This window comes from Humulus lupulus, chromosome 8, assembly GCF_963169125.1.
Source record: "Humulus lupulus chromosome 8, drHumLupu1.1, whole genome shotgun sequence".
Lineage (NCBI taxonomy): Eukaryota > Viridiplantae > Streptophyta > Magnoliopsida > Rosales > Cannabaceae > Humulus > Humulus lupulus.
Window position 1 is genome coordinate 120,722,159 of NC_084800.1, and position 72,089 is coordinate 120,794,247.

At 39.9% G+C, this 72,089-nt stretch overlaps 2 protein-coding genes, 1 long non-coding RNA gene and 1 pseudogene across 3 annotated transcripts; 3 read left to right on the forward strand and 1 right to left on the reverse strand.

Moving 5' to 3' along the window:
• Positions 1–2,068: 2,068 nt before the first annotated feature.
• Positions 2,069–4,088, reverse strand: LOC133795997 (uncharacterized). Its single transcript, XM_062233479.1, has 3 exons — positions 3,504–4,088; positions 2,260–3,366; positions 2,069–2,182 (listed from the first exon to the last, which is right to left on the reverse strand). Exons 1-3 carry the CDS (start codon positions 4,086–4,088, stop codon positions 2,069–2,071), a joined length of 1,806 nt encoding a protein of 601 aa, XP_062089463.1.
• A 14,028-nt stretch (positions 4,089–18,116) lies between these two features.
• LOC133798387 (ARF guanine-nucleotide exchange factor GNOM-like) lies at positions 18,117–25,376 on the forward strand. Its single transcript, XM_062236652.1, has 3 exons — positions 18,117–18,299; positions 19,536–20,383; positions 21,165–25,376. Exons 2-3 carry the CDS (start codon positions 19,655–19,657, stop codon positions 24,798–24,800), a joined length of 4,365 nt encoding a protein of 1,454 aa, XP_062092636.1. The 5' UTR covers positions 18,117–18,299; positions 19,536–19,654; the 3' UTR covers positions 24,801–25,376.
• Positions 25,377–44,645: 19,269 nt separating this feature from the next.
• On the forward strand, positions 44,646–46,813 carry LOC133794044 (conserved oligomeric Golgi complex subunit 7-like; annotated as a pseudogene).
• Positions 46,814–47,960: 1,147 nt separating this feature from the next.
• On the forward strand, positions 47,961–50,269 carry LOC133794045 (uncharacterized). The gene is made up of 3 exons (XR_009875097.1): positions 47,961–48,260; positions 48,614–48,682; positions 49,653–50,269. It is a non-coding gene; the product is annotated as an uncharacterized LOC133794045 (long non-coding RNA).
• The last annotated feature ends 21,820 nt before the right edge of the window (positions 50,270–72,089 follow it).

Consider the following 72,089-nt stretch of genomic DNA (forward strand, 5'->3'; position numbering starts at 1 on the left):
ATTTGGGGCGTTTCACTGATGATGGGTTATCTTGGGTATTAGTTTGAAACTTATTTCTGTTATAATTTTATTGAAACTTGTTGCTACTAGCTGTAATAATTTTCATTTTTAATCATCCATTTATATTTGAGCTTTAATAGTTTGAGGAGGTGTTGTACTGACTGCATTATAATTCTATTCACCCCAGTTCACGACCTTGTATGTCTCTTTACTTTGAAACAGATAGAACTACTCATTTGCATTTAGAACTTGACCTTTTAAATGTTTAAAATAGAAATTTTAGGGGGAAGGCCATCTATTTAGTCTTATACTCAAAAGTGTATCTACAGGTTTGATGGCTTCACCAGTGATATTGGGTTGCAGGTAGCAACAGCTAGTCAATTTTTTATTTCTTACACAATCTGAACATTTGGTGCTCTCACATTTGCCATAATAATGACCACAAGACAGGTACTTTTTTATAACTATTCAGAACAAAAATTTCTTTTTTCATCATTAGCTAATGACTATTGACAAACCATGGTTTATGACTTTTCATTTTGGTGATATAAAGTTGGTGAGCATTTTGTTGTCATGCTTGTGGTTTTCCCACCCTCTTAGCTGGGAACAATTCATTGGAGTAGTAAGTCTCAAGTCTCATATCTTAATTATACTTTATATCTTTCCTCAAAGGAAGTCTAAATTATAGATTGACTAAAGTTTTTTTTTCTTTTCAGAATATAATTGTTTTTAAAAATATAAAATTAGATGCTATAGGAAATTTTTCCTTTTTCTTTCTCTCTTTATTTTCATGTAATTACTTTTAAAATTCTACCTTGCTCAAAATGCATAGTAAGTTTTATAGTTTATTTATTTACTCTTTCTTCTTATGGCCCTTGAAATACAAACTCTCTTTTCACATTCATAAGTTGAACCAAATTATAGATTGGTGTGCTTAATTATGCACATCTCTGTTGATTTTGTTTTATTATTATTTTAATTATACAGACCCTCTTCTTGTTCTGTTTTTTTCTCCAACTCATTCATTGGAAGGCTGAAGAAAATTAGGGCAAAAGTTAATGTCCTTCATCCTCCTTTTACTGTGTTTCCCTCCATTTAATTTCCTTCTTCCTCCTATTACCATGCGTTTCATTCCATTTTTTCTTCCCCTTCGTTTGTCCTACTTGTAAGGGGTATTAAAAAATTTATGGGTTTTGCAAGTTTCAAATTATGTTTTAGGTGTATATGGGTTTTTCAAGTTTCAATTTTTGGGGGTGGATATTACATTTTGGGTGGTTATGGGTTTTGTATATTTTGTATGCTCATCTAATTTTTTTTATTCAAACAGGACAATGACATCCTACAACAACATTTCTATATGCAAAAATCGTGTGAAGTTCATAAATAAGAAATGTGAATGTGGAAAGAAGTGTTTGGTGAAAATTATTGACTCAATAAATAATCCATACACACTTTATTTTTGTTGCCAATTTGTAGAGAGAGATGTGAATATTTCTCATGGTGGGGAAATGAAGACGTTGGATATGAAGGTATCCAGAAGGAATAAAAAGAGCAAGAAGAAAGTTTACTGTGATATGCTTCAAATATGATACATTGCAAAGCTTCGAAGTAAATATCAATGCTGGGAAATTGTTCAAAATTTTCACAACAAAAGTCTTGTTCTTTTGTGTATGATAATAATCTAATAATAATGTATTGTAATGGTACCTTTTTAGAAGATCTTATTGTACTTTACTTCAATTTTATAAGAAATTAATCTAAAGTTGGTATGCAAAGTATTATTTGTTAATTGCACTAGTATATATACACCAATGTCCATCAACCATGCTTTCATTAGATAGATAAAATACTACATTCTTCAATTAGTAAAGTAAATAAGATAATAACAAAAATACATTTGTGTTGCTTACAAGGTTCAAAATGCAGTAACCAAAATACATTTTTGGTATTAGACTTAGAGTGTTGAGTCAATTTAAGCCAAAATGCAGTCACTGTGTGGGCATTCAGAAAGACCATTTTTTTCAAAAGAGAAACCCACCTCAGACCTAAACTGACAAATCTATTGCATTCACCGTGTTGGTTGAGTTTGGAACAAATCTAGTGGTAGCTCAACTGTGGTCAACTCCTCAGCCTCAGTTTCTTGAGCATGTTCTTCAACTTCATTCTCAGATTGTTCCATATCCTACATTAAGCAAGCAGTTAAAAATAGACACAAAAGAGATCATGGTTAGTGATGTATAAGCAATCAAAAAATTTAACCTGGATTGTTGCATGACGAATGCCACCACGACCTCTACCACGGGGTCTTCCTCTACCTCTCCCTCGGTTTCCTTGAGTAGAATTTGTGTTTGGTGCAACAGTCGTGGTTGCCTTATCCTTGCTTTGGCCCCTACCTATTCCTCTACCTCGTCCCCTGCCTCTTCTTTGTACTGGAGTTGTTGGTGCTGGATGTTCTACAATTGGAGGTGCCTTGCATGTATGTCTAGTATGACCAATTTCCTTACAATTTTTGCAAGTCTTTGAGCTGGATATAGGTTTCAAGGTCCGCTCTTCCCCTGCAACCTTCCTTCTACGATGCTTTTTTGGTCTCCCTGGTTGTCTTCTAACTGGTGGGGGAAAAAGGAGTTCATCCTCAAAAGGAGGCCACATGGACTCATCTGGTAATGGGTGTATGACTTTTTCATAAGTCTTTCTCCATTGTTCTGTTGTGAAGTAATTTGAACAGTAGTCATAAATGTTTGCCCTTATACTATTGATGCATGCAGCTGCATGAACATAAGGGTACCCTCGAATTTTCCACTGACCACAAATACAATAACCTTCATCTAATCTCACAGTGTAGCTGTTGTTCTTGTAGTCCACTTGAAACTCATAATCCCATACTCTAGTGACTTGAGCAAATCTTGATTTCTTCAAAATTTCAGTAACTTTCAGTTGTATTTTTGGAGTTAATTTTTCTTGCCACCTATCAGCCGTGACCTTCCTTGCATACATCATATTTGAATTCTGGATTCGAAGGCCTTCTAGCAAATCTATTGGAGGCTTGAAGCGAACCTCTTCTATCCAGTCATTAAATGATTCGACGTGGTTGTTTGTTAAGTGTTCAACTTTGACATTTGGGTCGAAACAACTCATCGTCCAATGTTTAGGATCTATGTTTGACAACCATGTGTACGCCTCCTTGTTGAATGATTTGATTTGGTTCATAATATTATGAAATTTTTGTAAGTTTGTCGTTTCAGCAGCTGCCCAAAAGTAGTTTTTCAAGTAAGAAGTGCCAAAATCTTTCACCATATTATTTTCAATATGGAAACAGCAGTAACGATGGCTAACATTTGGTATAGTGCTTACGGCTTCTATTAACCCCTGCATCATATGAAATTTGTGTATTGTCATTCTATAATAATACTATAATAATAATTTTCTCCAATCTATCAATCACCTTAGTTTATCACCTAGGAAGCAAATCAATCAAATGCAATAGATTAGAAAATAGGCTATACCTTTTGTCTATCACTCATTATGCACCAAGGTTGTCCATTGATGGCTTTTTCTCCAATTGCCTCAGTTAAAAGCTGTAGAAACCACTTCCATCTTTCATTATTCTCAGCTTCCACTATGGCATAAGCAATGGGATAAAAGTGCATGTTTGCATCGAGTCCAACAGCAGATAATAGTATACCCTTATAAGGGCTTTTCAGATGGCAACCATCTAGGCCAAAAAAAGGTTTGCATCCAGTTAAAAATCCAGCTTTTACACCTTCATAACAAACAAAGCACCTCTTAAATTGAGGCTTCATTACTGGGGGAATAGAATCTGAAGCTTCATTGCCATCTTCTATAGTTTTTGTTTCCACAGCTACTAGCTCAGATTGCACAATAGTTGTACTACCAGGGTTGGTGGCTATAATCATTGATGCATATCTTCTCATCTTGCCATAAGACTGCACATGGTCACCCTCAATTTCACCTTTGGCCTTCCATAACCTCCTGTTGTCGACCTCAATCCCATACTCATTCTTCAAGTGTTCTCGCATACCCTTCAAATTCATTTCTGGATTCGATTGGAACAACCTTCTCAGTTTCATCCTTAGCCAAGTACTATTTGCTGTCCTATTTCTTCGCACACACTGACATGTATGGCTTGGGTTGAGTGTTTTTATCACAAAATTTCTTTGATCAGGGGTGATTGAGGCGTGTACCCTCCATGGGCAGCCAATTCCTCTGCAACCATATGTTAGCCTAATTCTTTCATGCTTGATTTTTTTTAAGTTCAAAACCTTCCTACACTGCAAAATCTTTCAGGATGTCACCAAAATGTCGGTAGTCGCGGAATCTCAACCATTGTCGAAGCACTATCCTTCCATCAACATAAATTTGCTCATTTTTAGGTACATAAATGTTTGAGTTAAGATCAATTTCATCTCTTCTAATTCTTTTCCAATTTATGTGGCCCTCTTCTTCACTATCATAACATTGCCCAGTTGCATGTTTTGCATCACTACTTGTCAATGATGTCATCTCAGCATTTGTACTCTCACCATCCTCTTCACTGTAGTGCTTTCCTTCTTTCCATTCTAGGTCACTGTCATCTGTAGGTGATGATAGTGATTGTAGTTGTTCACCTTCATAGACAATATGACTGCCCTTTTGAGTTTCATACATATGCCTTTCACTTGGACCAACCACGTTTGATGAGCTAGGACAATGGTAGGTCAAAAACATTGGACCTAGCTGGGGTGAATATCTTGTTGTGACTGAGATTGTAACAACATTGGCAAAAAAAAATTAGATACATAATTTTAAAATACAACAACAATAAAAACAATTTCACTCATTACCTATAACACATGGAGTATCATTTTCCATTTCAGCTTCAGTGGTTGCCTTCTCAGTTCCAGCAACTTGTGTTTCCTCAGTAATTGAAGTTCTCAACCTGGATAGGGAAGGACATGCCCTTTTCCTTGCAACTTGTTTCATCCTCTTTGGTCGTGGCAAGTTTGGATTGGCATTTGTAATTTTAGTTGGGTCAACTGCATTTTCAATTGGGTCAACTTCATATACAGAGTCTATTAGAATAGCAAATACACCATCTGCATTGCCACTTGGTGCAGGGACTTCAGTCACCTCATCATTCTCTACAACTACATCAGATGGTAACTCTTGCAATGCAGTGGTTTGAACCATGGTTTTGTGGTACATTATTGGTCACCAATGGGGTGCTGTTATTAGAAATGTCAATTGGTCAATGAGGTATTCATACTACAAATACAAATCAAACAAAATAAACTAACTCAAAGCAGTAACAAAGCCAAACTGATTGCATGTGTATTATAGTTTTAATAATGGCAATCTTTTGTATTTTTTAACATAACAATTGGGAAACATGGAGGTGCTCATTTTATACAGATGTTTTGAGGAGAATATATATTCATTCCCTAATCAAACTTTTGGAGAACATCCCATTATTTCTACATATGTGTTAACCCTGATTTTGGGCAACTGACACGGAGTCAAAATACGCTTAACGTGGATGAATGCGTTGAAAAGAATGTGATGACAAAAATAATAAGAACACGATATTTTATAGTGGTTCGGCCCCAGGATCTGGTAATAACCTACGTCCACTTAGATTGTTATTGATATAAAATCAAAGGGAGTGATCAAAGAACTAGGGTTCAATGAGTTTCACCAACCTCTGAAGAACAATACAATGTGATTGATATGATAACTCTAATCTCAAACGATTTAGAAGTCAAAAAAGAAAAAAGGCCCCCCTTCCCTGAGCCTTCTTCTTCTATTTATAAGCTCAGGGAAGATTTACATTGATTTGTTACAGATATTATTTCCTAAATAATCGGATACTCAGGAAATCATGGGAGAGAATTTCGGATTCCATCATAACTGCCTAAGATTTCTTTCGCGTATTACGTGCATACGACCAGACTGGTCGCTTGAAGAGACCGATCGCATGATAACGAATATCTTCCTGGTCGATAGTCGAACACAGGTTATGCCAGGTGCCAGCCATGTGTAATTAATGCCCGCCATGTCATTCACTTCTGATTTTTGGGATAACATTTGCCCCCCAAGTTTGTTTAGTGCGACTAGTAATAAAGAAACTTAAGGGAACAATCGTTCACCTTCCCACGTCTGTCAGAGTCCCCGTGCATTTTCGAAAGCCGTGACATAATTATGTCTAATCAAGCCTTTTCGGTTTCCAAAAAGGAAATCTGACGGCTTGTCCACTTCCCCACATTTCGAAAGTGGGAAGTGATGATTACCGCCTTTTGGCTGTCCCTTCGCTCCCTATAAGTAGGTCTTTCTTCTCTTTCAAGAAATTTTTACCCATCACCTTTGCCAAAAACTTCAAGAACTTGCACCAGTGTTCATAGCTTCGAAAACGTCTGACGTCTTGCCGCAGGCCTTCAGATTCAGGTTTGTGTCTTTCTCCGAATCCCCATTTTCGCTCAGGTAAGAACTTCGTTCTTTAAGCTTTTTATTACGCCATGCATGCCATTTTTGTACTCTGTGATCTGCGTTCTTGAATAGGGTTTTAAAAATTTCTTGGTATAAGCCATCCATTGCTAGGTAGAAGTGCATTTTTATGCCTTGTATAGGTTAGGTCGACACCTTGATATATAGAATCTTTGATTTAGGGCGTTAGGTTGACGAAAGATTCAACCTTTAAGCCAGGTGAAAAAACCGAAATTTTTTTTTTGCTCTTCAGGAGTCGAAAAAGTTCTCTTTTCAGAAAACGGTTTACTTTTCCTTTTGTTTTCATCCGTCTTTTAAACTACCCACGTTGAAGTTAGTGTAGGACTAGGATGCTGCTGGTTATTTAGGCACGAGCAACGTTATCCCAGCTTTTCCCACTACTTCGCGGATTGTGTCTTATCTCCTCCATTGTCTGTTTGCAGTTCATATGCAAGACCCTTGGGGGGGAGAAAGACCTATCGAAGATGAACTCTTGGCCCAACTACTCGAGGGCGAAGAGAATCCATCCACGTTGATTCCAGAAATTCCATTCTCACGTTCTAACCCAAATCCTCCACCGGCTCCTACTCAGAAAATGGCCAGAACAAAAACCAAGGCCAGAAAAAGACGCAACCCTTACTCTCCAAGTCAGCCTCCTGCTGATGCTCCCTCGACCAGTGGTCGAGGTGAATTCCCTCCTGAAACTGAAGTCCAGAGGCGTGCCCGTCCTCGTCATGCCGACCAGCCGGCTGTCGAGTGGCATGTGGTACCCCCAAGTACGGTGACAATTCGCATGATCAGAAACTATTTAAATAAGTATAATCTGATGGGGATAACCCTAGTCATACCTTCCATCGATCAGCGAGCCAACCTGCCAGGGGGGCTTATAGTGCCTGGTCGAGATACCACATCGAGGCAGGTGCTACCCAGCCTCTTCATACATTTTTCCAAGGGGTGGTAAACTACTTTGGGGTAGCCCCTTTTCAAATTACCCTGAACGGGTACAGGATGCTGGTCGCGCTCTATATCCTTTATAAACTCAAGAAATGGCCAGCTCCTTCTCCTCACGAGGTCAATTATCTGTTTGATCTCAAGTCCAACCCCAACCAAGATGGTACGGGGTTTTTCCACTTTTGCCACCAGGAGACCGGACGCACCTTTCTGTCCGAGACCACTCACATCTCCAATGTGGGGAAGTATCATATGGAGTACTTCCTTACGCCTGACATTGCCGCGGACAACCTGGCCTTCACCCGAGGAGGTAAGGAAAATAACGAGCCTTAAACTAGTTCTTGCCCTTTAAATCTTTCTTGTCATAATATTTCGCTGTTCCACTGTGTTCCAGGTCCATGGTTGCGCCCGACCCCCACTCCAGGAATGGAGTCGAGGGCAGCACTCTTAGCCAGTATGTCTAATGCTGCTAAGAGTGTGAAGAACTTGATCAATGAGGCTAACCTTAGGTTGGCTGGCCTTAAGGGCTCCCAACCTGCAACCAGCGAACCCGCGGCGGGTGGTGCTCGCGCTGATGTAGGAGCTGAGCAGGGACCCGAGCAGCATCCTCAGGCACCTCCTCCTAGGAGGAGGCCAACTGGGGTTACAATCAGGGAACCTGATGTTCCCCTCCGAGCAGCAGAACCTTCGGTCCCCAAAGGTAAGGGGAAACAAAAGGCTGTTGAGCCTACCGAACAGTCTGACGACTCGTCGGAAGTAAACGGTATATCATTCTCGTTTTTGAATAATCTGCCAATTCTTTCCCATCTATTTGATGGGGACGAAAACTTTAGGAACACCCTTTCTTTAAACTCAGATTTCTTCCAGGGACTAGGTAGTTCAGTAGATAATGTTACGACCAGTAGGTGTAGTTCGGGTATTTTACTTGTAATCCTTTCACTTTGATTTCTGCTCCTCGTGATCCTTTAATTTAACTATTCGAATTGTTTTCCTTTGCGCAGGTATGGACTCTGATGACTTCTTCGAGCATTACCAAACCGCTGCTGCTGCTTCTGTCCCGAAGGACAGCAAAAGGGCTCGAGGGGAAAGCAGTAAGACCCCCTCAAAGAAGGATCGAACATAGGACATTCCCAGCGCCGGCCCTTCTAAGGAGAACACAACACCTCCGCCTCCCACGGAACAGTCATCACCTGCGCCTGCGAATCCACAGCCCTCCTCTAGGGCCGCTGGTATAGAGACTCTGGACAACTTGTCTGAAGGCTCCCTGTCCAGCCTCGTGGTTGGGTCGGCCAGGGAGAGAATCTACAAGCTCTCGAAGCACAGATGCAGCCAGGCCGCCATCAATGAAACTGCCTCAATGGAGGCCGACCAAATCATCAACCGAGGGTTGAACGAAATAGCCAGCGTAAGTCAATTTCTGTTGTCTCATCATTTATTCCGACTTCTATTCCTTACTTTTTCATTTTTTTTTTGTTTTTGTTTTCAGGGACTGCTGTCTCTAACTGCTGGCTGGCGTCGTACTGGGGCGCTGGTTTCTCGCGAGCAGAACTTTGACTCTAGGCTTGCCCAGTCCAAGCAAGCACTTGAGGATGAGAAGAAAAAGCTGCTCGAAGAGAACAAGGAGCTGTGCAAGCTGAACGAGCAGTTATGCGAGGACCAAGCCAACCTCACTCAGGAGCTTCAGGAAAGTCAAGGGGCCCTGAAGAAAGCTATCGATGAGCGGCACAAAGGGAAGGAGCATTCCATACTCAACACCCAAGAGTGTAAGCAACTCACACTCGATCTGACCGCCAACAGGGATAAGGCAAAGAAGCTTGAGGAGCGGGTGCGCGAGCTCGAGGAGGACAAAGTTAAAACTCTGAAGAAGTACAAGGAAGCCACCTTTCTTTGCTTCTACGACTTCTGGAAGCACAATCGGGAGGCCGACATTAGTTATCTCTCCGAACGGCTGTAAAGGACGCTGATGGCGCAGTGCGCTGCTCAGTTGGAGGCGGAAGAGAAAGCCAAGGCCCAAACTCCTGCTGCTGATGCTGCGGCTGACCAGAGTGCTCCTAATCCAGAAGACCCTCTTGCCCCCCAGCAAAATTAATATTTATATATATATTTAGCTTTTATGGCCCACAGGTCTTTTTGTAAAGACAATCTTTTTTCTTTTATTGCTGCGAGGGTAGCTCTTTTGCTTATGTTGGAACAATTACATCCGAGCAGTACTGCTCGCGGTGTAAAGGTCTTTTTTCTTTTAATTTCATATTTACATCCGAGCACTAATGCTCGCGGTGTAAATGTTTGCCTTTTTGATATTATAATGTTTCTTTTATTATAATACCTGTTCGCATGACCGAACTTAGCATAGTACTTTGGTTTGCTTTTTTCAAAACATTTTTGAAAAATGCTCTAAGTACCGAAGCATGCTTTCACTTATTTTGTTCATGTGTTTACGTACCTCATGGTACACTTTGCTATCAATGTACCTTATATGCCCCCCAAGTGATCGAGGAGCTTTAGGTCCTTGGTCACTTGCCTTGACCACGACTTGTGCGAACATTACTGCTCGTTGCAAAATTTAACACTTGTAATACATCAAAACAACACACGTAATGAACAAATACTTGTAAAAATAAATTTACAAAAGTTGGCAAGAATGACTGGCTGCGCACAGTCCCTTATAATCTCGTATTGAAAATGGACTAAACATGTCTTTACGAGTGATCCTTAAAAAAGGATCTTACATATATAAGCGATTAGCCATACAACGTGGCTAACCCTTTTTGCAAAACTTGTAAAAAGTAAAATTTAATACAAGCCAGTCCTTTAAAAAGGATTGTTCACTGATAATACTTGCGCAGGTGTTCTCCATTCCAATAACGTGGAACGAGATCTCCGTTTAGGCATGCAAGTTTGTAGGTGCCCGGGTGAAGGACTTCTTCAATCTGGTAAGGTCCTTCCCAATTAAGTCCGAGTACTCCAACAGTGGGGTCGCGGGTATTCAAGAAAACTCGTCGTAGCACCAAGTCACCAACGTTGAATTTTCTTTCTTTTACTTTTGAGTTAAAGTACCGGGCGACCTTTTGCTGGTACGCAGCAACTCGGAGTTGGGCTTTCTCCCGTATCTCATCAATTGAGTCTAGGGACTCCATCATTAGTTGGCTTTTCTGGTTCTGGTCGTCTGTTATGCGTCGATGTGAGGGGGGATCTAACTCGACAGGTAACATAGCCTCATATCCGTAGGCTAAGGAAAATGGGGTATGACCTGTCGCTGTTCGGTGAGACGTTCTATACGACCAGAGGACTTTAGGCAGCTTCTCTGGCCATGCTCCTTTAGCGTCTTCAAGCCTCTTCTTCATGGTGTCCTTAAGAGTTTTATTCACGGCCTCTACTTGCCCGTTTGCTTGTGGATGCGCAACTGAAGAAAAGCTTTTGATAATCCCGTGCCTTTCGCAGAAGTCGGTGAATAAGTCGCTGTCAAATTGGGTTCCGTTGTCTGAAAACGATCTTTCGAGGCAAAACATACCGGCAAACAATGTTCGTGATGACAAAGTCAAGAACTTTCTTGGTCGTTATGGTAGCGAGTGGTTCAGCTTCTGCCCATTTGGTGAAGTAGTCGACTGCCACAACTGCGTACTTCACTCCGCCTTTTCCCGTGGGCAGGGATCCAATAAAATCTATCCCCCACACTGCAAAAGGCCACGGGCTCTGCATCTGTTTCAACTCGTTTGGAGTTGCTCGTGGAATTTTGGAGAACCTTTGACATTTATCACATTTTCGTACAAACTCCATTGAATCTTCGTTCATTGTCGGCCAAAAGTAGCCTTGCCTTAGAATCTTTTTTGCCAAACTCTGCCCCCCAGCGTGATCTTCGCAGAAGCCTTCATGCACCTCTTTCATTAGTTCCTTAGCTTTTTCTGGTGTAACGCATCTGAGTAGTGGCATTGAATATCCTCTCCTGTACATAACACCATCGACCAGTATGTACCTAGCAGCCTGCCTTTGTAGAGTTCTGGCTTTGTTTCTATCTGTTGGTAGCACACCATTTGTCAGATACTCCAAGTAAGGCCCCATCCACGTATCCTCCATTCGGATTTCCATACTGGCTTCAATTGCTTGTATGCATGGATCACTCAATCTTTCTATAGGCACAATGTTCAAAGTGTCAGCATCTTTCACGCTCGCGAGTTTGGGTAAGGCATCTGCATTCGAATTCTGATCCCGCGGTATTTGCTGGAGGGTATACTTCGTGAACTGGGCCAGCAGGTCTTTGGTTTTATTTAAGTAGGCCACCATTTTTAGGCCTCGTGCTTGATATTCCCCTAGAACTTGATTCACTACCAGCTGTGAATCACTGTAAATATCAAGCATCTTTATGCTCAAGTCTTTCGCCATTCTCAATCCAGCGAGGAGTGCTTCGTATTCGGCTTCATTATTTGATGCGGTGAAGTCGAACCTAATGGCGCAGTGAAATCGATGCCCTTCTGGCGTTATCAATATCACACCCGCTCCTGCGTGAGATTCGTTAGATGATCCATCCGTGAATAATTTCCACGAAGGAGCTTCATCTTGAGGCTCAGGCTCACTAGGCTGTTCGCACTGCTCGCTGTCTGGGAGTTCGGTGAACTCTACAATAAGATCAGCCAAGACTTGTCCTTTTATCGCTGCTCGCGGTGAATATGTGATATTGAACTGCCCTAGTTCGACTGCCCATTTTAATAAGCGCCCGGCCGCCTCTGGTTTTTGGAGGACTTGTCGAAGGGGCTGGTCGGTTAATACCGTGATAGGATGGGCTTGAAAGTAAGGATGTAGCTTCCTTGATGCCAGGATTAAGCAGTATGCTAACCTTTCGATGGGAGGATACCTTAATTCTGTTCCGATCAGCCTCTTGCTTACATAGTACACTGCTTTCTGTACGCCTTCCTCCTCTCGCACTAGTACCGCACTCGCAGCAACTTCCGTGATCGCCAGGTAAATGAACAAAGTTTCTCCTTCTATCGGCTTGGATAAAACGGGAGGCTGTGCCATATGTGATTTCAAGGCCTGAAAAAGCTTGCTCATAGTCCCCTGTCCATTCGAACTTCTTATTGCCCCTAAGTAGATTGAAAAAAGGGACGCATTTGTCTGTTGATTTTGAAATAAATCTACTTAAGGCTGCAATCCTCTCGGTTAAACTTTGTACATCTTTGATCTTTTCTGGCGATTTCATGTCGATCAGGGCTTTTATCTTGTCGGGGTTGGCCTCGATTCCTCTTGAATTTACAATGAACCCCAAAAACTTCCCTGATCCAACTCCGAAGGAACATTTGAGAGGATTTAGTTTCATCTGGTACTTGTTCAATACATCAAAACATTCTTGTAAATCCTTCACATGTCCTTTCGCCTTCTTAGACTTTACCAACATGACGTCCACGTACACCTCCATGTTTATCCCGATCAATTCTTTAAACATGTGGTTAACTAACCGTTGGTAAGTCGCACCTGCGTTTTTCAGTCCGAAGGGCATTACTTTATAGCAGTATAAGCCTGTATCGGTCCGAAAGCTGGTGTGATCCTCGTCAGGGGGATGCATGCTAATCTGATTGTAGCCCGAATATGCATCCATGAAGGAGAGGATCTCGTGTCCTGCAGTAGCATCGACCAACTGGTCGATTCTTGGGAGTGGGAAGCAGTCCTTTGGGCAGGCTTTATTGAGGTCTGTAAAATCCACGCAGGTTCGCCACTTGCCGCTAGGCTTGGGAACCAGTACTAGATTGGAGACCCATGATGGATAAAACGCCACCCTGATGAACCCATTCTCCTTTAACCTTTCAACTTCTTCTTTTAAGGCTCTCGATCGATCCTTATCAAGCAGCCTTCTTTTTTGCTGCACGGGTGGAAAAGTCTTATCTATGTTCAGGACATGGCTGATAACTGCAGGATCTATTCCAGCCATGTCTTTGTGCGTCCAGGCAAAGACTCCCTGGTTCTTTCGCAAAAATTCCACTAGTGCATGCTTCGTGGTTGGTTCTAGGTTTTTCCCGACCTTCACGACTCTGGTCGGGTCTTTTTCGTCGAGTTGGACCTCTTCCAGGTCCTCGACGGGTCCAACGTTCTCTTCAAAATCCCCAAAGCGAGGATCTAGATCTCTATCCTCCTTTGGGCAACACCCTATTTGGCGACTTCATCACCGGATTGGGCTTGTGTATCAATTTCCATCTGCAACCTATATGAGGTAGTGCTATTTGTTGTTCCCTTTTTCGCCTTCGTGACTGAGGCATTATAGCACTCTCTGGCCTCCCTCTGGTTTCCCAACACGTGTCCTACCCCTGCGTCTGTCGGGAATTTCATGGCCAAGTGCCACATAGAGGTGACGGCCGGTAGATCAACCAGTATAGGTCTCCCAATGACGGCATTGTACGCCGAAGGACAATCAACTACTATAAAAGTAGCGAGTAATGTCCTGGTAGCAGGCGCTGTACCCGTCGTCACTGGTAGTCTGATTGATCCTACGGGGGTGAGTCCCTCACCAGAGAAGCCGTATATTGTCTGGTTGCAGGGCTCCAGGTCCTTAACGGACAATTTCATGCGTTCCAGCGAAGACTTATACAGGATATTGACCGAACTTCCTGTATCGACCAGCACTCTTTTCACCATCATGTTGGCCATTTGTATATCCACGACCAGCAGATCGGAATGTGGGAACTGGACATGTTGGGAATCGCTATCAGAGAAGGTTATCTCACCCTCTTCTGATCGAGCCTTTTTTGGCGCGCGGTCCTCCACAATCATCATTTCGATGTCCTGGTCGTGGCGCAGAGTCCGAGCGTATCGTTCCCTGGCCTTTCCGCTATTTCCCGCGAGGTGTGGGCCTCCACAAATGGTTAACAGTGTGCCAGTCACGGGGGCAGGCTGCAAAGGTGGCGGGCGCTGGCGTGAGGGCGCTTGCTCGTTGCCACCTGGAGCTTCTCGTTGGGAATTTCCCGAGGCCCGTACGTATCTTCTCAAGTGTCCTTGTCTAATAAGGAACTCAATTTCATCCTTCAGCTGGTTGCATTCGTTGGTGTCATGTCCGTAGTCGTTATGATAACGACAGAACTTGGTAGTGTCTCTTTTCGAAATATCCTTTCGAATAGGGGCAGGCTTCTTATAAGGCACACTGGAACTCATGGCCTGATAAACCTCTCCCCGAGACTCAACTAGGGCAGTGTAGTTAGTGAACCGAGGTTCGTAACGGTTACCCTTGGCTCGTTTATTGTCGGAGGTGGAAGGCTCATTGTGTGGTCGTTTTCCACCATTCTTTCCATTGCCGTTACCGTTCCCGTTGCCCTTGCCGTTAGGTTTAGACCCATTGGCGGCTTTGGCGGGCTCGACAGCCTTCTTATCCTTGCCTGGAGGCTTTCCATCATCGGCAATGGCATCTTTGAGCTTGATGTAATGATCAGCCCGATCCAAGAACTCCTGGGTAGTTCTAACCCCATCCTTTCGGAGGCTTTTCCAGAAGGGGGTGCGACGCTTAACCCCCGCGGTTATGGCCATCATTTTGCCTTCGTCCCCCACTATTTTTGCTCCAGCTGCCGCTCGCATAAAGCGCTGGATGTAGTCCTTAAGCGATTCTCCATCCTGCTGGCGTATTTCAACCAGCTGGTTTTCCTCGGTCGGATGCACACGACCCGCGTAAAACTGTCCGTAAAACTCCTTTACGAACATCTCCCAGGAAACTATGCTTGCAGGAGGGAACTTAAAAAACCATTCCTGCGCGGGATCAGAAAGTGTTGCAGGGAAGATCCTGCACCGAGCATCTTCGGACACTTTCTGAATGTCCATTTGTATCTCAAACTTATTGACGTGAGATACCGGGTCACCATACCCATCAAAGTTCGAAAGCGTAGGCATTTTAAACTTGCTAGGAGTCTCTACCATAGCTATCCTCTGGACGAAAGGAGTGCCTTTCCTCCTGTCGTGGTCGATGTAAGATGTTCTTCCCCCGACCAGCTGTTGCACCGCCTGGTTGAGGGCATCTATTTGGGCTTGCACAGTGACAGGAATTGTTGTGGCCTCTGTTGCTGGGGGGATGTTCTCGCCATGTCGCTCACGGCGATCATTGAGCACATCTCTCAAATTCTCGTCTCTTCTCCACTGCTCGCTACCTCCGAGCCGGTTGAAGACGTTATTTTGCCTGGATTGCCCCCCAGCATCCCGTCTGCCGGGTTGGTCACCTTGAGGTGGTTGATTCCTGTTTCCACCTCTTTCGTCATTCCTCCGACCGACATTTCCCCTGCCGGAATCGGCCTCATCATAACCATTGCCATCTCTGAATCGTGATTGGCTATGACGGGATCGACTGTTCCCTCGATTTCCCTCCCGGGCTGAAATGTCCCGAGCGTTAGAGGGTGGCCTACGTTGGTCGTTAGGCCCCCGTGCATTATCATGCCGTGGGGGACCACGGACCGCAGAGCCTAACTCCGAGTTCCTCCTGTTACCAGGAGGATACTGACCTCTGTTCAGAAGGTTCGGTTCGTCGCCCCTATGGCGTCTAGGACTACGAGGCTGATGCTCGGTCTTATTCTGCCTCTGATGCGGGGGATTGCCACGAACAGCTTGGGAAGGAGGTTGTGCCTCAGGGTCTCCTAGAGGGACATCGTCCTGAGGCGCTGGTGGCTGCTCGGGCCTTTGTGGGCTCGAGGGTTGGATAGGCGGACTAGGATTGGGACCCCTGTGGGGTGGCCCATTCGTAGGTTGATCAGGCTGCGAGGCAGGTGCAACCTGATTCCTAGCCAATTGCAGGGCTGCCATGGCTTCGCTCTGGCGACGGTCCATCTCCGCCTGCCTCTCACTTAACTCCGCGCGCTGCCATTCAATCTCTTGCTGCTGCCGCGCCATGATTTCGGCAGCACTTTCCTGACTGGCCCTCAGATTGGCCAGCTCTTCATGCAACGCCCCCAGAGTACTCTTCAGCGTCGCGTCATCCATTTCTTCCTCCTCAAAGTCCAAATGTGGCTCGTCCTCAGCCACGCTTGCAGGAGGAGGAGGAGGCGGGTTTGATGGTGCAGCGGCGGCCGCCTGTCCAGTTTTCCTTGAAGTTTTCGCCATTGGTTTTCTCAACGGTGATATACCAAGCTCTCAATGAAAGCACCAGAATGTTGACCCTGATTTTGGGCAACTGACACGGAGTCAAAATACGCTTGACGTGGATGAATGCGTTGAAAAGAACGTGATGACAAAAATAATAAGAACACGATATTTTATAGTGGTTCGGCCCTAGGATCTGGTAATAACCTACGTCCACTTAGATTGTTATTGATATAAAATCAAAGGGAGTGATCAAAGAACTAGGGTTCAATGAGTTTCACCAACCTCTGAAGAACAATACAATGTGATTGATATGATAACTCTAATCTCAAACGATTTAGAAGTCAGATAAGAAAAAAGGCCCCCCTTCCCTGAGCCTTCTTCTTCTATTTATAAGCTCAGGGAAGATTTACATTGATTTGTTACATATATTATTTCCTAAATAATCAGATACTCAGGAAATCATGGGAGAGAATTTCAGATTCCATCATAACTGCCTAAGATTTCTTCCGCGTATTACGTGCATACGACCAGACTGGTCGCGTGAAGAGACCGATCGCATGATACCGAATATCTTCCTGGTCGATAATCGAACACAGGTTATGCCAGGTGCCAGCCATGTGTAATTAATGCCCGCCATGTCATTCACTTCTGATTTTTTGGATAACAATATGTATATATATTCCTTGATTGATAGTTTCTTAATTCATGTTTATGTATGTGTTTTTTTGCTTATACAGAGAAGACAAGGGCATAGTTGCATATGTATTCATAATGTTACACATACTATACTCATGGATTAGAAGTTTCACATAAATGAATAATAACAAATAGCACATAGTTCATCATACATAATAACGTGGTGATTCTTTAAAGAAGTCAACAAGAGTATTAACTCCTATTAATTTTTTTTAATGCTTTCGTGACAAGATTACATAAAGGTGGAGAATACATGTTTGACTCTCTCTTTCAATGTTGAAACACACACTCTATTTTTCAAAACTTAATTTCTAGTGCACCATTTTCTATTAAAAAAATTCTAACTTGAATTTTTCACTTTCGTCAACTTTCCAAAATGATCATCAACTAAAAACTAAAAATAAAAAAAAAACCCTAGTCCAAACATCCATTTTGCCCACAAAAACTAATGCAAAAAAAAATATACTTCCAATTATTTGAAGAAAAAAACAAGCAAAACACACCACGTGCATTAGCCAGAAGTTTAAAACCAAAAAAAAAAAAAAAAAAAAACAGAACAAGAAGAAGGAAGAACTGCTCAAAATGCACAGGACTCACCTTGTGGGTATGAGTTTCCACTCCGCACTCGACTCCTTCAGCACGAAATCGCAGGTTAGTGCTTTTGATGTTGTCGTCTTTCTTTTTCTCTGGTTTTCTCTAGTTGCTTGAGGAAGACGAAAATGTAAAACTATTTTTCCTTTCCTTTTACCTCTTCTATTTCATTTATTTAATTCTTTTTATTTTTAGGTTTTCTTTATAATATCTTAAATTCATTAAATATATTTTCTAGTATTTTAAAACCTAAAAAACAGAGGGTATTTTGGGGATATTTAAAATTTTGTTGACCAAAATTAATTTCAAGGGCTTATTTTTACTATTTTAAAAAACACTGCAAAAAGATATAAACCATTATTATTATTATTAAACAAACGTGGATAGTAACGGTTCCGATCGCATCCCCAGCGGAGATGATATGGTGACTGGCTGCTCTGGTTTCGCCAGCAGCTACCACCTCGACTCCAAACTCCAAAGCCTCTCTTCTTCTTCTCCTACAATTCTTCTCAGCTTTAGGGTTTCCATGCTTCTCCCAATCTCAGGTTATCTATACTATTCTCTCTCTCGTTTATATACTCAATTTTATTTTCAGCCATTCATATTTTTATTCCACTTCAATTTGATCTTGTTGAAACGTATTTCAAGGGTTAATTAAGCCTGAAAGGCTTCAGATACCGGTGTTTGGGGCTATAGAATGTCTTGTTTTTTCTGCATTTTCTTTTTTAGGATCTAAAATTTGAAGATCTGTGCGATCTTGTTTGACTTGATATTGAATTGGGATTACATTGTTGAGTTACACTTGGATCTCGCAGTTCTTTGTATTAAATTTACATTTTTTTCTTTGTTGTGTTAAATTGTGTCTATCGATTTTGGTAAATTAGATTTGATGTGGTTGTTGATAAATGAATGAAGAATTAATACGTTGGCATTTAAGTTTAACTAGAATTCCTTTCTGACGTTCATAAGTTGCCCACAACCGATATAGGAAGTAATGGGTTACTCTACATTTTTTTTTTGTATGGGAGTATTTTGTTGACAGCTGAGAGACAACAAAGATTGGTTCTGGTAGTGGTGCCGCAATGGTGGCAATGGAGTTACTTTGTTGTTATGCGGCTACTTAAGGTGTCTTGTTTTTTTTTAAGTTGGTGTTATACATTCTGGTTATTCTGGTTACGTTTGGAAACTAGAATTGAATTAGATAGGATGTGGATTTAAAAATATAAGAGAAAAAACATATAAGAATGAATGGGTTTATCATTTTCTAACACTAAATTAGGAAAAGCCAAGTTAGATGTAAAGTTGTAATTTTGTTTTTCTTATCATTGTAATACACGAAGATGAGGAATCAGATAAGATAAAATTTTCAATGAGGTTAAGTTATGCCACATTAGAGGAATTATAGAATGTTGGAATAATTTTCTTAATATCCTTTTCGATTTCATAACAAAATCACATAATAAAATTATCTAATCCAATTTTACTCTATATTTCCGATTGTACATTTGTGGGTGTTTTTCATTATATGGAGTTACATTGGTGAAAAGAAGATAGGAATTACATTTACTGCTTATGCCCAACGCATTTTCTGTCTCGCAATTGTGTAGACTTATGGATCGTGCATGTATTTGAAATCTATAACTATTATTATTAAGTCTTTGATCCTCTGTTTTTATTATTTATTATGGTGGATTCATGGAATTCTTTATTATAAGTTATAGAACACTCCATTAAAATTTAGCCTGCAAACTTTCTAATAGTATCCGTTGTCATTTCTGTAGATTGTGAAGGAATGCTTTGCTTATGTTTATACACTGTCTCTGCATAAGCACTGCATAAGAGTCAGTAGCTTCTAGCTACAGGTAGCACTTGGGTTCTATCTGAAGAATATTGTTTCAAGATGGGGCAGGTAAAGCTGCAGACTGGCATAAAGGCAATTGAAGAAGAATCTGAGAACTGTGATCGCCATTCTAGTAAAGCTACTTTAGCATGCGTGATTAATTCAGAAATAGGGGCTGTGTTAGCAGTGATGAGGAGAAATGTAAGGTGGGGTGTGCATTATATGTCCAACGAAGAGCAGCTGGAGCACTCCCTAATTCAGTCTTTGAAAGCATTACGCAAGCAGATTTTTACATGGCACCATCGCTGGCATACCATCAACCCTGCTGTGTACCTTCAACCATTTCTAGATGTGATTCGATCAGATGAAACTGGTGCTCCGATCACTGGTGTTGCTTTATCTTCTGTTTACAAGATCTTAACACTTGATGTCATTGATCGAAACACTGTAAATGTTGAAGATGCAATGCACTTGTTAGTTGACGCTGTCACTAGCTGTCGATTTGAGGTGACTGATCCTGCATCAGAAGAGGTAGTTCTAATGAAGATATTACAAGTTCTTTTGGCTTGTATGAAGAGCAAAGCATCTGTTATGTTGAGTAATCAGCATGTTTGCACTATAGTGAATACTTGTTTTCGTATAGTCCACCAAGCAGGAACAAAAGGTGAGTTATTACAACGTATAGCTCGGCACACCATGGATGAACTTGTTAGGTGTATCTTTTTACACCTTCCTAATGTTGACTACTCGGAATTGTCTCCAGTAAATGGAGTCAATAATCCGAACAAGGTAAAAATGCTCTTTTACTTTTTTTCTTTTCTTGTCTTCTTCTTGAAAGTTTCATTGTGTTGCTTGCTATGTACTAGTTGCTGTGGTACGAAAGGAAGTTATTAGCAATTTAATGGAAAAAGAGAATAAAAGAAGAATATTGGTTTGTGTAGTATTAAGGAATTGAATTATCGTTGAATTATGCCTTTAGCTAAAACTACGGAGTACAGCAAGTACAAACCCCAGTCATATATATTGGTTTCCTTTCTTAATTTGGGCTCAGTTAAAATTTTATGTTAAATTACTTTGTAAATTTTCCCCTTGCATTTCATTGGTTAACAAGATGGAGAAACTGGATATATAAAGATCCTTTTTTTAGTCATTATTTTTCCATAGTTTCTATTTTCTATCACATTATTTTGGAAAAGTTCAAGGGAATACATATCCATTTTATATGTTATGACGACCGAAAATCCAAGATTGTGATTTTTAATTTATTTATTTAAAAATAGGATTTAAACATTTGATTAAAAAGAGTTAAAATCAGTTAAATAGCTTATATGCCAGGTACTGGACTTAGAAACTCCACATTTGCAGTCTAGCTCTGGAGTTTGAGAAAAATAGTTATTTTTAGAAATTTACCAATGACAACCATCTTATAGGCTAGAAACTGGACAAGATGTACTGCTGATACGCTGAAAGAAAAACCTAATGAATTGGTTTCTTATGTCGAGAATCTCTTCATTTTTATTATGTAATGATCAATTTTTAATAAATATATGATTTTTTTCTTTCTCTGCAGAGCTCTGGGTTGAACAATGAGTATGCATTTGGAAGTAGGCAATTTGATAACGGTGACATGACTTCTGAATATGGTGGTCAAACATTATCTACAAATCTGGAATCCAATGCTTCTATAAGTGCAGCAGTAGGAGTAGATGACGAGACAAATGAGACTGGATCTGGAAAGGATAGCTTACCATATGACTTACATCTGATGGCAAAGCCATATGGGGTACCCTGCATGATGGAAATATTTCATTTCTTGTGCTCTATGCTAAATGTTGTTGAGAATATGGGAATGGATCCCAGATCAAGTACTATAGCTATTGACGAAGATGTACCCTTATTTGCTTTGAGTTTGATAAATTCTGCTGTACAGTTGGGTGGTCCTTCCATTCGCCATCACCCTACATTGCTGGGTTTCATTCAGGATGAACTGTTTCATAATCTGATGCAGTTTGGTCTGTCAACAAGTCCACTTATTCTTTCAATGGTATGCAGCATTGTTCTTAATCTGTATCATCATCTGCGTGCTGAGCTCAAATTACAGCTGGAGGCATTCTTTTCTTGTGTTATTTTAAGGCTTGCACAAAGCAGATATGGAGCATCTTACCAGCAGCAGGAGGTTGCTATGGAGGCTCTTGTTGACTTCTGTCGGCAGAAAACATTTATGGTTGAAATGTATGCTAACTTAGATTGTGACATAACTTGCAGTAATGTCTTTGAAGATCTTGCTGATCTTTTGTCTAAGAGTGCTTTCCCTGTTAATTGCCCCCTGTCATCAATGCACATTCTGGCTTTGGATGGTCTTATTGCTGTTATTCAGGGAATGGGTGAAAGGGTTGGCAATGCATCAGTTGGTTCAGAGTGCACCCCATTTAAACTTGAAGAGTATACTCCATTTTGGATGGAAAAGTGTGATAACTATAGCGACCCTAGTCACTGGGTTCCATTTGTTCGCCGGAGAAAATACATCAAAAGAAGGTTGATGGTTGGAGCTGATAACTTCAATCGTGATCCAAAGAAAGGGCTAGAATTCCTCCAAGGAGCACATCTCATGCCTGACAAACTTGATCCTCAAAGTGTGGCATGCTTTTTCAGGAATACAGCTGGGTTGGATAAGAATCTAATTGGGGATTTTCTGGGGAATCATGATGAGTTTTGTATTCAGGTTCTTCACGAATTTGCTTGGACTTTTGATTTCCAAGACATGAATTTGGATACTGCATTGCGACTGTTTTTAGAAACATTCAGACTGCCTGGAGAGTCACAAAAGATACAAAGAGTCCTTGAGGCATTCTCAGAGAGATATTATGAGCAATCACCACATATTCTTGCTAATAAGGATGCTGCTCTCTTGTTGTCGTATTCACTGATACTGCTTAATACAGACCAACACAATGTACAAGTGAAGAGAAAAATGACAGAGGAGGATTTTATCCGAAATAATCGGAAAATAAATGGTGGCAATGACCTACCTCGAGACTTTCTATCAGAGCTGTACCACTCGATATTGAAGAATGAGATTCGCACAACCCCAGAACAAGGTGCTAGTTTTCCTGAAATGACCCCAAGTCGATGGATTGACTTAATCCTGAAATCACAGAGAACTGCTCCATTCATATTATCAGATTCCGGAGCCTACGTTGACCACGATATGTTTGCAATAGTGTCAGGGCCAACTATAGCTGCTCTTTCTGTAGTTTTTGATCATGCAGAAGATGAAGAGGTTTACCAAACTTGTATTGATGGATTCCTAGCTGTTGCAAAAATTTCAGCATGCCATCATCTAGAAGATGTACTTGATGATCTTGTTGTGTCTCTCTGTAAGTTCACGACACTGTTGAACCCATCATCTTTTGAGGAACCTATGCTGGAATTTGGTGATGACACAAAAGCTAGAATGGCAACTGCGACAGTTTTCACTATTGCCAACAGTTATGGTGATTACATTCGCACAGGTTGGAGAAATATCCTGGATTGCATTTTAAAGTTGCACAATCTTGGTCTTCTCCATGCCCGTGTGGCCAGTGATGCAGCTGATGAGTCAGAGCTTACTGCTGACACTGGACATGGCAAACCTGTCACAAATTCTCTATCTTCTGGTCATATGCCTCCCATGAATCTTCCTAAGAGACCGTCTGGATTGATGGGCCGATTTAGTCAATTCTTGTCCCTTGACACAGAGGAGCCAAGGTCACAACCCACTGAGGAACAACTAGCAGCTCATCAGCGCACGCTTCAGACAATTCAAAGGTTCCACATTGACAGCATATTTACTGAGAGTAAGTTTCTGCAAGCTGAATCTCTATTGCAGCTTGCACAAGCACTCATCTTGGCTGCAGGAAGACTTCAGAAAGGGAGCAGCTCCCCTGAGGATGAAGACAGTGCAGTATTCTGTCTGGAGTTGCTGATTGCAATAACTCTGAATAACAGGGACAGGATTGTGCTTCTTTGGCAGGGTGTCTATGATCACATATCCAACATTGTTCAGTCAAAAGTCATGCCATGTGCTCTTGTGGAAAAGGCTGTTTTTGGTCTCTTCCGTATTTGTCAGCGGCTGCTTCCTTACAAAGAGAATCTCGCTGATGAACTTTTGAGGTCATTGCAACTTGTGTTAAAACTTGACGCCCGGGTTGCTGATGCATACTGTGAACAGATTACACAAGAAGTGGGTCGTCTTGTAAAAGCAAATGCTTCTCATATCAGATCCCAATTAGGGTGGCGCACTATTACTTCCCTACTTTCTATCACTGCTCGACATCCTGAAGCCTCAGAGGCTGGATTTGACGCATTATTATTTATTATGTCTGATGGGGCCCATTTGTTACCAGCCAATTATGTTTTGTTTGTGGATGCAGCAAGGCAGTTTGCTGAGTCTCGTGTTGGACAGGTAGAGCGTTCTGTTTGTGCACTCGATCTTATGGCAGGTTCTGTTGATTGCCTAACACGGTGGGCCTTTGAGGCTAAGAAAGCAATGGGAGAGGAGGAAGCTGTCAGGATGTCCCAGGATATTGGCGAAATGTGGTTGCGACTTGTGCAGGGATTTAGAAAAGTTTGTTTGGATCAGAGAGAAGTGGTTAGAAATCATGCTTTGTTGTCACTGCAAAAGTGCCTGACAGTAGCGGACGGGATACATCTTTTTCATGGTCTGTGGTTACAATGTTTTGATCTGGTTATTTTTTCAATGCTTGATGACTTGCATGAAATTGCACAAGGCCACGCCCAAAAAGATTATCGCAACATGGAAGGAACTCTTATACTTGCCATGAAGCTCTTGCCGAAGGTGTTTCTTCGATTGCTTCCCAATTTATCTCCATTAACAACCTTCATCAAATTATGGCTTGGTGTTCTCAATCGTATGGAAAAATATATGAAGGTGAAAGTTAGAGGTAAGAAAAGTGAAAAGCTTCAGGAGCTAGTACCTGAGCTGCTTAAGAATACCTTAATTGTTATGAAGACCAGTGGAGTGCTTGTGCCGAGAAGTGCTTCAAGTGGAGAAGGTTTGTGGGAATTGACATGGTCACAAGTGAATAACATTGCTCCATCCTTGCAATCTGAAGTCTTTCCCGATCAAAGTTTAGAGCAGTCACGCCATGGTGAAGCAGCAGGAGATCTAGTTTCTGATAAATCAGGCCAAGTACCTTCAACTTAAATGTCATCTTTTGAAGGTGGTGCTGGTGGAGGTTAGGAGTTTGTATAGTATACTGGCAACTCTAACTGATCTCATTGATGGATGTTGATTACAGCTCAAGTTTTCTTGAATTTAGTTATGTGTTGAGATGCTTTCTTTTTGAGAAATCAGAACTTACAGAATCTGTAAAACTCTTTGTTCATGTTGGTTCGGAAACATTAGTTGTCATGACTTACCACGGCATGAAGGTATGGTGTACTCTTCATCATGGTGAAGTCAAACCGAGGCAGGTCGGTCGGATTTTTAGTGAGGACCAAGGATCATGGTTTATCTGAATTGTGACTTTCCATTGATCTTCTTTCTCCCCAAAACTTTAGAGAAAACTTTCTACTTAAATACATAATGATACATATCTTTAGCGCCCTAGTCGTAGAGTGCCCATTTTGCAGAAAATTTTACCATTTATTTTTGTGTTGTATTTGATCTATACCAGTATGTAAGTGATCCTTCTATAATTTTGTATTGAATTGCTCATTGACGTACACTGTACAGAACCAAGATTTGTTTCTTAGTATTATTTTAAGACTTTCTTTTATACTTCTCCGCACTGCACTGCCTGACTCTTCTTCAAATTTGTTAGTGAATTCTTTGAACTAGTTCTCTCTCTCTCTCTCTCTCTCTCTCTCTCAATTATGGCCTATTGTGGAGTAGCAGAGCTATTCAGCTTCTGGAAGCTTGATGCTGCTCTCTCACAAGTGAAAGTTTTCTACGCAGGCCTATTTGTTTTTCCTTCCTAAATAAATATTGTTGGAATCTTATACCTCACTGTTATTTGCAAAGAAAATGAAGCTTGTTTCAACCACACAGGCTGGACAATGCATGTTGTTCGGAGTTGATATTTGATTCCCAAACAAACAACTGATTCATAATAGTATTTTTTTTCAGCACTACAACCAATCTTTTGTTGGGTGGCTTTACTTCGATTATTATGAAGCTTTCGTCAGACTATAAATTCTAAATTTTGTTTCTGTCAAATTTTGGCCTGTTTGTTGTTTGTTTTTGGGTTTCTTTTTAAAAAAGATTCTGCTGGAACAAGGGAAAGTGAAAGCAGAAGAAACCAAACTCTCTTTTCCCATCAGACTAATATTTATTTTCCTTTGATGAAAAAAGAACCAAATTCCGAGCATGTCTTGCCAAGGATAATGTTTCCATTGACCGAATCAAGCTATTCAAAAGGAAAAACTAAATAGTAATATTATTCTTAAGACTGGAGTCAGAATCAAATTCTAGTAGGGCTAAATTAATATTATTAAGGCTATTTAGGATTTTCGTCCCCCAAACTATGATTTATTGTGCCCGTGATCTTTTCGAGCCGTTACAAATTACCACTAAACTATTCATAATATTGTAAAGTGAGACTTCTATTAAGTTTTATCCTATGTGGCTAATGGATTGCTGACTTGTCATTGTTACGTCATCGCTATGTGTATAATTTAAAATTAAAAAAAAAAAATATTTCTTATAAAATATTAAAATTAAAAATAATTCAAAAATTCAAAAAGAATATTTTTTCTTTTTAATTCTTAAAAAAACAATTCTTTTAATAAGTTCTTAAAAGATTAATGAAATAAAATTTTCAAATATTAAAAAAATAAACTGAAACTCATCTAATTTTTTTGTTTGGAAAACTATTTATTTTTAATAATGATGAGATTAATAAAATTTAAATTAAATTAGTTTAAGTTTTGTTAAAAAAAAAGATCATTTTCAGTTAATTTTTTTTTAATATTTGAAAATTTTATTTAATTAATCTTTAAAGAATTTATCCAAAAAAATATTAATCTTCTAAGAATTTAAAAGAAATTTTTTTTTTGAAATATTTTTAATTTTAATATTTTATAAGACATATATATTTTTAATTTTAAATGATTTTTTATTTTAATTATACACATGACGCTGATGTAACAATGATAAGTTAACAATCCGTTAGCCACATAGAATTAAACTTAACATAAATCTCATTTTCCAACACTGTGAATAATTTGAGGGTAATTTTTAACGATTTAAAAAAATCAGGGGGCAGAATATTATAATGGTTATAGTTCGGTGACAAAAATCCTAAATAGCCTATTATTAAAATAGGTTTACTCTAGAGAGTGTCATGATAGGAGTACGAGCACATACACGATATGGTAGACACAATATGTAAAATAATTAAGGTAAGCATTATACGATTAGTAATAAAAATAAAATTTTATTTATTTATGCATTAAACTTAATATTATAGTAACATTCTAAGCTATTTTTGGCAAAAAGAAAAAAAATTGTTTCATGAATACTAATGAAATACAAACCAACAATCATTAAAAAAAATACAAAAAAACATAGTAAATATTATTTAATAACCAAACAAAAGTATTGAAGTAATTACATATTTCTCCTACAATTCATTTCAGCAGTTAGTTTCATTGGAAGATGAAGCTATTTGTCAGTTTAGAGTTTTTGAAAGGTTGAGAGAAAATTTAGCTGTATTTTTTGAATTAAGGATTTTAAAAAGAAAGTTGAGAGAAATTTTGTGTTGAGTTGAATACTTTGACATTTGTAATCGTGAGTTGCAATATTGAATATTTCAACAAATTTATAAATTTATTAGATATTCAAAATAAAAAGAATAATGAATTTTTTAAATACTAATTAAAGAACAAATTTGCTAAACCTAAAAACTTCAAATTGTTAGATTGTACAGAATAAATTTGTAGCTAAATTTATGAATTCGTTATTTAAAAAAAATGTTAATTTTATATTTAAAAATATCATATTGTATATATAATTATCTCGCAGTCTAGTGAGATTGCTTCCACCGGATCAAATCAGCTGTCCCTTAATATCCCCTTCTTAAAACTCTCCCTCCCCCCAAAAAAAATACTTATGTGTCTAGTTACTTTCATTTGGATTCTTTATTTTTTTTAAATGAACTTTCATTTGGATTCATATCAGTCTTTATATAGTTTTTTTTTTAATTATTATTGTAATAGATATTATTATTTAGGGCTTACCAGAGTATTCTCATTTTTGTTTTTGTTTTTGACAATTTTTTTTTTCATTTTTGGTTTTAAACATAGATCAATGACTGAGATTATTCTAATGTCAGGAGAACATCTTTACTAAATATTATTTTTAAAATGAAAAATAAAATCTAAAAATATTTCGAAGTCAAGCATGTAACGACCAAAATTTACTAATAAGGCTTAGGGCCTTGATTAGCATGCTTGGAGGGCAATGGGTGAATTATGGATATAATATGTGAATTTATGTGAATATGTGATAGAGATGCATGTTTAGTTTAATTAAATATGCATGAGGGTCCCGTTTGGATATTAGGGGTATGTTTGTAATTTTATCCCGTTGAGGGCATAAATGTGATAAATGTGATATATCTGTGTAGCACGATCCGAGACAGTCCTAGGAAGTCGTTAGTGAGAAAATCACAACGGGGTTTAGAATCCGACTCGAGGCGAGTCGAGGGGTATTTCGGGTATTAGATATTTTATGGGGTTATCGGGTTATGGAAATAAATATTTGGAGATATATTTGAGGTTAGAATGTCTAGGAGGGAATATTTACCATTTTTCCCTCAGGGACGTATTTGGTACCCCGAGTCTTGAGGTAACCTTAAAGCTTAAGTTAAATAAAACAAAATATAAGGAACTTTCAGAATTGTAGAAACCGACTCAAACTCTCTCTCTCTCTTCTTCCTTTCTTGTTTTCTCTCAACTTGCCAAGGGAATTTTGAGGGAAAGCTTTGGATTTGAGGTTGCAATTTGGGGAATCAAAGCAAGGAGCAAGGTTAAAGACAGCTAAGGGTCGAATTGTTCTTGAGGTAAGGATTTAAGCTTGAGTTTTATCTAAGTTTTTCTCTGTTTTATTGAAGTTTGAGGAGTTAGAACTTAGGCAATTGATTTTGAGTTTTGGCAGGATTTTGATTGGTTTCTCTAAGGTTATGTGCTGCTTAAAGTGTATTAGTATGAGTGTGAGACTCAATTATGCTGTTGGGATGTGTTTAGAGTGATTCCAGGGGTGTTAGCTCGAAAATTTTGCATGGGAATTTTGGGTTTCGGGCTCGCGCTGCGACCCTGTTCTTCAGCGCCACGGCCTGCTTGCGTTTTGAGGCTAGTGGCCTTCGAGGGAATTTCCCAGGCGTCGCGGCCCTAGGCTGGCAGATATGAGGCAATTTTGCCTCTGTCTAGGGGTGCGCCGCGGCGCTTAAGGAAGGCTGAGCCGCGGCCCAAATGTGGATATTTGGCAAAATGAGGGTTTTTAGCTCGGGAAGGTTCCTACTACCCGGTTTGGTAGAAACCAAGGTCCCAGAAGTTAGAATTATGACTCGAAACTATTTAGTGAATTAGAACGTGATGGTTGATTATGGTTCATTCATTGTGACGAGGATTTCTTCGAGGCTCGGGATAGAGGACTGTGCTCGCGATCGCGGTGCTTAGGAAGCTCGGGACACAGGTAAGAAAACCACTGTTCCCATAGAGCTTGTATGCAGGGCTAAGCCCTATGTGATTGTGTATGTAGGGCATAGCCCTTTGATTGAATTTGTTCATGTTTAGTACTGGCTTTATTATGCTATGTATGTATATGTATACATGTTCGGCAAGGGCCGGGAACGGCGCAGGCCGAGGTCGGCAAGGGCAAGAACGGCAAGGGGCCGGGAACGGCGTTAAGCACGTAGAGTGCAAGGCCAAGTGCGGCGAGGGGCCGGGAGCAGCGTTTAGCACGCAAAGTGCGAGTTGCTAGGGCGAGACCCTAAAGGATACCTAGGATATCCTTACAGTGCAGACCGCGAACCCATGGCCTGGTAAAGTGCCTGGAACGGCATAGCCGTATTTGTATAGCCTATTGATGGCCTGTTTATATGCTAAGTGTTTGATATGCATATGTTATTTGCTTGTGAGGGTTTTCTTGCTGGGCTTCGGCTCACGGGTGCTCTGTGGTGCAGGTAAGGGCAAGGGGAAAGTCGACCAACCATGAGTACGGAGAGCGTGAAGCGGCGCGTACATGTTTGGCCTGCCTGGTTGCCGCAGTCAGGGGTATTTTGGGAGATGTTTGTACTGAAACTAGATTTTGTTGTTTAGTCGACTCTGATTATATTTTTGAGCTGTAAATATTTCTAAATAGTATTCTGGGATCCCAAATGTTAAACGTTTTATGATTTTCAGTAAATAGAATTATTCTCAAAGTTTATGACTCTGATTATGGTTTATTCACATTTTTTCCTTAAAACCTCGATTAGCGAGTTAAATGCACGTTTTAAACTCACTTAGTAACGACTCTAAGGAAGTAGGGCGTTACAACTTGGTATCAGAGCGAGCCAAGGTTTATGGTTTCTGGAGATTGACCAAACATGTACGCTCGCTATCAGTCACAAGCTCGACTCAGGGTTGGTTGGTAATAATTGACTTAAATGCTTGAATATGTGTTTAAATGCCCTGTTTTCCTGCTTATTTCTTATAGAGCATGATGAATGAGTTAACTTATGCATGATGTTAGGGCATGGCCCGTTGTATGCTATATGCTATCTGTGTGTTATGTGGACTGTTGTTTGTGGTTGGCTGATGTGATTGGGAGGTGGTTTTGGATGTTGTTATCATGCCTGATGAGTGGTGTCGTTGATTGCAGGCATATTTACTGAGATGCCTCGACAATCATCGAGACTCCGCGACAGTAGGGCCGAGGATGACAATCAGGGTCAGGACCCTCCACTTGCCCCACAGAATTGGCAACAGATGTTTGCCGAAATGGAAGCAAGACTGCAACGAACAGAGGAAGAGCTTTGACAGTTGAGGTAGCAGGCCCCTCCACAGGTCACTGGGCTGCCAATTCAGCAGAGTGTGGTGCCAGTGACGGTTCAGCCTGTAATGGAGAACAGGTGGGAACCTTTGTATGAAAGGTTTAGGAAGCAGCATCCTCCCACCTTTGAAGGTGGATCAGACCCACTGTGGGCAGAGCAGTGAATGAATATGATTTCCTCAATTCTGGACTTCATGAGGGTTGAGGGAAATGAGAGAGTAGCTTGTGCCAGCTACATGTTTAGAGAGGATGCTTGCATCTGGTGAGATGTAGTGGTTCAGAGAAGGAATGTGGTAGTCATGACCTGGGAAGAATTCAAGAACATCTTCAACGAGAAATATTACAGTGTGGTAGTCCGAGCTGCAAAGGTTGACGAGTTCATCAACCTGACTTAGAATCGGTTGACCGTGACTGAGTATGCTTTGAGGTTTGACCGGTTGGCAAAGTTTGCACCAGATTTAGTGCCGACAGATGCTACAAGAAGAGATAGGTTTGTACGGGGATTGAACGTTATGATTGCCCGTGATGTGAAGATCACTTTGGATCCAGAGACTACTACCTATGCTCAGGTTGTGGACAAGGCCCTTACAGCTGAGGGGGCCAAGGATCAGATTTGGAGAGAGAGCACTGTCAGGCGCGATGCTAGGAGGACAGTTCCACCTTTTATTGGATCCAGTCGGGGTAGTGGCCCCTGTGAGCAGAAGAGGAAAGCCCCAGATTCCTTTGTTCCTCCCAGCTCAGACAAGAGGGCACGGGGTGCTTCTACTGGCCGTCAAGGCGGAAATGATAACTGGAGGAGTTTTCTGGTGTGTCCACGGTGCAGACGTCAACACCAGGGTGAGTGCAAGATTAGGGCCTGCTTTGTCTATGGGAGTGCTAACCATCTGAAGAGGGATTGCCCACAAGTCAGGAAAGAGGAGCCGAAGCAGAGTGACAGTCTCGCTCCTACCAGAGTATTTACTTTGACTCAGACTGAGGCGGAGGCTAGCCCCTCAGTCATGACAGGTTAGATTTCTAGTGCTGCTTCTTTGTATACTGCAGTGATTGATTCAGGAGCTATTCATTCCTTTGTGTCTGCTAGAGTGATAGATCAGCTGTGTAGACCTAGTGTTTTGAATGCTAGGGGTTTCCAGACTTTGTTGCCAACTGGGGAGCTGGTGGTCTCTAGGAGATGGATTAGGGCTTTACCAGTAGAGGTAGATGGTAGGGAATTGTCTGTTGATCTGATTGAGCTTGTGATGGACGGATTGTTTATCGAAGTATGGGGATACGATTGACTGCAAGCGTAGAATGATGACTTTTGAACCAGAAGGGGAGGTACCCTTTGTATTTGTGGGGACAGTTAGTGGATTGTGGGTGCCTATAATTTGGACACTGAAGGCTAGAGACCTGATGCAGGAAGGTTGTATGGGATTCCTAGCGAATGTTGTGGATACCTCCAAGGTTGTGTTGGTTGGACCGGGAGAGACCAGACTGGTGTGTGAGTTTCCAGATTTATTTCTAGCAGATCTGCCAGGTTTGCCGTCGCAGCGGGAGATCGAGTTCGTTATAGAGTTGGCACCAGGGGTAGAGCCAGTATCCAGGACACCTTATAGAATGGCTCCGGCAGAGTTGAAAGAGTTGAAGATTCAGTTACAGGAGTTACTGGATTTGGGGTTCATCAGACCGAGTTTTTCGCCATGGGGTGCTCCAGTGTTGTTCATCAAGAAGAAGGATGAATCTCTTAGGAAGTGTATTGACTACAGGAAGCTGAACAAGTTGACCATTAAGAATAAGTATCCACTGCCAAGGATCGATGATTTATTTGATCAGCTACAGGGAAGGACAGTGTTTTCCAAGATTGATCTCCGGTCAGGTTATCATCAGTTAAGAATCAAAGAAGAGGACATACCAAAGACTGCTTTTCGCACAAGGTATGGACACTATGAATTCCTGGTTATGTCCTTTGATTTAACCAATGCCCTAGCAACTTTTATGGATATGATGAACAAGGTTTTCAAGGACTATCTGGATACGTTTGTGATTGTATTTATCGACGAAATTTTGGTGTATTCTCAGTCAGAATCAGAGCATGAGCAGCATTTGCGGTTGGTATTGCAGCGGTTAAGGGAGCATAGGTTATATGCTAAGTTCAGCAAGTGCGAGTTTTGGTTACCACAAGTTACATTTCTGGGCCATATTGTCAGTAAAGAGGGGATTCTGGTTGACTCAAGTAAGATTGAGGCAGTGAGAGATTGGCCTGGCCCGAGTAATGTTCCCAAAGTGAGGAGTTTTCTGGGATTGGCAGGATATTATCGGCAGTTTGTTGAAGGATTCTCCAGAATAGCTACGACGTTGAAAGAATTTACAAGGAAGAAGACAAAGTATGTTTGGACAGATAGATGTGAGAACAGTTTCAAAGAGTTGAAGCGGCGACTGATCACAGCGCCAGTGTTGAGTCTGCCGACGGATAATGAGAAGTTCGTGGTTTATTGTGATGCTTCCAGACAGGGTTTGGGGTGTGTGTTGATGCAAGTTGGAAAGGTGATAGCCTATGCATCGAGACAGTTGAAAGAATATGAGCAGAGATATCCCACTCATGATCTGGAGTTGGCAGCGGTGGTATGCGCACTTAAGATTTGGAGACATTATCTATATGGTGAGAAGTGTGAGATATACACCGACCATTAAAGTTTGAAGTACTTCTTTACTCAGAAGGATCTGAATATGCGCCAAAGACGGTGGCTGGAGTTGGTTAAGGATTATGACTGTGATATCCTATACCATCCTGGGAAGGCTAATGTGGTGGCTGATGCATTGAGTCGGAAAGGCCCAGGACAGTTGTTCAGTTCGAGATAGATACCCGATAAGCTAGCTGAGGAGATGACTAGAGTTAGAGATGGTGGTTGGCCGGTTAGCCAACATCACTCTTCAGTCTACAATCCTCGAGAGGATCAAGGAGGCGCAGGGGAAATATTCCCAGTTGAGAGGTCACAGAGAGAACGTCTTAGTCGGAGCGGCTAAGGACTTTTTCATTTCAGAGATGGGGTTGCTGAAGTACAAGGGTCAGATTTGTGTTCCGATGGATTCTGATATTCGACGGGAGATTTTAGATGAATCACATACCACTTCCTATTCCTTGCATCCGGGTACGATGAAGATGTACCAAGATCTGAGAGCTTTGTATTGGTGGTCGGGCATGAAAAGGGATGTGGTGGATTATGTGGCCAAGTGTTTAACTTGTCAGCAGGCCAAGGCTGAACATCAGAGGCCAGCAGGGTTGCTGCAGCCCCTGGGGATTCCGGAATGGAAGTGGGAAGATATCACCATGGACTTCGTGGTTGGTTTGCCGAAAACTGTGGGTCAGCATGACTCGGTGTGGGTGATTGTGGATAGGTATACCAAGTCTGCCCTCTTTTTGCCTGTTAGGATGACTTATACTGTGGAGCAGTATGCTGAGTTATATGTGAAAGAAATTGTTAGACTTCATGGGGCTCTGAGGTCGATAGTATCCGATAGGGATCCCACCTTCACCTCCAAGTTTTGGGAGGGTCCAGGCGCTTTACCAGGCCCTTTCGTGGTCTACACCGTGAGGATATCCCAAGTATCCTATAGGGTCTCACCCTGGTAACTCGCACTCCGCGTGCTAAACGGTACTCCCGGCCCTTTGCCATACTCGGCCTTCGCCGTTCCCAGCCCTCGCCGTTCTCAGCTCTCGCCATTCCCGGCTTTCGCCGTTCTCGGCTCTCGCCGTTCCCGACTCTTGCCATTCATTCAGACATGTATGCACACATAACATGATTAAACAAATACTTAAACACGTATAAACATAATCAATGGGGCTACGCCCTGCAACACAATCATATAGGGATGTGCCTTGCAACACAAGGTATAGGGCCTTGCCCTGCTCTACGGGTACAACAATTTTTTTATCTGTGTTCCGAGCTTTCCAAGCACCGATGTCCCGAGCACAGTCCCCAAGTCCAAGCCTCGCTGAAACCCTAGCCACAACACATCAACAATATCCATTCATCAAGTTCTAATTCACTAAATAGCTTTGGATAATAATTCTAGTCTCCGGGACCTTGAATTCAATCAATCCGGGTGATAAAATCCATCCCAAGCCTCAACTTTTGGATTCCCAAGCCTAAAACCTCTTTAAAGCCCAAAAATGCACTAAGTCCCGCTGCCCCATGAGCCCATGTCGCGGCCCGCCTCAACTAGAGACCCCCAACCCTAAAGCAGGGTAGGCGCACTGCGACCCAAGCTTGGGCATGCCGTGACCCGCCCCTCTTCTTGGCCTCCAACCTGCTCTAGAGGGCCGCGGCTCAGCAAGAACAATGGCGCGGCCTGAGCCTTCGAACCTAGAAAAATCCTCCATTTTTACCATGAAAACCTAGCCAATTCACCCCCAAATCAACCTAACAATCCAACTCAATCATCACAATAGTTCTAGAGTGATCCTAGCAGCAAAACCCAATAGAAACTAACCCTAAACCTCATCTAGAACTGAAAGATGATTCTTCATCTAACTCACATGCAACATTTCAAAATACCAGCAGAAAACCAAACAAAATTTAGATAATCAAGTGCTAGAATCCTTACCTTAACTGATAACTTGGCCCTGAACTAATCCCCAATCACAACTAGCTTGAATTCCAAGCCAAAACTCTCCAATGGATCAAAGTCTCCAAGCTTCCAAAGGAAGAAAACTCCAAGAGAGAGAGAGAGAGAAAGAAAGAGGGTCGACTTCCTTAGCTTCTAAACACTTCCTCAACTTTTTTTTATTTAACTTAAGTTTCTAAGGTTATCTCAACGGCTCGGGGTACCAAAACGTCCCCGAGGGAAAAATGGTAAATTTCCCCAATATTCCCTCCTAAACATTCTAACTTCAAATATATCTCCAAATATTTATTTCCATAACCCGATAACCCCATAAAATGTCCAATACTCGAAATACCCCTCGACTTGCCCCGAGTCGGGTTTTCGACCCCATTGTGACTTTCTAGCTAACCGCTCCCTAGGACTGTCTCGGATCGTGCAACACAGATATATCATAATAATCACGTCTATGCCCTCAACGACTAAAATTACAAAAATGCCCCTAATAACCAAACGAGGCCCACATGCATATTTAATTCACCTAAACATGCATTTCTAATCACATATTCATCAAATTCACACATTAACACATTAAATCACTTATTGCCCTCCAAATCAAGGCCCTAAGCCTTATTAGAAAATTTGGGATGCTACAGGTATGTTTACTTATCTTATCAACTATCAATATCGGTCATATCCGATGTAACAAATACATCTGATCTTATCTACTTTGTTAATGTTCTGGAAAGAACATTACACCACAATGTGTAAGTAGATCATATCATAGATTGGCAAGTCAATGTAAATCCTGTGTATTGACTAATCTTAGGACTAACTTATTTTGAACATATAATCATATTTATATTCCACTGTGATTATGTCACTATAAATACGATTAGCTATATGCTTGGGATTTAATAGAAGTTTATATTAAACAAATAATCATGAAAATAAAACACGTGAGCAAAGTGATTGACCAAGTCAAAAAATGATTTCTATTATTTTATTGAAAATAAAATTAGAATTGAGATTACAAAGAAATTGGGTTTTAATTAGGGCATAAAACCCCAACACAAGGCAGCATGAGCCAGCAAATTGTCCAGCTAGACCACCTCTTAGTTCTCCTTGAGCTCATAGTCAAAATTTTAGGGGTAACTTATAGGAAACAATGTTTTTAACAAAATTGGAAGCTAGGGACGTGACTTTTTAACTGTCCACGACAAGTTTTGGGAAGGTAATGGGTCTAATGTTTTGCGACCCATTGCACCAGTAATCCCTCCAACACCAAAAAATGAAGTTGCAACACTCTAGTCGCTACACCAGTAGTTGCTCCATTGGTCACCCCTGCTATTCAAGCACAGTTAGATGCCCTCACTCAGATGGTTCAAGAGTTAATAGCCACGAAACCAACTAACATCAATTTAGAAAGAAGGAAAGGCTCTCTTTTCCCTGATCGAATAATTGCTCTTGGTATTTCCCACGTCAACAATTTTGTGATATAGCTCAAAGGGGTTCGAGATGATATACGTTGCAGGATCTTTCCTACTACTCTTGTTGACTCGGCTCAGCAATAGTTCTTCAAACTAGAGCCTGAGACCATCAATTCCTAGGATGTATTTGTGAGGCTCTTCTACTCACAATTTTTCGCCGCTCGAACTTTTCTAGCCGAGCTCAATGACCTTGTTGATATTAAAAAAAGACCCAATGAGCCCTTTAAAGGTTATGTTCAGCGTTTCATGCAAGAAGGTTCTCGCTCCAAGACAGCCAGTGATGATGGAAAATTGATGGCCATCATGGCTATAATCCAACTTAAAGGTCTTCTTTAGACTGATGTAAGAAAAAACACCATTTACTTGACCAGAGAATTTCTTGATCGAGCAAAATAGTTTATTAAATTGGAAGAAGCTATTCATAAAGTTGAGCATGCAAACCAAACCAGAACTAGTTCTACACTAGCAAAAAACTCTAGGGCAACTAATCAGAACCAGACAATCAATGGTAATGGTAACAAGAATAACAAAAATTATAGTAAATGGAATAACAATTCAGATAGTAATAATGATAACAAATGAGCAAAGACCAGTGATAAGCCACGTGAATATGTGCCTCGTTTCACCACCTAATCCACGCTCTTAGGATCACGAGCAGAAGTCTTTTAAGCTACACAAGTTAAAGTGCCCTATAAGAAGCCAAATCCTATTAGGAAAGGCATAAGCAAGAGAGACACCAAAAAATTATGTCATTTCCATAACGACTATGGCATGACACTAATGAGTGTAACCAACTCAAAGGCAAAGTCAAGTTCTAAATTCGTCAAAATCATCAGGTCATGAAAAGATACATTTGAAGACACGCCGAACAGAATCCGGCTGTTGCAAGAACTCGTGATGCACCAGCCCAACCACAACAACCAGCCCTTGCGGCAGGTTGATTGGACATGATTTGCGAAGGATCACACCTGGCTAAAAGCATAAAGGCCCTAGAATGATATGCTCGAGCACTAAGACATGAATTAGGAGAAGAATTGTTAGTTGTTGAGGAGAGTGCTCCCAAAAAAAATTAGCACGAGTGTAAACATATTACCTTCACTAAGGACGAAGCCACACACGTCAGGTTCCCACATAATGATTCATTGGGAATACATGCCCAAATTTCCAATATGATCGTCGCACGAACTGTGGTGGATCATGGCTCTTAAGTTAAAACCCTTTTTAAGACCACTCTTGAAAGGATGAAACTTTATGTTTGAGATCTTTAGCCCTGTATGCAAACCTTTTATGGTTTTATTGGAGAATGAATGATTCTAGCAAGGACAATTAGACTAGTTGTAAGTGTTGGGACTACACCAACGAACAACACAGTCATGGCCACTTTTGTTGTGGTTAATCTTCCCTCAGCTTTCAATGCCTTTCTTGTAAGGCCAATCCTTATTGATGTGATAGCTATCACATCCACATTCCACTTAACAATGAAATTCCCAACCAATGTAGGAATTGGATGGGTCAAAGGGAATCAATAGGAAACTCAAGAATGCTACAACTCTTCCATTAGAACTGCTAAAAAAGGCCTAGTAACGACCAACATGGTTTTTGCTAGACCATTCAAAAACAAGCCAACAATAGTAATGAAGATGAGCACATCAGAAGCAGAAAAGAAAGCTTCCCCAAATAGGTAGAACACCTCCAAATAGGGCGCTGCCCAAAGCGAGAAAGGGGACTTTGTTCCTCGCTTTGGGGATTATGATACTAGAGTGGGACCAATTGAGGATCTCGAAGAGGTTTCACTAGAGTAAGAAGATCAGACTAGAACTATGAAAATTGGAAGAAAAAAAACATAGCAGAGGAAGTCAAATATAACATTATAAGATTTTAAGAAACAACCAAGATGTGTTCGTCTAGTCACACAAGGACATGGTGGGTATCAACCTTACTCTAATTAGCAATGCCTTGAATAGTTAAAAGTAGAATTTTAAGCCCATATAGCTGAAGAGGAGGCTTCTCGACAAAGAAAGGTCTAAGGCCTTAAAAGAATAAGTTGAAAGGTTGAAGGAAAACAGGTTTATAAGAGAAGTCTTTTATCTTGAATGGGTTGCAAACCCTACTAGTGCCAAAACCCAATGGCAAATAGAGGACCTCTGTTGATTTCACAGACTTAAACAAAACATGTCAAAAAGACTGCTCCCCTTTACCAAGGATTGACCAACTTGTTGATTCTACTGCAAGGTATGAGGTCCTTACGTTTATGGATGACTACTCCTGATGAGGAGCATACTAGTTTTAAAACTAACATAGGATTATATTGTGACAAGGTATTGCCTTTTGGACTCAAAAATGCTGGCGCGATGCTCTAGCGACTAGTCAACATGATGTTCAAGTATTACATGGAAGTATATGTTGATGATATGTTGGTTAAGTAAAAAAAGGCTATGGGCATGTTCAAGATCTAGCAGAATTCTTCGTTATTTTAAAGCATTACAATATGAAGTTCAACCCCTTAAAGTGCTTGTTTGGAGTGGGCTTAGGCAAATTTCTGGGACTCGTCGTCAATTTAAGAGGTATAGAGGCTAACCCAGAGAAAATCAAGACTATAATTGACATGAAGTCCCCAACAAAGATTAAGGATATGCGTAGCCTCACCGAAGAATCGTAGATGTAACGTCCTCTTAATACAGGACTATTACACTGTGTGCTTTAAATAATGTCAAACTTGCTAATCATGTCCCTTGGTTATAAACGTGTAACTAAGGTTAGTGACAAGGGTTGGAGTTAAAAAAATTTGGTCAAAAGGAAACGTTGACTTTTCATTTAAAACTTTAGCACATACATGGGATCCCAAAATAATATAAATAGATGTTTAAAAGGGTTATTATAGTTCAAAAGTTACAACGAGTTGACCTAAGCAGCAAAATAAGGGATACAACCCTATTTCCTCCAAGATAACCTCGACCATGGTGGTCGAGCAGCCACATATGTACACCTCGCCACCAAAGCTCTCTAACTCATGGTTGGCATAGCTTTCCTTTCCTTTTACTTGCACCACATAGCACCCGTGAGCCAAGGCTCAGCAAGAAAACGATAAACAAGTGCATGAACAGTAAATACATATTCTAGATGCATATCTAGCATGACAAGCAGTAATAACCTACTCATGCATGCAAACAATTACAAATAAATGATCATAGGATCATTTTGGGGTCGCTGCCCTGAATAGATGAACAGAAAGTAAATCTATGGCCCTATGCCCCAGCTATGTGACCATAGAGTCACTTGGCACCCTTTGCCTTAACTCTAAGTAACTAGCCATAGAGCTAGACAAGCGCTTTGTTTCCAAACGACCATAGGGTCGGCCAACGTAATTGTACGTCCCTAATTAGGCCAAAGCCTCTCGACCAGCGCATAGCGCGCTATTACTTCCCTTGACTAATAAGTCAATGCCTTAACCAGAAATTCTGATAACCAAACAAACAGATACAAATATAGATAAGCATACTTCAGACAATACAAGTATGCATACATATTAATAATACATCTCAGCCAATTAAATACAAACAAAATAATAACCATGTTCCTTAACGGGGCCCAGCTCTGATTACGCAGACAATGCAAATATTCATTAAATAATTTTTTAGACATAGAGCATTCAAGCATCTTAATCAACGAGCACAAACATTACCTTAATCACACTCATTCTCAGGGGCTCGAGCCCTATTCATAATTACATTTAACAACCAGGCCAAGCCCTAATCACATATATCACATATTGGGTGCAGTTTTCTTACCTCAGGTCTTAGTGCAATGTATATTAAGAACAACCCTCGAGCACGATCCCAATTTTGAGCCCTTAGCAATATCCTAGTCAAAACGATAAAAGAGAATCAAGTCAATAACAAGTGAATAAAGGCTTCCAGACTGAGTCCTAGCCTCAGGGACATCGAATTCTACTAAACAAAGTAGTAGAATTGATCAAGTGCCCTAAGGTTTGAGTTTCTGCACTCAGAACCTTCCCAGGGCTTAAAAGCCCTTCAAGAGTTGTGGCCCAAGGCAAAAGAGTCACGACCCGCCTTAAGTCAGAGAGCCTAAGGGATCTCCTTTGGACCACACACACTGTGCAGCGCCCTTACAAGCATGATGACTCAAAAGGGATTTTAGGACTTGCTTCTCCCTGCGTTCATGAGAGCCGTAGCGCCCTAAGAATAGGTTTGCTGCTCGACATGAAAATCCAAAATTTTCCCCATTTTCTTCAAGCCAAATCTCACTAAAAACCTATCCAAACATAGCTAAATCCCAAAGACAAGGTTCCCAATCAACTCAGCACCTCAACACCAGCAAACCCAAGCTTAAACTTGGCCAAAACCTTACCAATCTCCAAATTATGATTTGAGTATTCAAAGTTCTAAAACTGAGCCAAAACCAGAGAAAACATATGGAATTAAGGCTAGAAATCAATACCTTCGCTGCCCAACACGATGCCAAGCTTTTCCCCAAGCAATCTCAAGCATATGCTAGCCTCGATTTCCCTTACATCACAAGGAATACAATGAATTGAGAGAAAGAGTATATAAGAGAGAGATAAAATGTTTCCTGAGTGATTCTCTTTAGTTTTCTATTTTTGTGAGATATCATAGAGTTGAAGTAACTCTAAGCAATCCCAAGGCTCGGGGTACCCAAAAATGTCCCTGAGGGTAAAATGGTCAAAGTCCCTGAAATTCCCTCCTAATCTCACAAACTCCTAATATATCCTTGAATATTTATCCCTGCTACCCGATATCCTAGTAATACACTAAATACCCAAAATACCCCTTGACTCACCCCGAGTAACCCAAATATATCCATATAATAATGTGGTCTCACACACATGCCACATATATGCAAATATATTCCAAGTATACCTGTAGCGGGCCAAATTATGAAAATTGTCCTTCCAATATGAAACAGGCCCACATGCATGTTTAATACACCTAAACATGCACATCTAGTCATATTATAATATAACTCACGTAATCATACAATGATACATATATAGATCACATAAAAACATATTTCATAATTAAACCACATAATTTTCCATAATTTGCCATCATTGCTCCCTAATTAAAGCCCTAAGCCTTAATAGGTAATTTGGGATGTTACAGTAGCTCTTAGCAGATTCATCTCAAACTTAATAGATAAATGTGTTCCATTCTTCAACTTGTTTTCAAGCACTTAAGAAGCACCTTGCGCAGCCACTAGTCTTGTAAAACCCTATTTATGGTGAAACCTTTCTTTTATATTTAGCAGTCCTTGAGCATGATGTTAGTGAAAAACTTATCAGAGAAGAAGGCAAAATCCAGCATCCAGTATACTACATCAGCAAGAGGCTGGTAGAAGTTGAAATAAGATACCCTCTGATCAAAAAGTTAGCATACTGGTTACAGCTTTAAGCAAGAAAACTGAGTCCATACTTCCAAGCTCAACTGATTACAGTTCTAACAAACCAACCCCTCAGGCAGGTTTTACAAATACTTGAAGCATCAGGTCGATTGCTCAAATGAGCAATAGAGCTTGGACAATACAAAATCACTTGCCAGCCACAGACTGCTATGAAAGGGCAAGCATTAGCAGACTTTATTGATGAATTCACATGTGTAGCAAATGAAAAAAAAAGTAAGGGGTAGCACTAGAAGTATATAAGGAAACCTGGCCAACATGGAAATTTTACATAGATGGTTCCTTAAATGAGCACAACTCGAGAGCTAGTATAATTTTGGCTACACCAGAAGGGCATCTCATTCATTGTGCATTAAAGTTTGGGTTTAATGCCTCAAACAATGAAGAAGAATATGAGGCCTTGCTAGCTGGCCTTCAACTTGCTAGACACGTTAAAGCTATATCAGTGGACATTTACAATAATTCACTGCTAGTCGTGAACTAAATTATGGGGGAATACCAAGCTCGTTGAATAAAAATGGCTTCTTAATTAAGCGAAGCTAAAGATATTCTTGCAAAGTTCACAAAATATACCATACAACAGGTACCACACAAGCATAATTAAAATGATGATGCCTTAGCTAAGCTAGAAAGAATTGAAGATGCAAACACTCTGAAAATAATACCAGTCGAGCACCTTTCCCAACCAAGTATCAATGAAACAGGGACAACGTTGTTGCTGGACAATTCTCCATCCTGGATTACTTTAATTGCTAATTATCAAGAGCAAAGGAATTTTCCCCAAGACAGAAACGAAACACGAAATATATCAAGGCAGGTTGCTAGATATGCAATTATAGATGGATTTATGTACAGAAGGGGATACTCAATGCCTCTACTACGATGTGATACTAAAGCATAAGCTGAACTATTGATGATAGAAGTGCATGAAGGGTTTTATAGCAATCACACAGGGAGCAGAGCTTAGCAAAGAAAATATTGAGGCAATGGTATTTTTGGCCAGCAATTAATGAAGTTGCATTGGAGTACGTGTGAAAAAGTGACAAGTGCGAAAGATTCTCTAACACTACAACAATTATGCCCATATATTACATTAAAATATAGCATATTTTAATAAGTGTTATTGTCGCATGGTAATAGAAAAAGACACGGAAAATGGGCGGTAAATGAAATACACAGGCGCCAAATGAAACACAAAAGCAATAATCCCTAATTACTCTACACGCCTCCGCTGTTTCTCTCTCACACTCAGTAACTCTCTCTCTCTCTCACTCGTTCAATCTTTCTTTCTTTCTCTCAGTTTGTTGCAGGTGTGTAACAAGGTGATGGGGCCAGGGGCTTCGGTCGTGTGACAGGGAGGCTCGACTCTTGGGTCTACGGCGTGGCTGGCTCGTGGGTGTGACGGTGCTTGCGGCAGTGGGTCTACGGCGTGGCTCGACTCGTGGGTCTACCACGGAGATTAACTTGCAGAGCAATGGTCCAGCATGCTGTACAGGGAGGAGCTCCAGCTGCTTACGCCCAAGAAATGGAGAGGCTAACCGCTAAAGAATCCCTTCTTCTTGCTGTGAGTCTCAAGTTTTAAGAATTTGTGTATTGTAGTTGATAAGACCTAGCATTTGAGCTTTGAATTTGGGATTATTTATTTATTCAGTTTAAGGATTCTGGGGGTTTTTCCAAGCTTCAATTTTTATGGGATTTTTACTTGTTCAAGCTAATCAGGTCGCCATTCTTGGAGGGTCGGTGGGATTTTTTTCAGGGCTGATGTCTTCCACGCAGTAGTTGAGGTGAGTCTTTCTTTGATTTTTGTGATCTGGGTTTGCTTTGTTTTTGCGTTTTGTGTGTCTGGGTTCTTCATGTTTTTGTGATTTTTTTGATCTGGGTTTTCAGCTATTATGGAATTCGTTTCCAATTTCTCGTCGAATCGTTGTGTTATTGATTTGCATTGCATGACCTGTTTGTTAATTTCAATTCCGTATGTGTAATTTTTCTTCTTTGCGTTTTGAGTTGCTCATTTTCTGTTTTGGTGTGTGATTGCTCTAATATGGAAATTTTAACGAGGTGAATGTAGATATTAGTTTTTTTTTTTTGGATATTTGAGAACTACGATTGTGTAGTTTGTGCTACCTTTTGAGCTCAATCTCTTGGCAATGAGTTCATAGATTTTTGGAATAAATTACAAGAAGGCAGGGCACCCTTTTGGTTAAAACGTCTCGTTTTTACCTTTTCAGCTTAAAAATAAATGTAGATATTATGAATAGATTATTGCTAATGTGAACAATGGAATTACGTTGAGTTATATGCATGGATATACACACACATAACTGAAATAGTTGCCTAAATATATATATATATATTCTGCTTTGCAATATGTTGTAGAGCATTACTATAAATTATAGTACCAGGTTCACATTGATATACCCACGTTTCAGTACATTTACTAATGTAATTGGTTTATATAATTTACACGGGTAGACAGCTGTTGCTGGCTTAGCTTTGTTTATATGGTTTGAGATTTTAGCTTCTCACTTGATACATATGTATAACAATACTCTTCTCTTCAAACAATTGGTTTTAATATGCAGGCTGAAGGATCATCAGCTGAATCTATAGCTGCTCTAGCCAAAGTTGATACTGTTAAAGCAGAGAATGGAAGCTGCTTATGAGACATTGCAGGTGGGTATTTGATCATATAAGTTATAAGCAGTGCAGCATTGGAAAATGTTGATGTTGCATTTGATTTACTCATTGATGGATCAACAGGATGCTGCTGGGTTAACTCAATTAAGTTCAACTGTGGAAGATGTTTTTGCCAGTGGTGATCTTCCAAGGGCTGCAGAAACCTTAGCTAACATGAGGCATTGCTTGTCTGCTGTTGGGGAGGTAATATTTTTCTATAAATTGTTTTAACATTATAGTCTACATTTGATATTTATAAATTTTGATGATTTTAACTTGATATTTTATTTTTCGTTTTGCTCATTTTAGGTTGCTGAATTCGCTAATGTGAGAAAGCAACTCGAGGTCCTAGAGGATAGGCTAGATGCAATGGTGCAGCCACATTTAACAGATGCATTATCCAGCCGGAAGGTCACCAAATTTCTTACAGCACTTGTTTTGCCTATGGCTTGCTTTCTGTTCAATTTATCTCTTATTAATTCCTTTTAGTACATACCATACGCAACTTGAATAACTTACATCTATTATCATCCTGCAGATAGACATTGTTCAAAATTTTTGGGGTATTCTCATTCGAATTGGAAGATTCAAATCACTGGAGCTACATTACACAAAAGTTCACCTAAAGCCCATAAAGCAGCTCTGGGAAGATTTCGATTCAAAACAACATGCTTTGCAAATGAGAAGATTGAAGCTGAAAGGCTATCAAGCCATGAGTTTCAATCAAGTTCTTCGACAATTTCATTCGCAAGTTGGTTGCCAAGCTTCTATGATGAGTTGATTCTTTATCTTGAGCAAGAGTGGAAGTGGTAAATTCTTCTGACTATATTTTTTTTTAAGCACCGAGGAACATCTTGTTGATACAAAGAAGCTATCACTGAATTTAAGCACTGAGCTTAGACTGTCATCTGCAGGTGTATGGTTGCTTTTCCTGAGGATTATAAAACTCTTGTACCAAAGTTATTGATCGAGACAATGGCAACTATTGGAGCAAGCTTTATTTCACGTATCAACCTTTTAATTGGAGAAGTTGTTCCTGAAACAAGATCTTTGGGAAAAGGTTTGTATGGACTTGTTTTTATGGTGCTTTTAAATTTTGTAGGCATTTAATATTATATGATATCTTTCAATTGGACAAGCTTTAAGTCATGCACTTTTACTTTTGGCAATTTATAAATTCTCCTATCAATGTGTTTCTTTTTATTCAGGTCTATTAGATACTATGTCTGGTGACATGCCAAAGGGAATTAAGATTCAGAGGAAACATTTGGAGGCATTGATTGAGTTACACAACGTGACACAGACTTTTGTTAGAAATATTCAGCATTCCTTTTCAGATTCTGATCTTCGAGTTCTAATGGATACACTGAAGGCAGTGTACTCTCCCTTTGAATCATTTAAACAAAGGTAAGCAATCATAAACTTTTTTGCACTTCCACATTCTTCTAAAATATCTAGGTTTTTTTTTTGAAAACTTTTTTTGTTATTTTTTCTTCATTATATACTAGATTCTGTAAATGCTATGTTCATTTTTTGATTTGATTGAATATGTATATAAGGTATGGACAGATGGAGCGGGCCATCCTTTCTTCTGAAATTGTTGGGGTGGATCTCAAGGGAGCTGTTACTCGTGGTGTGGGTGCCCAGGGGATTGAACTCAGTGAAACAATTTGCAGAATGGAGGAATCTATTCCCCATATCATTGTACTTCTTGAGGCAACTGTAGAAAGGTGTATCAACTTTACTGGTGGTTCTGAGGCAGATGAACTAATTCTTGCTCTTGATGACATAATGTTACAATATATCTCTGCTTTACAAGAGACAATAAGATCATTAAGAGTGGTTTGTGGAGTAGACCATGATGGTGTTGGTTCAAAGAAAGAGATGGGATCAGACAAGAGAGATGGCAACACTGCACGAAAAGTTGAATTGATTTCAAATGAGGAGGAATGATCCATTGTTCAAGGGGCTTTGCAGATCCTCACAGTTTCAGACTGATGTGTTGTAAATCATTAAAGCAGAAAGGCGGAAAGAGACCATGGCTTCTCCTTCTCCTTCTCACCTCACAGCTATCCCACAACGCATCTCAAAACCCTCCATTTCCCACTGTAAGTAAATCTCTCTCTTTCTCTCTGTATATATAATATAAATACGTATATATATGACACTAATAGTACCCTTAAGATGAACTAGTATGAGAAATAACTTAAACCCTTAATTTCATTGCTAAATTTTTCCTTAGTATATGTAAGATTTCTATGAATTTTAGAAGCTGCAATCCATCACGTAATAGTTTGTTTACACCTTATGGTTATTTTCAATAGCATTATTCTAGTAATTTAGTTGTTTTCCATATGGTTATATTCTAGTGGCATTGTATTAGCTATTATAAATTCATTGTTACTTTTTATATTTATTTTTTCATCTTGAATTCTTTGCTTCGCATAGAATTGGAACCATATGTTTGAAATTTAGAGTACTGTGGCCACTTGCTGTTCTATGAACACTGTCAACTCCATATATGCTAGCTAATTAAGAAGTGAAGTTTTCTCTTATCTCTGGTTTTGTTGCTTTTTGAGTGTAATATATTATTTTTATGCAGTACTCTATTCAATTTCCATGTACGTAACAATTTCCATGAACAAAGTGTAGTCACGGTTTTCTTTTCCTTTTACTGAGAAAAACAAAATCAATAAAAGCCAAGTATTATATATGGTAATATGCATCTAGCTATACATGATATGTTTCTTGAATTTTGTTTGTCTTGTTCATGTAGCTTCTAATTGATGGTAACTTATTGTTTTAATAACATAATTGCTGATGCCTTTTGCATGTTTATAATTTGTTTTTGTTTGCATATTGTAATGTGGTCCTGACAATAAAGTTAAGTTCTTTTGGGGGTTTTGTAGTGAAGGGTCACTACTACATGTGGAAGAAACTAAATGAAATTATGAGATTTGGGTTTGGCAATTATGAAATTGTATAAATTTTAGTCGATTGTCATGATAATTAAAGCTTGAATCTTTGGAAATAAAACTAGAAAATAGTATACTCAAATGGGTTATGAACCATGTTGAAAATGAAAAGAATTTATGATTCTTTTGCTGTTGGGCAAGTGATTTTTGACTTCTGATTTTTGGCACTTTTCGTAGTTGCAGGTTCATTGGCTGGTTCCCTCTTGTGCTTTCTCAATGTAATTTCTCTTCTCTACAAAATTATTGAAATACCATAGCCATTATTCAATTCATTTTAGTTATATTTAAGTATAAGTTATAGTGATGAACATAAGTGTATTTGGTACTATATATAGTACATGAATACTCAGACTAAATTCAATCTTTGTAGGGTTGCATTTATATTGTTGATGCATATAAAGGTTACTGGAGTAGCTGTGTTAAAGGGATTCACGCTGGACAAATGGTTCTGCGGCTAGTTGAAGCAATTGGTAACTTTTCAACAGTTTTTTCCTTCTCTCAATGTGTAAGCAATTATGTACTAAAACACACACACACTATAACAACTCCCAAGACTTGTTACAACTGATTATTACAGAGCTAAAAAACAATGTAATTGTGCCACTCTATTGATCCAAATGGTTTATTTGAGGACTGATATTTGAACAGAAAACTGTCTCATTCCCTTGTTTTCTGGTCTTATCTTTTTCTCATTACGAGCTTCTTTTGCTAATAATGTAATCCAATGACACAGATGTTTATCTTGCTGGGACTGCCATGTTGATCTCTGGCATGGGCTTATACGGATTGTTTATCTTTGACTTAATTACTTGTGTTAATACAGGGTTGCCTACAAAATAATCAGACAACTCTGGAATGGACTCTTTTTCCTTGGATACATATTTGAAACCAAGTATGCCTCTCTTTCCGTCCACATATTAAAAGAGGTTTATTAGTCACTCCATTGGGACTGCATTCATACTGTTAACTCTTTTTTCTGGACTTTTCTTTGAACTTTCTTTGTTTCATGTACAAACCTTGTTGTTTCTTTTTCATAGTTTAGTTAGCAAGAGAGTAAATAAAAGGTTGTGCTTTTTATGATTGTTGTAGTTTAATTTGATGAATGTGTATATATGTCTATTTGCTAACTCAGGTATCTGGAATTTATAGTGGTTATCTCTTGTTTATTTCTCTGAATTGGTATATTTTTCGAGTTATTTTATTTTGTTTCTTAGTCATTGAGTTGTTATAATATATGGCTTGAGTGTATTCTAGTTTCTTGTTTGGCCTTTTATTTTCTTGAGTTATTTGATTCCTTCTAGCTTTTCCTTTATTCTGAAGTTGTTTAGAGAGCAATATAAGGGAATTATTTTCTAAGTAGTTGCAAAGAGCAACAATAGAGGAATATGCTTGCTCTTATAAACTCTAGTTAAGATTAAGTTGCATTGATTTGTATTTCCTTGTTTTAATATCAGTAAAGGACATATAGCTGTTTTTTTTATTATTTGAAAAAAAAAAACTTTGCTTGATTATGTTTGTAATGTATCAAGCCTTTGCCTTGCTTTATGAAGAAAGTTATGAAACACTTTATGTCTTCATTGCTCCCTACTGTCTGAAAAACTATAATGTCTTAATGGCAGCAAGTTTTTTGACAAGTTTGATTTTATTTGCACTGTATTCTCTTTTCTTATTTATAGCTTTGGTAAGTTATAGTTTATATGATAGTTATGGGATTGGATTTTCATTCACTTGTTATATTATTTATTTATTTTAGTTTTCATCTTGCAGATGTTCCCAAGCTTTGTTTGAATCTTCATTTTGTTTTCTATTATGATTATTTATATTTTGATATTTCTTTGCTAGTTAATTTTCTGGCATTTCAGGAACTTGTTACTGCTTGGGTTGTCATCTTGGCTTGCCTTGTCCATGGGTTTGTTACAGTCTTAGTTGCTAGTGAAGCTCATGCAATAACTCTGGCTGTTGAGGGTTTGTTAGGAGTTGTGTTTACAGTGGCTGCATTAACAGATGAAGCAATGGATGTTGGTGAGGTATTTTTTTTTTTTTTTTGCTATAAGAGTTCTCTGATATGTCTACAAATTAGTTTATGAATTTTGACCTATATCTAATTTGTTCATGAAATTGTTTAAAAATCATGCTTTAAAGTTTAATTAAGTGCTTGTTCTCTTTGTTTAATTAACCCTGTTCAATCCCCAAATAACATCCAGCCATTTATTATAATTCAGAGTTGTTTAAGTTCTTGGCACAATGTTCCAGTGATATTTCATTATAAGTCTGTAAAAATTATAGTATAGCATTCATTCATTACCTGGGCTAAATACATGTTAGTTTGGATTCCAAGTGGGTTAATGAAATCTTTTACAGGTCTTTGTTAATTTTTAAGCATCTCCATTTTTTTTTTGTCTTTAGCACATATAATCATTAAGCTGTGCAAAATAGCTAGTGGTATGAGGTTCATCTCATCTGATGTTCATGCATATCTATGTAATAATCTATTTGGTTTTAAGGAAAATAATATGTGTCTAATGTCCATATGTGCTGTATTAGGTTCAGATCACTTCCAGGACTTGTCAACCAGACCCAAAGGGATATCATAGAATGTGAGAATTTTGTCTTCCGCACAAGTGCACAAAGGATGATGAATTGAAGGATGGAGCAAGTTTCATGCATGGTTTACTTTTGTGTATCTTGTAATGTTTTTGTTTTTCATTTTTGAAGTAAAAAATGTTCAAGAAACTTTATTATGTTATGCTTTCAAACTTTAGTTAGAACTAAGATCTCATGAAGTAGACACATTCATGGTTTGAATTAGTTATTGTTTAATGTAATACTTATGGTTTATCAATATATTGAGAATTACATTTTATGATTAATTTTGAATTTTTTTTATCAAAATACAATAATGAAAATCTTTTAATTAAAAAAAAACCATATAAGTATACTTATCAAAATAAAATTTAAAATTTAAAATTTTATTACTATATGTTATGATTTAAAAACATATTATAAGCGTAAAAAATCGTTATGGTTTATATAATATAACAAACTAAAAATGTTATCAAAATAATCAAATGTAACAATTGAAAAGTGTTATGAAAAAAGTACAAGATTAAACTTCAAATTTATAACCAAAAACTCTATCTAAATGTTATTATTTGAATATTATAGCACCTAAAAATGTGTTATTGAATAGTTTAAGATAACACTGAACATAACGTTCAAAAACTGTTATAGAAAAGACTGGACTTTTAATAACAGGGGCTATGTTAGCATTTTCAGAAGTGCTATCAATAGTCCCGGTTAGCAGTTTTTAAGTGTTATGAATACTGTTTTTTCTTGTAGTGTAAGATACATTGAGCTTAAACAAATGCAGAGTACATGACTCTTTGTTGTATGGGGGATAGATTTTACCGGGCAACTACCCACGAGAAAAGGAGGATTCAAGTTCGTGGTTGTTGTAGTGGACTACTTTACCAAGTGGATTGAAGTAGAACCACTAGCAACTATTACTTCTAAAATAGTACTTGACTTTGTAGTAAAAAAATATTATATGTAGATATGGTCTACCAAAAAAGATCTTTTCAGACAATGGTACTTAGTTTGATAGTGATCTATTTACAAACTTTTGTGCAAGACATGGTATCACGAAAAGTTTTTCTATAGTTACTCATCCTCAAGCAAATGGACAAGTTGAAGCTATCAACAAAAAATTGAAAGAAACAATGAAGAAGCGACTGAAGCAAGCTAGAGGCAACTGGTCAAATATATTACTAAAATTTCGACGGTCATATTTCACTAATGCTCGTACATCAACTGGTCATACACCATTTTTCTTGGCATATGGGTATGAAGCAATGATACATGTTGAGTTAACCCCTCCATCGCATCAACGGAACACATATGAACAAACCCAAAATCATCAATTGTTAGCTGAGACTCTTGATTTGATCGACGAACGATGAAAGCAGCCATAGTTGTGAGTAGCTGCTTATCAGCAAAAAGTTACTTGACATTTTGACTATCAAGTAAAGGATATAAGGTTTGCCACAAGAGATCTAGTCTTGAGATAAGTGTTCCAAAACACCAGAGATCTTGCACCAGGAGTTTTGGGGCCTAATTGGGAAGGACTGTACCAGATCATAGATATTTTGCAGCCATGCACGTATAATCTTGCTCGATTAAACGATGAAGTGGTCGTGAGATATTGGAATGGCGAACATCTTAGAAATTATTATCAGCGACACTGGTCACAAGCACATACATTCCCATTTTGTTCAATCAGTGTATTTCTTTCTTTTCTTTTTTTATTTTGGATTGTAAAGGCACAATTTTGCCACTATTTAGTAACCAACTATTGTCTATAATATTTGTTTGTACCTGGTCGTAAGGCACGTTTATGACCTTTTCAAATGACCAGTCATTTTATAAGATTCAATTAAAAAAATTCATTCAAAAACATTCATTGCTCGTATGAATATTTTAATTCAATATACACGATTTTGTCCAATTTATTACGAGTTATTTACAAGGGAGTATGCTTGACACATTCAAATTTTGCAAATTTTTATTTTATTTTAACAAGTATTTCTTAACATGTGTGATTTCTCTTAATATGTATACTACTTTATGAATACTATTGCAAGCAGCAAGATTAGCTCGAACAAACCTGGTTATTTAGCCTGTGACCAAGGACTTACCTCCTCAATCACTTGGGGGCATATCGATTATACATAATCTGACATGAGCAAAACATTAAAAAGCACAACTGAGTATTATTTAGAAATTTATAAAGTGTTGTGTCTTGTTAAAAAAGAACATAGAAATTAAAAATTTTGCTTGTTCGCATGAGCAAAAAAGTTAGAAATTCTATATAGCATTTAATTTTTATAACTAGTCAAAATCAACGAACAACCAATGTCTTTACATCACGAACATTATTGCTCGAGTGATCCAAAGTAAAAAGAAAAAAAATAAACATCTAGCATCACTGGTCCACCTTACCCTCCTCGGCTAGCTCAAGCACTTGGTCACCATCATTATTGAAAGAGATCTATAGCCCAGGGCTCACAGGAGTAGCAGCCTCAACAAATTCTTCAGCCTCATGAGCAACACACTTGGAAATCTCTTTTTCTCAAAGACCAGCAAGCAGGTAGTCAAAATTTTCCTCCTTGTTGTTTTTCCGGAACAAGAAAAAAATTGGAGGTGGCGTTCTTGAATCTAGGCATATCCGAGGAGTGTTTCTCCTTTAGCTGAGAAAGCTCCTCCTTGAGCTTCTTTATTCCCTCCTAATTATCCTTTTTCTTCTGCACATGCTCCTCGAGGAGACAAGTCTACTTCGTCTCCTTCTCCTGGAGAGCCTTAATGAGTTTGTTCTTCCCCTCAATCTTGATGTTCTTCTCCTTAAGATCCCTCTTGAGCTCCTTTTCCACCACATGGTTTATTTTATTATCCTCTTTAAATTTCTTTAAAGTTCCTTGTCCTTTTTAGCTCATCGACAACAACCTTTGCTAAAGGCCGAGTTTGAGTGAACATCATCATACCCTGCAAGATAAAATAAAAAAGTCAAATTCGAGGTGCTTACCGACATAACCTATGGCATGGCTCGACCAAAGGCTTGGTCAATTGAAGCCTCCTTGATAGTGGCAAAGGCATCAGCACTCAGGCAGCGTTGGGCAAGCTTGAGTGTGCATGTACAGATTACCTCAGCCAATGCGTTGAACAATGTCTGGATAGGTTCTCGGATCAATTTTCGAGGCTACAAGAGAGTTGATTGATGAGGAGGAGATTGGTTAGCTAAAGGAGTCTGGTCGGGAGAAGTCTGACTAGGTCAGGCATGACTGTAGCCGCAAGAGGAAACTACCTAGGTTGTTTGGCCGGAGGATGGTCTCTACTCGGTTTGGCATCAGTTGGGGTTTTTCTTTTTGATGTTTTTCTAGTCAAAGTGGGAGAAGAGGCTGAAGCATACAACTCTAAGATCTCAGATCTGACATGACAGTAATCAAGAGCAGATATGTTAGAAAAATTAAAGGAAATATAAAAGAAACTCGAGCAATATAGTTAGAAAAAGGACGATACCCATATATACACTATTGTTTGAGCACGGTGAATTAAAAATCCTACATCTACACTTAGCTACTAGTAAAGTTATAATGTAATTATTAGTTGGTATGTTCTCCTCATCATCGTTGGAAAAAAAGGAGGTGTTGAGGAGATCTTCATCCTCAACGAGCACTTGTTTTCCCTTACACTTAACTTCGAAAGGTGTTGGAACTCTGGCACAAGGAAGATCTTCCTACTCCCTTATGCTTATTCCCCTCGTCCTTCTCCTTGTGGGTGTAAGGGCAGCTTAGGGTTCTCGTTTTTCCCAATCTCCTCACCAACCTCTTGCTTGGCAGCTCTTCCACCTGTTGCACTTTCGGTGGTGGCATCATTATTTTTCTGGTGGGTTTGAGCAAGCCGACCAGCCTAAGGTTCGCATTATTTACTAGAAGCCTACAACTTTTCTCATCATGAGTGAGTCTTTCTAGCATGGATGCTAGAGTGAGAATCTCAGAAGTAGAGGGAGGCCTTTCCCATGGGCCTAAATAGTGAACTACAATTTGTTAAGTGATAATTTATAAGAGAAAGAAAAGAAAAAAAAAATAAAGAATGGCTCATTACCTCCTTATTGAAAAGGGAGATTTTCTGCTACTAGGTTAGTCATCAAAAAGTATTCCTTAAAGTAGGCCCCCACATTTCTCCTAAATGTGGAGTCAATTAGGAATACTTGTCAATTTTATTTGCTAATGTCCCTATGGTAGAAATAAAAGAATCTAGTACCGTGTTAACCTGGATTAGACTTGAGGTCGAAGAGGTAATGGACCTCCTAGGGAGTTGGAGGAGCCCACTAAATAGTCATGAAGGGGTAGTGTGGCACCAGCCTCAATGTGGAAGCATGACCAGGCGTTGAAGGCTCCACCGTGCAAGTTTGTGAGATGTTTGGTTTGAGGTGCCACCATGTTTATCCTTCGAATACCGTATTTCTCGAGGTAGTCTTCAAGAGCACTACTTGAAAGAGTGTTGGCTGTGACGATAGAGTGTTATGCTGTTGATCACCGCCACAGCTGGTGCAACCACTGCAGTCTACTCATTCTTCCTTTGTTGCTGACCATTATTCCCAGTTGTCGCTTGCCTTGCAACTTGTGGGTCCGCAGGTGCTCATTGCCTTGTTGTGTGCTTTAACCTGGACATATCTATAGAACAGAAAGCAACAGGTATAGCCTCTTCAACAAATGAAGTCCTAGGTCCAACCGGGAGTTTATCAATGGAGTTAGGATGGATAGCATCGGTCCAATATTTTTGGAAGGAATTTCCTTATTCCATGGTGCAACTCGTCAACTTTACGGTGATACTCCTAGTCGGGGACAAATTGAAAGTCATACTGATGAGACTGCTCCATAGATTGAGCAGGAGTTTCAGAAGTATTACGGTTGAAATGAATGTCTGCTCGATTCTGATCCACTTCATTGACAACATATGGAGTAAATCTGGGTCAGTTGAATAATCAATTCATCAGTGATCGCATGCATACATCTGAAAATAAGAAAAGGGGAAGTGAATTACTTGACCATCATATGTGTTCCTAAATGGAGTGTGCTGCTCAAATAAACACAATATTTATTCGACCAGGTATAAAAGTGGATCCAAAAGGCAGTTGAAAAGTTTTTTCAGGAACTCTTTTACTTACCTTTTGCTGGGGAGATTCCCACTATTTTTTCAGAGTGGACAATCAAAATATTCTTTGATTCTATGGATTTTTCTAGCATCAAACATACAATCAAGCATACCCGAAGCCTAGAGTTCATTTTCTTACTTCCCAAACACACATTTTCCTAAGATATCTATAATTTTTCAAGAAAAAAACTCAAAATTATCACAGTTTGCTCTAGAACACCAGGAATGCGGAAGTAAAAAATTCACAACTACCACAAATTTTGCAAGAAATTATAGAAGGAAGCAGGTAGATGATTGTGAAAACCTACTTGTTCGACGATCTTGAAGAAAAATTGGATGCGAAAATGGATTGAAGGAGCAGAGAATCAAGAACAAAGGCTACGGGTGTAATGCCTCGACTAATTCTAGACCTCGGACCATTAAAAACTACTAAACATAATTACTATTTTGGAATACCTATATACATAAAATATTAGAACTTTATTAAAAATCCAAAATACGGTACGAAATACAAAATAAGGTATGGGTACCCATTGTGTAGTACATAAAACATAAAAACATAAATTTTAATAAATCATTTAAATACTAAGTGCGGAAATACATAAAACATAAATTAAAAGACTTTAAACAACGTCATCCTCGATCTTCCTACAGTCCATTCAATCCATCCATCCCCAATACACATGCCAAGCTGCCACGAATTTGTCCCGCCTTCCAAGTTCATTTTCCTGCACCATCTAAAATAAAAGGAATGAGCCTAATGCCCAGCAAGGAAAATCTACTAAAAACATATATCATAAATCATAAGACTATATCATAAAACATATACTGTAAAATATATGATGTAAAAACGTATATCATATAGGACTACAATATTAATGGCCATTAACTCATTAACGTGGCATGTGATAAAGCCATCTATGTCCTCAGTTTACTAATCGAGGTAGGTTAGATAAAAAAAATAGTATATGATAACCCATCTAGGTCCTCAATCTACTAATTGAGGTAGGGTAAATCATAACTCTAAACCACGATAATGATAAAAATCTTGGGGTTTGCTATCTAAGAAACTATAAGCCCCAAGCAACTAAAAACATATTCATACATATATACATATCGCATATAATAGCATATAAACATATCATATAAACACATATAATCAAACCTATTTTCCTTACCAAGAACCGGGATAATGGAGACAAGAACAGGATTGGAACACTCATAAAACCAATAGTAAAAACCATGAGTTTCTAAAGAAAATGAGATGAAAAAGAGAACTAAACCATTAAGATAGAAACATACCAAAAATCCTTAAGTTTCAAGGAACTTAAACACCTAACCAAAAGCCATAATAATGAGTTAGGATCTTAAAGAAAATAAAAGAACTATGATGGACTAAATCTGAGGATAAGAATACCTTGAATGATCTAAAACTCCAATCTACACCTCGATACCAAAAAGTCACTCTATCTTACTTCCCAAGTGTTTAGAAAAGCTTAGATTGGAAAATATTTTAACCCAAAACCCAAGTGTTTTCTCTCTAGAGTAATCTTAGAAGTTTGGAAGCTCTGAAGAATGCTTGAATGATGAATGAAATGGCTAAGTACTAGGTCCTATTTATAGGGTTCAAGGAGTGAAACTAACCCCTTTTAAAATGAATAAATAAATGAATATAAATTAAAAAAATTTGAATTTTTCGTTTCAACAGACGCCCTGAACTCGATCAAAAAACATTGAAGATCAAGTCCAAGTGGTTGAAGGTTGTTTCTAGCTCGGATTCCACAAAGTTTCAAAAACTGACCCAAGGGCCGATATATCGCCTAAGCCTATGCCCTGAGTATTCGTGGTTTCGTTTGTGCAAAGTCGACGTGTTTTCTGTATCTCCCATAGGCAACATATCGGCCCCTATAGCTGCGATATATCGGCATACGTTCATATATAAAACACATTTTTTCACTCTGTCAACACATTTTGATTTTTTTTTTAAACAGCTTTGACTAAGTAAAACGTGATCCTAACAGCTGCTGGAAGGTTCAAGAGCCTCTAGATTCATCCATGATTAAATTATTTATCCAAAATCCATAAATCCTTAAATAAACATGCTTGTGACAAGTGTCACGCTCTTAATAATTCTATCTAAACCTTAGGTTATAATAAATAATATTTCTAGGACCAACTATATTAATCAAACCTTATGTTATAATTAATATTTCTAAACTATAGGCTAAACTTATAAAATCCAAAACTATTTCTATGAGTTTCCAACTAAATCCCGGCTTGAACCAATATCCACAAAAACTAACATACGACAAGCTACTACTAGCTACCACTACAAGAAAAAATGCTTTTAATAACACAAAAAATGTGTTATCAAAACATACAATAACACTATTTGATGTGTTAAGACCGACTATGTTATCGTAGGTTAGGGTACTTTACATAACACTTTATCATTGTTATACAAATGTGTTATTATACTGTCAACGATAACACACTTTCTGTGTTATTTTAATAAATAGATAAGTGTTTAATTATATTATTTATAGTCGATTATATAACACATTTCAATACTTATAAATTTGTGTTATACTACACTTTAGTATAACACATTTTTTGTGTTATACTACACTTTAGTATAACACATTATTTGTGTTATATAACGAAGTTTGAATAACAAAATTCTTTACATAAAAAGTGTTATTGTAATAGATATTATAGCACAATTTTCGTATTATTTTAATATTTAGATAAGTTTAAATTCTCATTATATATTCATTTATATAACACTAATTTATTCTATTATATTTTAATTTTTTTTATATAATTAAAATGAGCTTTCTAATATATATTAGCATCATCAAATGAACTTGATTTTCAAATAACAAAAAATAAAAACATTCAACATTGTATTAACAATCTACAAATTAGTTTAAAACATTCAACACTGCCATCAACAACAAAATATTCTTTAAGTATTCAAGTAGTCTTAAATATTCAACATATTGAAAAGTTACTACTTTCAGCACAAAATATTCTTCCCTGACAGTGCATATATGCCTAAGCTCCTAGTATTTGCCAAATTAAAAGACAACATTTGCAATGACTGTATAGTTGCAGGGAGAGGGTCCAGTGGTCAGCAATGACTGTACAGTTGCAAAGAATGGGTGTAATCCCAGACACATTAGAAATATTAGCCACGTCCTCGACAGATTCCATGTCTATCATGCCACCAAAACGCAAACTGAGATAACAAAACTCCACTGTCGAGAGAAGCAACACAAGTAAAAGCTTTATTGTTATGTTAACCTCTGTAGTTGATGGCCTGAAGTCACACAGTACCCGAAGGCTAGAACCTGATGTTTTCAACAAATGTATGCAAACAGATAAGTTGAGGCTGTTACGTGCAGATCTCAAAAGAATCAGAAAGTAACATGTCCCAAATGACCCCAAACATAACACAGTACACAAGAAAAGAACAGTATTTACCACACTCGACTCTCCAATTTCCCACTCACAGCAGTTTCTTGAGCATGAAATGAGCTACCAATGCCCATTAAAGCAAAACACACCACCTAGAGCATAAAGAAAAAAAATATCAATAGAAAGAACAAGGTAAACCAAAAAATTTATAGAAAAATCAAACAAGCCTATTAAGAAAAGAAACTCTTGGCAAATTTTTAAATAATCAAAACACAACAAATTGAAGATTCCCATTTGTGCCAATTCCAAAGTGCAAAAAACAGTTAACAGACCTTAAAGCCAATGTACAGTAAAACATATTTCAATAGAAAACTTCTTTAATAAAGGGGGTGAATTAAATAATACTAGGCTAACCTGGTTGGGCACCAAGATCTATAACATGCAGTTTTGATGTAATTTGGCCAACATTAAAAGTCTTTGTTGCAAAGGAAATGAGAGTAGAAGGATTCTCATTCCCTGGAACCTGTATAAATCCGACAATCAATCAAAAAATATGCATATATGATATGCATACCAAGTGTGATAAAAAAACAAGAGAATTAAGAGAAATAAAGAGAGGGAGAAGTTAATTTACGCACTTTAAATTGTGCAAAAGCAGCAGCATGAGCTTCCAGAGCTTGACTTCTCTATTGTTCCACTTAAAAGAGTTTCATATTCCCTTTGACCAGATTTTGCCTCTGCAAACAAAATAAAGAAATAAATCAAGTACAAGAAATAGGAAAATTAAAGCTCAAAGTCTGCCAAGCAATCAATAAGGTATTAAAGCATGTTACAGGAAAATTCAAAAGGACCATTTGGACAAGGCTCTTTGGCACTAACTAGTTACAGGAGATGCAGTCCATTCTATTCCAACTACATGGATTACATCATTACAAATGTAACATATAAATACCAAGATCATCAAATATATTGGCTTGATGAGGATTTCCCTATGAAAAATATATACATAAAGCATATCTACATATGAGTATCAATCTACAAAATGATGTTACAATATATAAGAACATATCTCAGGAGCACCAGTGGCAATTCCAATCAAAACCAACCACTTTTCAGAAGGGTCACATCGATAGTTTATTATCTGATTGTTTGCCAGATTAGCAGTTCTTTTGAACATCTTCACAGGTTCAGTCTCACATACATGGAAGATATAGTGCACATACCAGCCAAAATTTTAAAACAAAAGTAATTGTATTGTAAAACAAAGCAGGCCCTCAGAGAAGTTTAATAATAATAATAAAGTGACAAACCTTCAATTGACCAATGATATACTGAGGTCTGTTGTATATGATAAAACAATAGCCCAAAATAGTAAAAAATAAAACAAACAAAAACTCAAGTAACCAAATTTAAAGTAAGTATTGTTAAAAGAAAAAAAACTGAAAGCAATCAAATTTATATCAGGTATAATGACAATGAGTGAGTCAAACTCTAAATTTGTGTAGAAATGCGAGTGAAGTATACAGATCACAGTAGAAATCATTTATCATGTCTATTTCTAGTGAGATTGAACAACTATATAAAATAATACTATAAAAATCCCCACATTTCCAAACTATCATTTACAACTTAATATTAAGATCCTGACACTATAAGAACAGAGATTAAGAGTTCGACACCATAGGAATAAGTCATGAGTAAGTTTTCACCAGACCATGAGCTACCAATGTTTGCTTTCGTTTACTTGCCATGTCATATATTACAAGTCCGACACCATAGGGATAAGTCATGAGTAAGTTCTCACCAAATTACATCTACCAATATTTGCTTTAGTTTACTTGCCGTGTCATTTGCAGAAAATAAAACTACATACGATTAACATATGTAGGTTAAAGCATTTAGAGAAAAATCCATCCTCAAGATGCAATTTCACCTAGTTTATCTAAAAAAATACAGCCACATCTAAGTAAAGATAACATCACACACACTAAAAAATTCAACTTGAAAAGAATAAGTCAGGAGGCATAGACAATAACATTTCATCTGTATAAAGACAATGAATTTACTATGACGAACATACAAAGAACACAAAATGAGGGAAAACATTTTCATAATTGATTATAGTGGAAACCAGCTGTGTCATTTGATTGATTATAGTGGAAACCAGTTGTGTCATTTTCATTTCTACATGTTTGATTTTTCATATCTGTTTTAGTAACCATATATATTGTGTTCTGAGTTTTGTGCTTAATCAGAAAGTGTGTGATCTTGAACTGGTGTATATGTATGCATCACAACAAGAATGAAAGGTTCTCTACTGTTTCAGGTCTGAAAACCCATGTAATCATATAGATAAACCATTATATATATATATTGAAAATATGCACTGGAAAATATTCCCTTCCAACAAATGCAAGAGTATATCAAATAATAACTTTTTAACCACTCAATACAAAGTTAAAAGTGTATGCGTGATAAAGAAGTCTTAAAATACACACCAAAAGGAGATAAAGTCATATCTCTCACCCCAAAATATCACCCAAAACCCAGCTTAATTTATTATTTTGAAAACAAAAAACAACTACCAACAGATCAATGAAACAAAATGGCTGAATACTTTATTATTCCTAACCCACACAACAACCCAAAACTTCATCTTTTTACACAACGAATCCAGAGACACTTTTTCCTTTAAGAGGAACATTGGAGGAAGAGGCTAAAGAGATATGGAACAAACTAGCCTTTTAGTCTTAAGTTTCTCATTCTAGTAACTTTTAATTGTAGTATTCTTTGTTATAGTACCAATATCAGTACTTTATGAGAAATGGATTTGATTAGATACTGAGTTTGTGTTTCATTTTTCAGTGATTTTCTTCCATTAATGGTTTGACACTATTTTGGTTACATCATTAGTTATGTTTTGTGCGTTTTTATTTCAATAAGAATTGCTTCTACTTGGGTGTTATTTGAGTAGTGGTTCAGTGGTTTCCTTTTTAGTTTATTTTAATCTTTTTGTTATGATATTTTTATCTTGGTACCAATAGAGTAATTATCTATCCAACATAATATTCAAGCTACAATCATAGTGAATTCTGTTAAGGAAATAATGGTGCAAACTCTGTACATACATTTTATTCATGATTATGATGTGTATCATGTTGATTTTTTTTTAGAGTTGGAAGATCAGGCTCCAATTGATATGGCTTGATTGAAGACTTGGAATCATGGTGGCCAGGTTTGTTTGCTCTATTCAGTTAGTAACTATAGTCAAATGATAGTTATACGTTTAAACAATTTGCTCATGTTTTTAGTTTTATATGATCCATTTACTTAATTGAAATTGAAGGAAGATCAGAAATTGTAATTCTCTTTTTCTCTTTTCCTATCTATATGGGGTTTGTGCTTTGAAGCTTTTATTGCATTTTTGGTCCTACGGTTAATCAGTCTGCGTAGAATATGAACAATTTTCCTTTTTGGCTCTTTCAATTCTCTCAAAAGTTTTTGGAAATGTCAATCATTGAGTTGTTCCTTCTCATTCTCTTTTAATTGATCAAAGATAGAAGGGATTTGATTTCTGTGTTCAATTAAATCGAGTACTTGACTTAGAAATTTTTGTACTAAATTATGGTAGCCAAATAATTTAGTTGCTAATTCTAAAATAATAAGACTAATTAATTCTACTACCAAATTATTAGTAGCTAATTTATTATTTTAGCTACCAATTTTCTTTTGGTAGCAAATAAAAAACATTTACCTACTAATTTTTTGGTAGCTAAAAATAAAGTTTCAATCATTTTATTTTGCAAAATTTAGCTACTAATGATTTCAAGCCATGCTAAGTCAAGCTAATTTCAAAGAAGGTGTAGATTGTTTTATAAAATAAACAAGGCTTATAATCAAAGACCAAATATATAAATTTCAAGTCATGGTAAGTCAAGCTAATTTCAGCAGCCATGCTAAGTAAAAAAACTAGCAGAATTCCGAAAAAAATAAAAAAGAAAGAAATTAGATTGACAAAAGATTCAGATAAAAAAAAGTGTTAGGGAACCTATCAATAAATTATGTTGGGAAATCTATCAATGAAAAGGGACCCGAAATTATTATATCAATATACCTAATTAAGGAGTATGTACTGCGACTTAAAAGAAACCATTTTATAAATATACCGGCAACTTAAGAAAAATACCATTGACAAAACGGAGTGTGTACTACTACTTTTACTCATCAAATGCAATTTGAATTGTTCAAAAAATTAGCATGGTTCCACAATCAGAAGGCTAGCTACTTACTGTGGTATTCATAATTATACCTATAATCAGGTGTATCAATATAGTGTAAATTACTGCTCCATTGATAGTGAAATCAAAACAGACAAAGTGTTTGCTGAACAATAATATGCATAAACAAGTATGTATAATCTATATGGAAAAAAAAGAATCAAATTATCTATGAAAGGTCTAATACCAAACACTACTACTCTCATGAGACCCTTTAAATTTTAAGTGAGGTGCAAAAACATAAATTTTAAATTACTGTCACAGAGGAGGAGTGCTTTGATCAATTTGACTTAGAAAAATTAAGAGGTGTAAACCAACCTCATGAAAGCAATCCGGGGATTCATCTTTCCAAATGCAATTTTGACAAAATCATCTTCCTTGAAGGAAAATGTGGCATCAGGCTTTTCTTCTCCTTCCAATGTTCCTTAAATTTGACCAAAACACACAAAAATGAGCATCTTCTTTTTTCTTACTAAGAAGTTACTTCAGAAATAGTGATCAAAACAATTTAATGGCAAATGAGATTAAAAAAAGTTTGACTTTACAAATTAAACTGTATATATATATCATATGTTGTGTGGCCAAATAATGAAACAAAAGCAAAACCTCCTCAACACAAGAGAAATTAAACAATTAAAAGGATTTTCTTAGAAAATATGAAACCAAACAATTATACATTCTGATATAACTTATTCCCAAATCCAAAAAAACAAATTAGTTAAAAAAAGAAAGAAAAAAGAACTAAAATTCAAAGCTTACATAAGCTAATTTACTGACTTGTTGGTTTTATAATTATACAGCTGCCTACCTGTAACAAACCTCTCCTTCCTAAGCTACTCCAACATACACTTAATATTTTTTATTCAGTAAAATTATAACTTTATAAGCATCTTTCCCCCTTATTATATATTCAGAAAACTCTTCTCTAAGAGCAGCAGTAGGATAAGCAAAAAAAGTCCCTCTTATTTGGTTATGTACCATTACCATGTCCAATAATTAGTCAAAACTCTTGTAATTCCTTATTAAGTGTCTGTAGTTGGCAATCATGACCATATACTTTAGAGATTTCCGGCAGAAAATGACACGTCTTCTTTAGACAAATTTAATAAAACAAAGTCACTCAATAAGCTTTATTTTTTCCTTATTTCATCCAATACTCATGCATTTATCTACTCTATAACAAACAGAGTAAAACACACCAGATGATATATGTGTTCACTAAGGAAGCCAAACAGCCTTAAATGTGGAAATGAAGCAAGAAAGAGAAAAATATGTGAAAACTACAAAAAATTAAGCAATAGATTGTACCTAGTGTCACCACGATAGCAGCAAAAATGATTATGCTAACAGGCTGCACCCTCAATTTTCCAATGGGGTATTTATAAATATTTATACTTTTCATTGACAAGTGAGTGAACCAAAGTATGCCACCAGCCATGAGATCCAGCAAAGAATCTTAGTGTTGATGCTGCAATGGCTATGGACCCACTCTTTATAGTAGCATAGATCTGCAGAATCAAACATAAGTTTCAATTTTAGTTTGTAAAGTGGGAATGAATGTTCTATAAGGCCATAAAATATTATTTGATGCAAGAACTCAAATACTCTAAAACATGGTCTATATAATCTAAAACATTACAGATACGACTGGAGCTGTAAAAGCTCTTAAGAACTTACTTCAGCCAATATTTCTTATAAAAATACCCAAATTTTACCTTAAGTCCCAAGAGAATTATGTTTGCATAATTAGAGATCTTCATGGCTCTTTCATGTTGAGCTTGTTCATCAAGATCATCTTCATCAATGCCTTCTGATTGCACTATAGAGTCAACTTCCTCAAAAGATTTCAGAGTTAAAAGTTGTCTTTCATAGTAGTCCTTTTCTCCTATAATTTAAAGAAGAAACAAAAAAAATTAATTGTAAGAACATGTATATATAACAACATAAGAATAGCAAAAGAATCAAATCATGCATCGTTGGATTGCTTTGGTTGCAGAATCTTTGAACAAGTGAAGAATTCTCCCCCAGTTTCTCAACAAACAAACAATACCTCTGTTTGTTTCCTAAGAAAATTAATAAAAAAACCAAAACAATAATCACTCATTTTGTGATTACAAGAAACCAATCAATCCATGCCTAACTGTAGTATTTCTAGTTGGATGAACTTTGTTCATAGTGGTTTTTCCAATTGTTGGGTTGCTCTTTCTTTTTGTTTCAGGCTTACTCCGAGAACTAGTTCTATAGGTAATTTATATATAGGGTCTGTTAACCGAGATTTTCGGCAACTATCTTAAAGAAGGATATTTACTGATTATAATAAAGAGAATAGAGGATCGACACAAGATTTTTACGTGGTTGGGGCGTTAACTAGCCTTAGTCCACGAGTCTGTATATAAGTCTGTATTAGAGCTAGAATAAGCTTTTACAATGGAGTTGTCTTAACTGTATTTGAGCAGAGTTTCTGCCTTCTCTCCCCTCCTTTTATGGAGCATTACAACTTATATTTATAGAATGAGGGGGACATCAGGTTTGGGCCGGGCCTGACCCGGGCCCATTTGGAATATGTGTACAGGGGGCCTTCCTAGTAGAGGTCCGAGCTAAAAAGGCATATATTACATCAAACCCAAACCAGCTCAGGCCCAATTAGTTACCCTGAGATGCAAGCATTCTCCCGACAAAACGGCACTTTGGCTCTGACCACTTCGAATCACGAGGCAGATTCAGGGGACAAGACCGGTCAGAGTACTTGGCTGCGCAGTCCTGACACGCCAGCAGACAATCCCAAGGAGACCCTTTCTGCAGGTGAAAAGTGGGGGGACAAGACCCACGCGAAATGAGGCGGCTTCAGTGTCCTGGACGCCCGACCCATAGCCTGGGGATGAAGCGGTCCAGGTTAGTTTACCTTGGGCCCGCTGCGTTTACTTCGGGCCCGGACCATTCTGGGCCCGGGAGCGGGACGCGATGGCCGCGATGGTCCGGGGCAATCCGGACAGTGCCGGGACCGTTCGAGCCGAATCATGAACCCGGAGGTACTTCCCGGACCCCTCTACACAGGCCCAGTCCGTAGTCCGCGGGTTGGGCCCAAATACCGAACCAGCCCCTCTGACCGTGGGCCGGGGCGAGGGCCCAAAACCCTGAGGAAATGGGGATAACATTTACCCCCCAAGCCTTCATCCTGGTTATCCGGGTGGAGGGTTGCACCACCCTCGCGGTTCTTGCCAAGTTGCCTCCACAATTTCTGCCAGGGCCAGGAGGCTCGCGGGAAGGCAGTGGCTGGGTCAGGTTACCCAGCCCGAACCATTTGATGTATCCCGGGGACGCTTACCCTTGGCCAACTTCAAGAATAGCGACACGTGTCGCCATGTGATTGTTGCGAGGGCCTTGAAGAGTCGCCTAGGCCTCTTAAAGTCTGCTAGGCCTGGGCTAGGGTGTCAGCGCACGTCACGAGGCGTCTCATCCGCACGGGGAGAGTCATCATTGATTTCCTTGGAAAGGGGCGGACCGTAGGATGGGGCGTCCTTTGAAGTCCACCACTCCTGGACCGTCGGATCGGAGGTGCCGAGGATCCAGACCACAAAAGAGCTCATAAATGTCCTCTGCGCGATCCTCGGCCGTCGGATGAAGAGGCATCTGACCGTTGGATCGGGGGCCAGCATTTGAGGGCTGATATAAAGACTCAGACAGCAGGCATTCGGCATTTTTCCATTTTCGACCCAACTTAAGAGAAAGAAAAACCAGAACGCTCGCAGAGCTTTGCATGTCCAACCTCGCCGACGAAATACTTCACCGTTTACTAGTTCTGCGCCACCGCCTGTTTCCCAGGGCCTCAACTTTCGTTCTGCAACCTGACGGCGCTTCTCGGACTTGCCCCGCCGACGAACTGCTCTACCGGTTGTGCCACTTCAGGAACGAGGTTTTGCCGTCCTTACGATCGGACAACCGCCAGCTTCAGCCGTCGACACCACACAGTAAGTATTTTCTGATTCTGTTGTCAATTTTGTGAACCTAGGCTCTCTAGACGCATGCACCTAGGCTCCGTGCTTTAGAATTTGCTAGGAAGGCTGCCCAGTTTGGGCGGCACCGTTTCGGATGATCCCTGGATAAGGGATGGACCGTAGTAGCCTTTCCTCCCGATCAGGGTCCCGGGGCTTTTCGGGGTCCCGGGCCTGATCCGTCGGGACTCCGAGCAGTCCATAGGAGACTCCCTGTACCTCGACCGACTCTATTGGGTTCAGGTACTGACTACTTGGCCTTTCTTTCTTTGTTCCCAGATCGTCACTCATGGCCACGGGCGTCACACTTCACTCCGAAGAGGAGGTTAATAGGGCCCCTGTAGTCGTTCCCGGCTCCAAGACGCCCAAAGGCAACAGGTGGGAGATGGACGTAACGCCCAACCTGTTCCGGAACTACCGGATGATGCTGCTCCTGGAGACGAGGCTGGGCATCGAATCAACCTCGGGCCTATTTCACAATCGTATGGCCAGGTTAGAGGAGCGGGCGCATACGTCCGTGGATGGATTCGGGGCCTGGAGTGCCGGCCACATCAGCGCGGGAGCTACGCTTCCGCTTCATGATTACTTCGTGCGGTTCCTGACCTATGTGGGGATCGCACCATTCCAATTGCTGCCACAAGCATACCGTCTGCTTGCTGGGTGGAAGGTGTTCTGTGTCGCGATAGAGATCGCGGATCCTACCCCGGCGGAAGTCCTGTACGTCTACAAGCTGGTGCCGCAGGTCAACGTCAAAGACAAGAGCCAGGACGGATTTTACAGGCTGCAGCCGCGGAGTGGCTATCCGGCTCCTACCAGTACCTGGAAGCACCCCCCGGATGTCAGGCATTACTGGTTTATGACATCCGGGTTCCTTATTGACGAGAACCCCACGCTGCTGCTAGACTTCCAGCGAGTGGGTAAGTACTTCCCCGGACCCTCTATTTCACTCCCCTTTCGTTTTCCATCTCTCATCGTATCTTCCGGGTCGCAGGTCCCTTCATCCAAACCCCCCTCACCGCCTTTCTCTTGGAAAGGAGGAGGTTCTACGCCAAGCTGACCGCGGAGGAGCTGGACGTAGGGGGCTACGTCAACGACAAAAACCTCCGGCTAGTAGGGTTACTCGCGGCCACCCAGACCATTGTAGTCCCTAGCTTCCGGGGCATCCCGTTTGAGAAGAATGTCGAGGTCTGGGAGCAGCTAGCCCTTGACCACATCGCCGGGTTGGTGAGAGCGGCGCGGGCCACCGCAGCCCAGCGTAAGAAGAATCAGCCCCCGGTGGAAGAGGCCACCTCGGAAGAGCTGGAAGAGCTTTTCGAAGATGCCCTACCAAACGTTGGGACTCCCGGGGCTAGCGTATCGAGGCGAGGTAACTCCCCTTTAGTCTTAATTTATGCCCCTCAAGTTGGGGATTTAGCTAGGGATAGGCTAGAGCCGCCGGGCCCCGCGTTTGGGGCTGATGGGGGGATGAGGCCCTCGTCTCCCATCCCTGTAGGATCAGAAACCCTAATGTTCCTGTCCGGGTTCCTCCAGTACGGGGGGTTTCTAACCCCGGACGACGTAGGAGACCGGATACACTCATTTGCTTTAAGGGAATTGAGTCTCGCCCGGGGCCTAGACGAGGGTTTGTCCCGGGCTTATACTTTCTTCTTACTATTGTGCTTTCCCGTTCGGCTTATCATACTAACTTTGTTTTTCTGTATTTTTGCAGAGGATTCCAACATGTCTGACCCGGCCAGCGAGATGAGGAGGCTTATCAAGGAAAGATCAGCCTTGAAGGCGGCCAGGAGGTCAAATGTCGTGGCCGGCGCAGAGCTCCCCCCAACCAGTGAAAAACCCGGGACAACGCCCGGCCCAGGCGAGGCACTGGCCGCTGTACCACTCCGGGCCATGGAGCCGGCCGCAGACGGTCTCCCGGACCAGCCCCCGGTAATAGATTTGGAAGCGGGCGAAGCCACAAGCCGGAGCTCTGGGAAGAGAGGCCCTGGAGATGATGCCCGGGAGGGCAACCTCGGGAAGAGGCCTCAGACGATGTTGTCAGAGACAGCCGAGGAGTCTCACGGGGAGAGCAGGCTAACCGCGAAGGAGATCCCTGCTCCGTCTGTCCTTCCACTCCGCCCAACCCTTCTCGAGGAGGGGGAGTCCGCCCTGCGGGACGAGTAATCCCGGTTGGTCAACCGGACCTGGGAGAGCGGCCGATGCTGGAGAGACGACGCTTACAAGGCCCTGATGATCCGTCGCCAGGTCGAGTTTTCAGATCGTCCCGCTGAGTTCAGCGCTCCTCAGCCGATCGTAGATCGGCTAACTGCTGAGGTGGACTTCCGCCCCAAGCTGGGCCAGGACATTGCCCCCATGGCCTCTGATCTGCTCGATCAGGTCGGGAGCACTATGTCTAACCTCCAGCTGAAGAGGTACGCCACGATAGCCAATCCGGACGGGCTGTTCATTTCCCAGGCTCTCCGCCACCAGGCTACCGCGGTAATTTTCAACTCATGTCCTTCAGTCATTCGTTGGTGGTGACTCTTTTTTCTAACTCTCGTTTGTTCCAGGTTGCCTTGTTATCTCAAAGGAGTGCCGATTTGATGGCCGAGCTTGCCCTCAAGATGGAGACGGCCAGGCTGGAATTAGAGGCGGCCGAGAACCAGAGGGAGATCGTCAAGGAAAATCTCAGCAAGGAAACGGCCCGCCTCCAAGAAGAGCTGGCCCGCGCGAAGGCGGAGCGCGAGGAAATTTGCCGTGCCAAGACCGGGGTGGAAGAGGAGTTGTCCCGGATGACGAAGGTTGCTGACAAAAGGGCGACTCTCTTGGAGACGGCTTCGGCACAGTCCGTCCAGGACAAGGAGGAGATCCGGGTCTTGAAAACCCGTGTTCTTGAGCTGGGTGACTCCCTTCTTCAGGAGAAGGCGGCACACGACACCACCCGTCGGGAGAAGGAGGAGGCCGACAACTTAGTGGATGTCACCTTTAACGAGGCCATTCATATGGCCTGGTGCAAGGACAAGAACATGAACCTCCTTATCTTCCCCGATCCCGACTCGAAGCGTGCCGAGTACGAGGCCAAGGAGAGGGAGGATGCGGACCTCCGGGCGGACGCGATGTAGGCCCTTGTCTCGGCCTCGTTTTTTTTTCTTCTTTTTGTTAATTAGTTTAGCTTGTAATTTAATTTCAAACACTGCTTCTTCATTTGGTTTTTAAAAGATTTCTCCTTTCACCATTCAGTAAGAAGTTGATGTCGCGACTAACCGATTGCAGGGGGTTCTGTCCCGGTTCCAACGGCCGGGACTGAACCCAACGACTAGTCTTTGCTCTGTTCGGGGCCCTTGGGGCTTTGTCTAACCCGGAGTGTGCTTTCCCTGGAATTTTAGGTCCTGGGTTTGTTCCGGGGTCGACCTGGTGCTTCTGTGCTCCGAGGATCAACACGCCCGGGTCGGACGGACTTTATACCCCCGGACGGTGCTCGTCCGGGTGGGACCGGCCTTGGGCTCGGTTCCCTTTATTTATACCCCCGGACGTCGTTCGTCCGGGGTGGGACCGGCCTTGGGCTCGATCCTCTTTATTTATACCCCCGGACGTAGTTCGTCCGGGGTGGGACTGGCCTTGGGCTCGGTCCTCTTTATTTATACCCCCGGACGTCGTTCGTCCAGGGTGGGACCGGCCTTGGGCTCGGTCCTCTTTATTTATACCCCCGGACGTCGTTCATCCGGGGTGGGACCGGCCTTGGGCTCGGTCCTCTTATTTTTATACTCCCGGACATCGTTCGTCCGGGATGGGACCGACCTTGGGCTCGATTCCCTTTATTTATACCCCCGGACGTCATTCGTCCGGGGTGGGACCGGCCTTGGGCTTGGTCCTCTTATTTTTATACTCCCGGACATCGTTCGTCCGGGATGGGACCGGCCTTGGGCTCGATTCCCTTTATTTATACCCCCGGACGTAGTTCGTCCGGGGTGGGACCGGCCTTGCGCTCTGTCCTCTTTATTTATACCCCCGGACGTCGTTCGTCCGGGGTGGGACCGACCTTAGGCTCGGTCCTCTTATTTTTATACTCCCGGACATCGTTCGTCCGGGATGGGACCGGCCTTGGGCTCGATTCCCTTTATTTATACCCCCGGACGTAGTTCGTCCGGGGTGGGACCGGCCTTGGGCTCGGTCCTCTTTATTTATACCCCCGGACGTCGTTCGTCCGGGGTGGGACCGGCCTTGGGCTCGGTCCTCTTTATTTATACCCCCGGACGTCGTTCGTCCGGGGTGGGACCGACCTTGGGCTCGGTCCTCTTATTTTTATACTCCCGGACATCGTTCGTCCGGGATGGGACCGGCCTTGGGCTCGATTCCCTTTATTTATACCCCCGGACGTCGTTCGTCCGGGGTGGGACCGGCCTTGGGCTCGGTCCTCTTATTTTTATACTCCCGGACATCGTTCGTCCGGGAGGGGACCGGCCTTGGGCTCGATTCCCTTTATTTATACCGCCGGACGTAGTTCGTCCAGGGTGGGACCGGCCTTGGGCTCGGTCCTCTTTATTTATACCCCCGGATGCCGTTCGTCCGGGGTGGGACCAGCCTTGGGCTCGGTCCTCTTATTTTTATACTCCCGGACATCGTTCGTCCGGGATGGGACCGGCCTTGGGCTCGATTCCCTTTATTTATACCCCCGGACGTAGTTCGTCCGGGGTGGGACCGGCCTTGGGCTCGGTCCTCTTTATTTATACCCCCGGACGTCGTTCGTCCGGGGTGGGACCGGCCTTAGGCTCGGTCCTCTTATTTTTATACTCCCGGACATCGTTCGTCCGGGATGGGACCGGCCCTGGGCTCGGTCCTCTTATTTTTATTTTTATGCCTGGGATGACACCCCTCGCAAGTGAGCAGAGACTGGTCTATGGTCACTTGAGATAATAGCCCTGAG

Excerpts from the sequence above, each read along its gene's own strand:
- LOC133798387 (XM_062236652.1), top strand. The coding sequence starts at position 19,655 with ATGGGGCAGGTAAAGCTGCAGACTGGCATAAAGGCAATTGAAGAAGAA. Across the intron at positions 20,384-21,164 it reads GAGTCAATAATCCGAACAAG|AGCTCTGGGTTGAACAATGA; the intron begins GTAAAAATGCTC and ends CTTTCTCTGCAG.
- LOC133795997 (XM_062233479.1), bottom strand. The coding sequence starts at position 4,088 with ATGAAACTGAGAAGGTTGTTCCAATCGAATCCAGAAATGAATTTGAAG. Across the intron at positions 3,367-3,503 it reads TAATGAGTGATAGACAAAAG|GGGTTAATAGAAGCCGTAAG; the intron begins GTATAGCCTATT and ends CATATGATGCAG. Across the intron at positions 2,183-2,259 it reads TTCGTCATGCAACAATCCAG|GATATGGAACAATCTGAGAA; the intron begins GTTAAATTTTTT and ends TGCTTAATGTAG.